The 72089-nt window shown below is 31.3% G+C and overlaps 3 protein-coding genes across 7 annotated transcripts; 2 read left to right on the forward strand and 1 right to left on the reverse strand.

Moving 5' to 3' along the window:
* The first annotated feature begins 19399 nt into the window (after nucleotides 1-19399).
* On the forward strand, nucleotides 19400-24773 carry LOC114177685 (uncharacterized). Of its 3 annotated transcripts, none has more exons than XR_003603163.2 (9): nucleotides 19400-19681; nucleotides 19964-20048; nucleotides 22149-22190; nucleotides 22506-22683; nucleotides 23295-23347; nucleotides 23435-23656; nucleotides 24098-24144; nucleotides 24234-24411; nucleotides 24508-24773. XR_003603163.2 is itself a non-coding variant. In XM_028063144.2 (8 exons), exons 1-8 carry the CDS (start codon nucleotides 19452-19454, stop codon nucleotides 24286-24288), a joined length of 912 nt encoding a protein of 303 aa, XP_027918945.1. In that variant the 5' UTR covers nucleotides 19400-19451; the 3' UTR covers nucleotides 24289-24773. The 3 variants fall into 3 exon arrangements, 1 of the variants encoding a protein (XP_027918945.1); XR_003603164.2 differs by having other exon boundaries at nucleotides 24512-24773; XM_028063144.2 differs by having other exon boundaries at nucleotides 24234-24773.
* A 1136-nt stretch (nucleotides 24774-25909) lies between these two features.
* LOC114177684 (dentin sialophosphoprotein-like protein) lies at nucleotides 25910-35960 on the reverse strand. Of its 3 annotated transcripts, none has more exons than XM_028063143.2 (9): nucleotides 35805-35960; nucleotides 33436-33758; nucleotides 30649-33260; nucleotides 30399-30523; nucleotides 28359-30035; nucleotides 27896-27944; nucleotides 27569-27810; nucleotides 27173-27274; nucleotides 25910-26483 (listed from the first exon to the last, which is right to left on the reverse strand). In XM_028063143.2, exons 2-9 carry the CDS (start codon nucleotides 33626-33628, stop codon nucleotides 26252-26254), a joined length of 5232 nt encoding a protein of 1743 aa, XP_027918944.2. In that variant the 5' UTR covers nucleotides 33629-33758; nucleotides 35805-35960; the 3' UTR covers nucleotides 25910-26251. The 3 variants fall into 3 exon arrangements, with proteins under 3 accessions (XP_027918944.2, XP_027918942.2, XP_027918943.2); XM_028063141.2 differs by having other exon boundaries at nucleotides 28359-30131; XM_028063142.2 differs by lacking the exon at nucleotides 35805-35960 and adding an exon at nucleotides 34606-34816 and having other exon boundaries at nucleotides 28359-30131.
* A 10904-nt stretch (nucleotides 35961-46864) lies between these two features.
* Nucleotides 46865-50120, forward strand: LOC114176880 (chaperone protein ClpB1-like). Its single transcript, XM_028062066.2, has 6 exons — nucleotides 46865-48199; nucleotides 48311-48492; nucleotides 48580-49202; nucleotides 49283-49562; nucleotides 49680-49881; nucleotides 49968-50120. The coding sequence occupies exons 1-6, from the start codon at nucleotides 47047-47049 to the stop codon at nucleotides 49979-49981; spliced, it is 2454 nt and encodes an 817-aa protein (XP_027917867.2). The 5' UTR covers nucleotides 46865-47046; the 3' UTR covers nucleotides 49982-50120.
* Nucleotides 50121-72089: the final 21969 nt, after the last annotated feature.

Here is a 72089-nt window from a genome sequence, read left to right on the forward strand (position 1 = left end):
CGTGCGGGGAGGTACGGGGGCTGGTGGATCACATGTGTTGGACTACGGGCGGGTAGGTCCGTAGAGCAGGACTACGAGCGGGGAGGTTCGTAGAGCAGGACTACGAGCGGGGAGGTTCGTAGAGGCAGGACCACGAGCGGGCAGGTTCGTGTGAGCATCAGATTCCCGAGTCCAAGGCTAACCAATTGTATGATTGAAGACTGTTAAGTCTTGGGGTTAGGGTCTTGGCCAAGATTCATAGATAATGATTAAGATGGGTGAATGAACTGTTTTGTATTATCTGTTTATTATTTTGTTTTTCTCAGCTCACCCTTTCTGTTTGTATGTGGCGATGATCGTGTAATTCGTTACACGGGAGCAGATGTTGATACAGGTGGTGCTGAGGAGACTCAGATGGCGGAGTGAGGGCTAGCATGGGCTTAGCTCTAGGGTTTTGATTCATTGTAATTATGTTTAAATGCAAATTTTGGAAACTTGTAATGAATTATGAATTGATTATGAGTTTTTGGCGCGCTAATTTAATGAAAAAGAATTTTCCCGCGTTGGGATGTTTATTGAGGCGATTAATTAATGCAATTATTTTTATTTTAAATATTTCTTTTTAAGTAATATTCCTTAGGGATGTTACAGCTTCTCCTTTATCAGCTTAAGGAAATCATTAGACACTGTGAGATGGTTACATTTAATGACTCCCTCATCCAAAATCACCTGCAACCGCATATCTCTAAACTGCTCCACCAGATCTAACTCTCTGACCATCATAAGAGATGCGTGAACTGCCTTTCTGCTTAAGGCGTCTGCCACCACGTTCGCCTTCCCCGGGTGGTACAACAACTCAAAATCAAAGTCCTTTAGAAACTCCATCCACCGTCTCTGCCTCATGTTTAGCTCTTTCTGGTCAAACAGATACTTCAAACTCTTATGATCACTGAAGACCTGAAATTGTGCACCGTACAAATAGTGTCTCCAGATTTTCAGCGCAAACACCACTGCTGCCAACTCCAAGTCATGCGTGGGGTAGTTCTTCTCATGATTCTTCAACTGCCGTGAGGCGTAGGCCACCACTCTCCGTTCTTGCATCAGAACACATCCCAATCCCTGATGAGAGGCATCACAATAAACCTCAAAGGGTTTACCAGCATCAGGAATCACCAACACTGGAGCACTAGTCAACTTTTGCTTTAGCTTTAGGAAGCTCTCTTCACACCGGTCGGTCCAAGCAAACGGTTGATCCTTGCGGGTCAACTGGGTTAAGGGCGCTGCTATCCGGGAGAATCCTTCAATGAATCTCCTATAGTAACCTGCCAACCCCACAAAGCTCCTTACTTCAGTCACTGATTTAGGGCGTTCCCAACTTAGCACAGCTTCTACCTTAGATGGATCTACTGCTATGCCCTGAGCCGATATCATGTGCCCCAAGAACTGAACTGAAGTCATCCAAAACTCACATTTTGACCGCTTTGCATACAACTGCTTCTCCCTCAATATGCTCAGAACTATCTTCAGATGCTCCGCATGTTCCTCTGGAGTCCGTGAGTAAATCAAGATATCATCTATGAAAACCACCACAAACTTGTCTAGGAATGGCCTGAAGATTCGGTTCATGTAGTCCATGAACAGAGCGGGGGCATTAGTCACACCAAACGGCATCACCACATACTCGTAGTGTCCGTACCTGGACCTAAAAGCGGTCTTCTGCACGTCATCAGACTTAACTCGAATCTGATGGTATCCTGATCTCAAATCAATCTTGGAGAACACTGCAGCACTGTGCAACTGATCCATCAAGTCGTCAATCCTGGGCAGAGGGTACTTGTTCTTGATGGTTAACTTATTCAGTTGCCTGTAATCCACACAGAGCCTGGAATTACCATCCTTCTTTTTAACCAGTAACACTGGCGCTCCCCAAGGTGATACGCTCGGCCTGATAAACTGTTTTTCTAGCTGCTCTTCAATCTGTTTCTTTAACTCCACCAACTCAGCAGGAGCCATTCTGTAGGGTGCGATAGACACTGGTCCTGCTCCTGGCACCAGGTTAATGGAGAACTCTATCTCCCTAGTAGGGGGTAGGCCAGGCACTTCCTCAGGAAACACATATGAGAAATCCCCCACTACAGGCGCCTCCAAGGGCCCAACCTCAGTCTCCACGAATAACTGGGTCAGAATCAAGAAGCATTGAGATCCTTCCTTCATGGCCTTGTCCACCTGCTGTGAGGACACCAACAGGTCTTCATCTTCTAAGCTAGGAAACAACACTTTCCTTTCGTTGCAGTCGATGAGAATGTGATTGGCAGATAGCCAATCCATCCCTAAGATGACATCTAGCCCCACAAAGGGTAAGCAGATGAGGTTTACCCTGTACTTGCGCCCCTCAACCTCGATCTTGCACCTGGCACACATGGTCGAGGTTCTAACCAACCCAGAAGCAGGTGTGGACACCACCAGGTCATACTGGAGCTCCTTCACTGGAAGACCCAACTCCACTACTCTGGACTCCGACACAAAAGAATGTGTCGCCCCCGAATCAAACAGAACATGCAAGCTCCTACCAGCTATCACACAAGACCCGATGATAAGGTTACCTGATCCAGCTGCCTCCGCACCCGTCACAGCATACACTCTGCCCACTGCCTGTGGTCTCGCACCTCCCCTCGACGGCTGTGACTGAGGCTGTGATGAAGGCCTCGACACCGTGCTCCGATCAACTGGGTAATCCTTGATGAAGTGGCCCACTTGGCCGCATCTATGGCATGTCCTCCTATCAGGAAGCTGGGGGCAGGCACTCCTCAGATGGGGCCCCCTGCAGTGGAAGCACTGTGGCCTGAAAGGCTGTGACTGCTGGGGCTGATGTGAGAACCTCCTGGGCCCCTGAAGCTGAGGCCTAGAGTATGGCTTCCTTCGGTCATCATGTCTGCTCGTGGACCCAGATGGTCCTCCCACCTTCGGTTGATACTTCTGCTGATCTTCAACTTCAGCCTTAAGCTTCTCCATCATTCTTGCCTTTTCTACCAAGGCAGGGAATTCCTTGATAGAAAGCGGGGCCACCATGAGCTTGAGGTCGCCCCTCAATCCATTTTCAAACTTTCTACACTGCCAGTCTTCTGCCATCTTCAGGGTGTGAAATCTACCCAAGTGTTTGAACTTTTCAGCGTACTCCGACACTGACATATCTCCTTGCATCAGCTGCAAGAACTCAATCTCCTTCGCATACCTCACACTATCTGGGAAGAATTCAGCATAGAACTTCTTCTTAAACAGTTCCCAAGTGATGGTCTCGTGGCTGTCCTCCAATATCGTCTTCATGTTGGACAACCAATGCACGGCCTCACCAGCAAGAAGGTACTCAGTGTAAGCAAGCCTGTTCTCTGCAGGACATCTCTTAGCATCATAGATTCGTTCCATGTCCCGTATCCAATGGTCAGCTCCATCCGGGCTAACTTTGCCATCAAAGCGGGATGGATGGTGTTGTAGGAAATCCTCCAAACTCCACTCTTGCACTCGGGGCAGTGAAGCTTGGGAAGTACCAGCGGCTGAACGGTTTTCCCCTATCTGATGCAGAGCTTCCATGTGCCTTTGCTGGGCCGCTTCTGCTGCTAGTCTTGCAGACTCCATCTGTTGCAAGGCTAGGTTTTGCTGATTCATCATGTTAGCATTCTGCTGCTGCATGGCTGCTATCATCGCCTCTATTGCTCCCACCCAGTGAGGATTATCTGGGTTTGGAACAGGGGGTGGAGGAGGTCTAGGTGCCATAGCTCTGAGCACACAAAGGAGGAACCATCAGATTAGTCGACAGGTACAACAACTCAAGCCCAAACACGCTATACGGAACACACAACAGAAGCTAAGCAAGCTCACACCTACAGATCCTAGAGAAATCACGGCTCTGATACCAAAATTGTAACATCCCATTTTCATAGTTTTTAAAACTATTAAACAAAACATTCAAATGTTAATGGTTCAGAAGCAGATGATAACATAGGCCAACATAACCTAATACAGTCATCCAAAATAAATGCATACACTGATCAACATGTACAGCCCACATCACTAGAGGTTACAAAACATCCTAAACATTTACTAGAGAAACAGGTGGCTACTATAGCTGAGGAACGTCTAGGAACTCACTCACCGTCGGTCCGGGAAAAGTGTGCCTTCACCTGCACTTTTATCTGCTCACGCCATTCAATAAGGACGATCATGGCAAAAGTAGAAAACACACAGAACACCATAAAACTAGAAGGGTAAGCTAACTTGAACAAGGAACAAATCATACAATTTATACTAAGACGGAAAAACAAACTTCCATTCCACAATCCACTAACTCATCCAATTATTTCTGACCATACACCACACGTCGTTCTAGACTCAATATCCGGATTATGTAAGTGGCATTGGAGCTCTTGGTGATCTGCACTTGAAGTGGCCCTTAAACTCTGCAGAGTCTTAGGCACAAGGGGTATTCACCCGACCACTCTCAAGGTAAATCCCATCACCTCTATGATGGATCGGAATCATAGACCAGGACCTCCTGCTACTTCCCCCGACGTAATCCATCACACTCTATTTGAGTCTTTAATGGTTACTGGAAGCGTCAGGATATCACCAATCCGAGTCCTCATGCCCTTACATTCACTAAACCACATACCTTAGGATTTCCCTTGAAATCCTAACTATAACGTACTCCATTCACATCACATTCACACCCAATGTCTGCATACAGTTTAACATGCATAAATATCTCATACAATTATCAATCCTCATCATCTTAAAGCAACCAATCAAGCATTAAGGAAACAAAACAGTGGGAAAAACCAGCCTTCTGCAGGGGATCTCGCTTAGGCTAGAGGGTCTCGCCTAAGCTAGAGAGGTTATCTCGCTTAGGCGGGCTACCCTCGCCTGGGCGAGAGCCCTTACAGTGGCAAAGAGAAGTTCTGGACGAATTCTCGCTCAGGCGAAGCTGGCTCGCCTAAGCGAGAGGTTGTCTCGCTCAGGCGACTCCAACTCGCCTAGGCGAGATTTCGTGCAGTGACAGGGGTGCTCTTCTGATATTCTCGCTCAGGCGAGAGCAACTCGCCTAAGCGAAACTATCAGGAAATCCTCCCTGTTCTTCACATGCAAACTCGCCCAAAGTTATTCCCCGCCCAGAACCACACACCAGCAACATCCAACACCATTTCAACGGACAATCATGTAATTAAAACGTTCTCAAACACAATCCACATCAAAATGAGCTAAAGAGTTAGCTTCCCTTACCTATTTGTCAAGAATTCACTTGGTGGAGTCAAGAAATTGGCAAGACAACGGAGTTTTCAGTTTAACCTATGAGAATTCATCACCACAACAAGGAGAAGGAAGAATTACACGGTCAGATTCGAAATCCAGAGATTAACTAACGAATTCTAGCTGGAATTGGACTTAATTCTTGATAGGAGACCTACCTAGAAGACTGGAAGCTGAGGGAGGAAGCTGCTGAGGTTCCTGTTGGTTGGTTCTCCCAGAATCTGAGTGGGAAAAATGAAATGATGAGATGGCAGCACAGGGAGGGGGAGTGGAAGAGAGTTTGGAGTATCAGAGGAGAGTGGAAGGAATGAGGAAGAAGAGTGTGCTTCTGTTTTGGAAGAGGGCAAAAAGAGAGGTATTACACCATCTACAAAATAAATATTTAAATTTTATTATTTTATAAGTAATATAAATAATCTAAATTTTAATTTTTGCCCACGTAATATTTACTTTTATAAAAATGGATTTAAAGTTTTAATGTTATTCTAATTAGTTTTAAAAAATTATAATTTATGAATAATGTTTAATTGTTAGTCTTAATGAATCCTTCAAATTTACTATTTTTATAAACAATTATTTTAAGAAAAATAAAAATGGAGGTTTTCCTTATCCCAGTTTATTGATATCCTTAAAGTATACGTATAAATATATTATTTTTATGTTAATTGATTTCTTTGCATTATTTAAAAAGTGTGCTAAATTATTTTAAGAAAAATAAAAATGGAGGTTTTCCTTATCCTAGTTTATTGATATCCTTAAAGTATACATATAAATATTATATTTTTATGTTAATTGATTTCTTCGCATTATTTTAAAAGTGTGTTTTTATAAATTAAAATATAGAATTTTGTAGAGCAACGAGACCATTTGACATTGTACTTGATCATTAATTGTAAAGATTGAGTAATTTAATCTAATAAGAATACGTAGTTTAAATAAGATAAAATATGAAATATTTTATTATTTGAGATTAACGGTTTATAAATAGAAAACTTAATATTTTGATTTTATAAAAATTATTATTTTCTTGAAACTTCGTTTACCTTTTAAAAAAAATTGAGTTATAATCAATTGTATCTTTCCAATATTTTAGTTTATTTGAGTCTTTCTCAGGGATGTTAGTAAAAAATAAAATATAATTTATCGATCAAAATTTTGTTTAAAGTAAGTTGTTGTTTTTTGTCTCCTTTTTCTCTGGATGGTTTTTCTCTACATTATTAGCATGTTGAGGTGTAAGTACTTGCATGTGAAGTTTTGATGAAAAAAAGATGGATATATGCTCACTTTGGATCGTAATGATATTTTTAGTTTGATAATAAGGGTGTTTTTTCAATAAATTTAAGCTTACTGTGATAAAAACAAAACTTATGGGTTATGACTTGGAGTAGTTGGAATTTGTAGGTAGGAAAAGTTACCTTAGTTCATCTTAATAGACAATTTTAAAATATAGTTTATTTTACTGCAACAATTTTAGTTAAATAATGTTGTGTTATATGTTGAGTATAAAGTTCTTTGATTACATACATGAATGAAGCTTTAGTAAAGTGACAATCATTTTGTGTTTGATAATTGGTGTTAATGTGTTGCATGTAAGTTTGTTGATCATCCATTACATGATGAGTCTGAGATTCATTTCTAGAGTCATATGTTCTTCATATGTGCGTTGAGTTTAAAGTTATTAGTGTTCTCAATGTTGAACTAATATTTTTTTTATTTGTCCAATGTTTATTTCTGGAATTTTCATTCTTATTTTAGTCTTAAAAGATAAAGTAAACTTGTTTATTGTATTTTGAAAGGAATAATCTTCTAAGATAGGAGGGGAACGTTATTCGTGTTAGTAAATGATTACTCAAATAATACTAATAATAATAAAAATATAAAATAATATAATAATAATAATTAGAGCAATAATAATACTAAGACAATATATAAAACAATGAATATTAATTAGAGATCAACAATTATAATAATAATAATAAATAAAAGATAAAAGGTAAGGAGTAGAAATATCCTGGGTTGAGGCACGCATAGCGCTATCCTTAGAGAGAAAACACTCATACTGCACAGGGCTAAACAAATACACAATCATATGTGTTTCAAATCAAATGCGTTTCTCTCCCAAGATACAACAACCCGTCAGATCGATCGAGTGCAACGAAGGATCTCCAAACCTTATGAACACCACTGTCTTAAAGATAATATAGAGAATAAAGAATAACACTTTTAAGAAAAACTCTAGTGTTTGCTGTCTTTGTTGTTGTTGTTGTCTTGTTATCCCATGCACCTAGGTGGTATTTATAGGTAGCAAAAAGAGACAAAGAAGTAAATAGTAATATGAATATAGCCATTAGCCATAAAACACATTAACCCATAGATTAAAGGTTTATAAACACATGAGTAACAGTATAATTTTTATTTTAATTATTTTATTTTTTAAATTATATTAAAATATTTCTAACTATCCCCCACATAATTTAAAAAAATAAAATAAAACAAAAAAATATTATCTTTTAAAACAAAATATTGTAGTTTAGTGTAAGGAACCTTCCGGATCTGACCCTTACACCTAGTGCTTATAAACTTCCACCCGAGAAAATGCAGAGACTTGATTGTCTTGAACTACATCCCCTGTGACCAGGTTTTAGTAAATAACACATACAATATCGGTGTTTATTATAGCTTCTAATCATTAGGTGCACGTTACGGTCTTGTGCATGTATCTTGTTTCATGAGTGTCACTTAGAGACTTGCCCATGTCTCACAATGGCGGCCCCACCATCACACTCACTAAGTAAACCCTCAAAGGGTGGTTTGTGACTCACACCCCTACAATAATTGTCATTGGGTTTATTAAGAGGTATTTTATAAAATAATTCACATACCTCAACCATTAGGTTTATTAAGAGGTATCTTATAAAATAAGCATAATAATGCACATACCTCAACCTTATTATTGTCACAATTTATAGTACACCTCGCCATAGGAATGAGACATAAAATTTAATCAAATTATTTGGTGTACTTTAGTCAACGACAACTTCATTGTTACCCATTGAACTCCATTCCATGGGATCGCCATTCATGTGGAGATGGATGTCCATTGTTGCAACTAATTTATGGGCTATAGTCTCATTCCCCTCGACGACTTAAATACTTGTTGTTGATGCATCAACCCTTTGATAAGCAGATCTGCAACATTTCTTTCTAACCTGACAAAGTCAATAGAGATAATATCATGAGTAATTAAGTTTCTAATATATTTGTCTCTCATTCTTATATGTCAATTTTTCAATTTCATTGACATTTTTACTAAAAACTTTAAATATAATAATTTGATTGTCAGGATGCATTGGAAAAAAGAATAATTTATGCTTGCACAACAGATCATGACATAACAACAACTTTTTAACATATTTTCATGATACGACACCTTCACCCAAGGTTAAAACATAACCATAACCAATAGGTGATATTGTGCCACCAGAATCAATATCCAATTCACATTAATATATATCATTCAATAATCTCAAGAAATTTATTAGAATAAATAACCAAAGATTTTTTTTTCCTCATTAAGAGGTATATTAACCTTTACAAGACACCCCCACACTTTGAAATATTTTTGATGTGGTTCTTTTTTCTTTCATAACTCATAAAAAGTTTTATCTTAATCTTCAATCTTTTGTGTTCAAAATATGGTAAGCAAGATATAAAATTTCACTAATATAATTTTATAGGCAAAGACAAGCTAGAACTTGAAGCAAAACATTTACCATACACTTTTTTTTTTCTTTCGCTGCACCTTTAGATTAACACTATATGAAGATATTACTTAATGAATAAGACCATGAGTTTTACACAAAACACTCATTTATAAAGATATATATCATCACTTCTTTATTTAATTAATTTTGTACCTCACAATTTTATAATATGAATGGTCTCTAACCAAACTTCTCAACATATAACATGATATATAACATTTTTATCAATGGTAAGAATAGACAATATTAAAGCATAAATTAATATAACAACATAAACATTAGCTATAGACATCACAAAAAATTATTCAATGAGCAGGAATATCATTTATCCATAATTTCATTTATTGTTACCAATATAAATAGAAACAATTATACACATCAATTTTTAGGCTTAGTTGAAACTGATTTAAATATAACCATAAGAAACACATTAGTTCATAAAATGTGTTTTCGGTCTTCATCTCTATATTGTTTTTAATTTTAGAAATGAATATAGATGAGTAATAAAAAAAAAGAAATAACAAGATAATCACTTTTCTCTCTAAGAATGTTAGAAAATGATTACTCAAATAATACTAATAATAATAATAATAATAATATGAAATAATATAATAATAATAATTAGAGCAATAATAATACTAAGACAATATATAAAACAATGAATATTAATCAGAGATCAACAATTATAATAATAATAATAAATAAAAGATAAAAGGTAAGGAGTAGAAATATCTTAGGTTGAGACACGCATAGCGCTATCCTTAAAGAGAAAACGCTCATACTGCACATGGCTAAACAAATACACAATCATATGTGTTTCAAATCAAATGTGTTTCTCTTTGTCTCTGTTGTTGTTGTTGTCTTGTTATCCCATGCACCTAGGTAGTATTTATAGGTAGCAAAAAGAGACAAAGGAGTAAATAGTAATAAGAATATAGCCGTTAGCCATAAAACACATTAACCCATAGATTAAAGGTTTATAAACATATGCGTAACAGTAGAATTTTTATTTTAATTATTTTATTTTTTAAATTATATTAAAATATTTCTAACAATTTGGATTCAAGTGAGTTAATTTCATTTTTAGAGTTGTCAAAGTAGAAGTGGTAAAACAAAGGTCTAAGTCAATTAATGAAATTAGAAACACTTGAGTGAAAGTGTCGTATGAGTCACTTTAATAAATGTTTTATCTAATGTCTTCGCTTGGAAAATTCTACAACACTCAAGCAAAAGCAACGTCTAAATAATTTAAATGCGTGCTTCATCTGATGTTCTTGTTCAGTGAAATCAAAACAATGAACTGAAAGTATTGTCTCCGTTAGTCTAATCAGTGTTTTGTTTAATGTTTTCCTTAGTGAATATATTGGGTCAATCACTCAAACTATTATATAGAATTACAAGTTTAAAATATTGGTTGGTTTAATTAAAGTAAATTGTGACACACAACATGCAAGTAATGAAGATGTGAGTGACATGCTTGACATATGATCTGAAGTCATGAATCTAGAATGATTTGTGGACTATTAATTAAATATAATTCTTATATTCAATTATTAAATAAAATATAATTATTGATAAAAAATAAATTTGATATTTTAAAATTAAAATAAAATATAGATTTAATATTTCTAAAATATTAGAAATATAGCTTAAATAATGAAATATTAAAAATATTTTAGAAATATTTAAATTATGTATTAATTGACATTTAAAAATATAAGAAATAATTTAGAAATAATAAATTTATGTTTTACTAATAATTATATTCTATTTAATAATGAAATCTAAGAATTATATTTAATTTGTAATTAAATCTAATAATTTATAATTGAATTTTTAAAATAATTAATAAAAATGTGAATTTTAATAAAAATATTAGTATAACATTTATGTAGAATATAAATTTGATCTTACTTGGGAAGGGATAAAATTATTCAAATTTAGGAACTAAATTGAATAAAAAATGATGATAAAATCATGAAGTGTTGACACATGGCACAATACTAACTTAATACATGAATAATTATTCTTAAATTATTATTTTTTAAAATATTAAAAGTTAATTTAAAAAAAAACACAAACTGACAAAAGAAATGCACTGTTTAGAAACAATAACTATTTAAACTTTCTTAACAAAAGGATCATATTAACAAAAATTATAACCTAATTGAATAATGAAACTAAATGAGAACCGAACAAACCCACACAAGTAAGACCAAATAAAAATTTAGCTCTAAAAAGAATACATATAATTATAAAGATAACATTATTAGTTTTTCGTTAATTAGATTTTATGCACATTCAAACAAAAGATACTCATAATAGCTTCTATTGGTTACTACATATTTACTATATTCTACAACTATAGGACCGAAAGGAGAAAATCTGTGTATAAAGCTTTGGAGAAAAGTAGTAGGTAGGATGGTGGAAGAGGGAATGAAGAAGGATGGAAGTTTTGTTTGAAAAAGGAATAAATGAAGATTTCTAATGGCACCCGTGCAATTCTAAGTTCGGCCTAACTCTCAAATACTCAGGACCTTATTAAGTTGTCACATTTTTATGATTAGAATGCTTGTTATGTTTTAGTGATGATAATGTACAGAGGTGGACTTGAAATAAATCATGTACTTATATGGTACTATTATGAGAGTTTATTAATGTGAATTTTATGGTTGAATGATTTTAAATTGTTTGATATTTATTGTCTGGCTTAATTTTTATCTATATGTCATGTTGTAATTCCCCCGTACATTGATATGTATGTCGTCTATTGAAATCATAGTGAAATTTTAGTTAAATAAGAGATACGTCATAAATTACTTAGGGTCTGTTCGTTTCAATAGACGCATTTGAAATGATTTACTGTTATCATAGAAAGCACAGTTAACCAAAAGAAAAAAATTAAAAAAACACAAAAATTAATGCAAACTTTTTACTGTATACTTTCTTCGTATAAGAGAAGAGATTTGAGGTTAAGTCAAAAATGTGTTATAAGACCTCATCATAATTTATTATATTATATATATAATAATTTATTTTAATTTAATAAACTATTTTGTTTATAATAATAATAATATAAATAAGAAATAATATAATATAATAATATAAATAATAAATTATATAATATAATATAAACAATAAATTATATAATATAATAATATAAATTTGGTGGTCGAGTTTATGGATTATACAATGGTGGAGTTTTGTACTAATTTTTTATTTAAAATAAAATGTCATTCACAAATTTTTCGTAATATTTTTTTTAATACTATGAAAATAATTAATTAATTTTATTAATTTTTGTAATTTATTTTTTTAAAGTGTAGTATTAAATAAAAATTAAAAAAAAATTATAACTCATATAAATATTAATTTATACTACTTATTACTTAAAGGGCAAAATGAAAATCTCTCTTTTATATATATTAAAACATTTTTTTATCTATCACATCAATTAAATCACTCACAAACTCTCACAAACTTTACTTTCAAATTCACTCACAATCACCTTTAAATCCCTTAAAAAAATAATACATATTTCACTCTCAAATTCACTCAAACATATCTTCTCCCTTTTTCACAAATTCATCTATCCAAGTGAACAAAGTCTTAACGATAGAGTGGGAGAAGACACTCTTACCTCATTCATTTAGGTTGTGTTTGGATTAGAGAATGAATTTGAGGGAGTGAAAATGGTTAAATTTGAAGAAAAAAAGATAGAAAAGTGATGTTGTTTGGATTAAAAGAAAGATGGTGAAAAATAAATGAAAAGTTTACTAAAATTGGTGAATAATTTGATGAATTTATAAATTTTTATTTTAATTTAATTATTTTAAAATTAATAATATTTTTTATTAATATAATTTAAGTATTTATTCAATTTTAAATAATTTTATTTATTTTTTAATTAATTATGAGAGATTTTAAATATAAGTTATTATAAAAGTTTAAGAAAAAAAGCAACTTCACCTACATTTCTTTGCATATCAGTGTGGAAAGTTGGAGGTGTGATTTTTTCTTGATTTTCGAAATTTGATGCATTGTTTTACGAAAAATCTTTGCACTTTTTCGCTTTCCAGTTTTCCGTAACATGCGCTAAGGGTATTTACTATTTAGAATAACGAGGAAGTAATGATATGAGAGTTATTAAGGTGTTGATTTGTAGACAGAGCTCTGACAATGAGCCGGTTCCGGCATCGTGTTTGATTCGCAAAAAAAGAAAAAAAAAATTGCTATCCGTGCAAGTATATGTTTAAACAATATTTAAGGATATTTTAAAATCTATGTAAGTATTTATGGATATTCATAAATATTTAAAAAATATATTTTATAACTTTTAATATTAAATTTAAATAAATTATAAAAATATGTAAAATAAAATATAAATTCAACTTTAATTATAATTAAATTTAACTCAATAAAACATAATTTTAATTTTAATTTTTTCAGGTAACGATATCCATGAGTACTAATAATATAATATCCGCAACCGACTTGTTTATAAATGGTTATTAAAATATCATCTATCTACGAGTACCAACTATCGATCACATGTTTTATCTTGATACCTGCATACACGAGTATTTTTGTCATCCCTACTTATAGAGATTTGAGACAGAGGAAGAAGAAATAATTGAGCAATTTCATTATTTTCTCATTCTCTCTCATATGCAATGATTTGAAGGTGATTTGTGTAAGATTACAATAATACCCTTCATTATTATTTTTTATTTTCTTAATTGAAGTTTATTTACATGTATGTTTTCTTAATTTAAATTAATGATGCAAATCATCAGTAACTTTATGTTGCATGATTATGATAATAATGTAAAAATATGACTTTTAAAATTATACTTATAACAATAATTAATACTCCAAATTTCTAAAATGATTACAAAAAAAATCAATATGTAAATATATTGTATTTTATTATATTTTTATTAAAATAATTGTTTTTTTCCAATTTATTCATTAAATATTTTTTGTAAAATAAATCTAACTTATCTAAATATAATTTTATATTACTTTCAACCTCAAGGACAATTTGATAATCTTGTTTTTTTTAATTAAACTTAATTTTTAATCTATCATATTAATCAAATCACTCACAAACTTCTCTTTTAAATCCGTTCACATTCACCTCCAAATCAAGGGCGGAAGAACGTTGTGACAGGGGGAGCCACGACTCCCCCAACCATTCTTTTTAATTTTATTTTCTATATATTTAAAAAATAATATTTATAAATTATTATTTTATTTATATTAATTCATTTTTATTTAATTTTCTTTTTTATATATTTAAAAAAAATATTTATATATTACTACTTTATTTATATATTATTACTTTATTTATATATTATTACCTTATTTATATTAATTTAGTTGGAAAAATATTTTTTAAAATTTAAAAATTACATGTTTTTCTCTATTATAATTTTTTGTACTTTTTTATTTTGTTTCTCTCTTCCGTGCCTCCATATTTTCTCTCATTTTATTTTCATCTCAATTTTCACCATCAATTCCTTATTATTTTCAAAATTAAATTGCACTACGCAAAATTGAAGAGTTAAGGAACATTTTAGATCGAACAATTTCTTCTTTTGAGTAAGTTCATCTTTTCCTCTTTGTTTTTGAAGTAATATGTTTTTCTCTTGTATGTGACTTTTCTACGCTCTAGGCATATCTCTATCTGTTAAAGATCATAAAATCATGTTTTAATTGTTGATCAAACTCTTATTTGTGTAGATAGAGCTATTTTAGGCTTTGAAGTTGTATAAGGGAAGAACAAAATTAGGAATCTACTATAAGATAAGGGAAGCTAATCATTTAGAAGTTATTAGTTTTCTTAAAATATTGAGGAAGGCTTGTGATGAAGATGAAAAAAAATGCATCTACGTCATCTAAAATTGAGAAACTTCATGAGAATCCAAATATTGAAGAAAACGAAAAATAACTCTCTAATGTTCCTAAAGTTACATATGATGAATTTGAAAATACTTTAAAACGTGATTCGGGGAAGCGTCTTAAAATTTGGCAATACCCACCAAATCAAATTAATGAGGTACGAAGAACTTATCTAAAACAAGGTCCATATCAAATGCATCTTACTAAAGGTAACTTTTATTCTTTTTTTTTATATATATTATTGTTGATGATAAACTTTATGTTACTCTTTCATATTTTTTATTATTATATTGTTTGGATTCTATTGTCATGAGTGCTTGTTTTGAATAAAAAATGATATAAAAAAATTTTTTTTTAATTAAATAATTTATATATAACAAATATAATTTGGTCTCCCTAAAATTTTTGATCAAGTTCCGCCACTGTTCCAAATCTCTTAAAGTGAACAACATAAACTTCACCATTTAATTCACTCAAATTTATCATCTTTCTTAACCCCAAATTTATCTTCACAAGTAAACACACCTTAATGTAAGAATTTATATGTTTATGTTATAATATAAGTGAATGAATTAAAAAGTGATAATTAAATTTAATATATCAAATCCTTAGTTTATTTAATTAGATGTTTGAAGTGTATATGAGAATTGTGTAGTGTAGGTAATTATAGGTTTTATTAATAGTATTAATAGTTATAGATTTTAATAGAGATGGACTTTGATTATGAGCCTGGTGTGTTGTAACCAAAAAAATGAAAAAAGAGAAAAAAAAATGTCAGGACAGTTTTTTCCTCCATCTCCATTTCCATAACTTCACAATCCAAAAATTAAATCATTTCAATTATGTTATCCAACAGAATTTTTTTTATTTAAAAAATATTTTTTGATTTACACGAAAGTTATTTTGAATTTTTATTTACAAAATACCCAATTTAAAAAGGCAAAATAGAAAGTTTTTTACATGGGATGCAGGAAAAAAAGTTATGATTCCTGATGTGAGTGCAAATAGTGATTGAATCTCTTATAATTTCACACAAGTCAACAATTACTTCAGTTATTTTCTTATTCATTATCCTCTCTTCTCCAATTTTTCTTTCTCTCTCAAATTCAAAGAACCATGATTATGTTTTTCCATTTCCTTTAAGTTTCCCTTTAATCCCCCAGCTAGCTTTGATTTATCATGGACTTTGGGAAACTCTGCATGCAAATGAAGATTAAATTTCAAGTTATTTTAGTCAATGTTTGTGATAGAGTATTTTAGCAATCATAGTACATATGTAGATTTTGATTTAGTTATGATGATTTGAAGATTTGACGAAGTATAGTAGAATGAAATTCTGTAAGAACTTATGTATATAAAGTTGTTGGATATATTATGAAAATTACTCATGAAAGTCGATCAATTCCATTTTAATGGTTGAGTTTAGTTTGTTTGATTGATGTGTTTATATGGATTGTTTTTTAGGAACATAAATTGAATTCTTAATCAATTGTTTAATCGTTGATTCTTTCCTCATTTACATTAGGAACTAATAATGCATGCATCATGTGAACAAAAATAAGAGGTATGTTGACTCTTTCGAAATAAACTCATTATGAATCATTGTGAGTTTGATATCTCACCTATGTTTGTTGTAGAAACGGTGGTTTTAATATATTGCAAAATAAATAATTATTGTATTGTTCATTACTTTTTCAGTTTTGATCATTATTGTTACAATTAGTTTGATTTGGTATTTATATCAACATCAATATTTTGACTATTGTTATTTTCTCAACTCCTCTCTCCACCCACTTATGAATAAATGTCTTGTGCTTCCTCCTAAGACATACCTTGATGCTCTTATTTCTTCTATTCACTTATTTCAATTCTCTATTATTTTCTATGTACTTTTTGTTTGAGCCTAGGTTTATTGATACTTTGTACGAGGTATAGAACTTATCTTGCTAGATTCTGAGATCTTTAGGATATCTGAGATGTTCTTGTTGTACTCTAAGGATTTGTGCATATAAATCCTTAAAGGCAGTGTAATCTTTCACACCTTAGGAAATTCTTCTAATTTATGTTTTATGCAGATTATCCAACAATGCTGACATTCCAAAGTTCACGAATCATTTGTCATCACATAAATTAAAAAAAAAAGAATAGAAAACATGAGGAATCATGCTAAATTCATGATGAAATTACACTTCACGAAACATAGAAAAATTATACCTATTATGAAAAAAAAATTAAAATAAATAAATAAAAATAAAACATTAATCCACTTATAATGTTCTATATAAATAAAAGTCAAATTAGCTAACTTACCAGCACAATAATTTTTCTTTCAAAAAAACATGAAAAACCTTTAACTGCATATGTATACAAAAATGCGAACATTGACGTCATCGTTATATAAGACTCCAAGAAACCACTCGTTGATCCAATAAATCATGACAAACTGAAGTATAATTATTCTGTAACCAAAGCCTCTGAAAACCCTTTGACAATGCATGTCCAAAGCATAAATGACTCACATAAACTCAACATATATAGATGTTTGCACTCCTAAAAGAGTTGAAAAATTATCCACATATTCATCTCGACTTCCTTTAAAAATACCAGTACGTGTAACTAAACCAGGGCAACTCCTATATGCAATGTTAATATTTATCTTAAGTCAATTAGTAGATGGAACTTATTATATTACGTCCTTAAATGAAACCACCATACTCTCCCTAGTTTGAATATTGAAAATTTTCAGTACCAAAAAATAAAAGACAACATTACTCATGTTTCTTAGTTTTATTTCCAACCATAAGCACCAATTCCTGAATTTGAAAGATAGCAGGAGCAAAAGCAATTAGAACCTGAAATATACTATAGTTTCTCATCCTCCAAATCATCCAAATAATCAAATTAGTGACATTCACTTTAATCACTTTAAATAGAGGACTACAAGGATATTTCATAAACTGCACAATCAAATTCAAAGAAAAAAATCAACAAATCCTAAAAAATGATCTTTAATCATTCCCATAACCACATGACAATAGAAGAGTAAAATAACAAATTAGATAAAGATTCAACATTGTTCTCACACAAAAAACACAAAGAGCACAAAGAGCACAAAACCACACCCTTTTATGAACCTCCAAAACAATATGCAAATGATCATACAACAACTTTCAAATAACCAAAGTTTTAATTGGTGGACCAACATTCATCTAAATCAAATTTTCCCAATGCACATATTCTATATTGTAAAAGTTTAGCAACTTGTGAAAAAAGGACATATGTATCATCCAAAATTCAATTAGATACACCTCCTCCCCATTAATCATCAAAGAAGAAAAAATCACATAAATTAAAAACAAAAGGAGAAAAGTTCCGGTAAGTGTATGTTTAAGCTAAGCGAACAACAAACAATAACCTTATTCTATCAAAATAAGGATTCGAGCATATTTGGATATACAAGTGTCAAAACACCAATGATCATTCCAAAGATTAATACAATCACTGTTACTTAGTGTTCACAAATTATTTTTAAGAATAATATCATATGCATCCTTAATATCATTCCAAATTAATGATGATTTAAGAAAATATATATATCTATAATACTTAGATCTAAGAAATTGGATATGCATGAATTTAACCCAAGTTATTTTTTTCTGCGAACAAAATTTCAAGCTAAATGTAATATACAGGCTTCATTTTTATAATTCAATTAGATTTTCAAGTTATAGTCGATGGATAAAATTATTTGACTTTAAATTAATTAGTAATGAGATTGAGAGTTCAAATATTTAATATTATTTGTTGGACTAGATTTCACTTGTTTATTTTTAGTCGCATATGTGAATATAGTGAGAATTTAGATTTTGCTAAAATGTGAATGATAATTATGAGGATAATTGTTTGAATTTGAAATATGCTACAAAGAACCTAGATAAACTATGAAAGAATCATGGTTTTAAACATATACAAAGGTATTGAATTCTAAAATGTTACAAACTTCCAAGTTATCAAAATTATTAACTAATTCATGGGGCAAAATCTTCTTTTAAATATTTCATTAAAACTCACGTGACTTCACCTAATTTTACATGCAAAATAAAGTGAAGAGATTTTGGACCATGGTAACTTGAGAGCGTCCATAATTTATACAACTAACCAATAATCATTTTCATTATTATTTAATTTTAAAATTTTATTTATATTTATTTTTATCAACTAAATATGACAATTTATTGTTAAAGAAATTGTCAGAGAAATGAATGTCAAATTACTATTTTCCTTATATCAACGATAATAAGATAAAAGATTGTTAAAACAAAATATTAAACATCTAATTCATGATCATGTTGATTGATTATTTTGTTTTTACAGCGAGTGTAGGGGTTTAACCGTCTTTTAGTTTATATGCATCCCTTGAAGAATTATAAAGGATGTTGGGTCTGTGCATGCACTTATATAACTGCAGTGCAGGGGAACTTGTAGCCGCTCTTCTACTCAGCAATGGAAACCCTAGACTCAGCACCATCAACTCCTGCAAGAACCACTGATTCGAAACATCAAACACCATCACCATTACCGCCATCAGTGCTCAGACTCTGGAGGCCTCAAGCGCAAAGAAATTTGAGGAACCAATGGTCACAATTGGCGTCGTTCAAAAATCGATGGTTCTCTGCTTCGTCTGCTGGAAGATCCCATGCAACTGCTCTCGTTAATTCTCATCTCTCCCAAAGGTCTTATCAATACGTTGAGTTTCATTCTATTGCCGGTTTCGCATTCAAAACCAAAAACATAGGAACAGTATGAACTTCATTGAATTTGGAACATAGTAACAGTGTGAACTTAATTGAATTCGAAAATTTAGATGTTTTCTTCCAATGGAGTTTTCCGCGGAGTTGTATCCGTTCGAGTATTCCTGCTCTGGCGAGTTAATTTTTTTAATTAATGAGATTTTTTTTGGCCAGTAAGGTGCTTGAGGTTATGCTGTTTTGATTGTTGTTTTGTAATTGATGTAGGTACATGCCTGATATGAAATTAGGTGTTCTGAGCGATATGCCTGGTATAAGAAAGAGAGCTTGTTTGAAGCTATTTAAGCGGCAGGTATTATTGATTTTTGTTTTATTGTCCTTGTTCTTCAACTTCTGTGTAAAGCATTTTTTTTCTTTTTTCTTTTTCTTTTTTTTTTTGCATTAAGATTTGTATGATTTTAAGCTGGCTATTCCGGATATCATACAATGACATCAAACTGTATTTCACAATTAACTTTATCAGGGGAAAAGAAAAATCACTGCATGGCCTTGGTTTGACAAGAGAGGTCATGGATTTAGTTTCTGATGAACTAAAAGATAAAATAAACATTTTGTATTGTAATTTAAAGTAAATTGAATTTGTGTATATTGGGTTCACCCTATGATGCCTTTGTGTCTACCGTATAATGAATGCCGGGAGTTTGGTTGTATTCTCTCTGTTGCATCTGATGAAACTGCCAATTGTAGACTTGATAGATTATTGCTGGTAGCAGATGAACTCTTTCCAGTAAATTATCATTAGTTTTCAAAAATGCTATTTTTCATGGTTTTAGTAATTTTTTTGTCCATATTTTATAAGAAATAATTTCACTTTGCTTTTTGCAAATTTGTCAAAGGCCAGTTATGTATTTATTCATGTCATATAGAACCTCTGTTTGTTGAGACTAATTAAATATATAAGTGTTTGTTGCTGAAAGTTTATCTCCTTTACTTCTTTGTAACTTCCATTTGGATATTCAGTACACAACGTAACTGGCAAGATTTAGTTCACATTGGAGCTTTATATAAGCCATATTTTGTCTGATTTAATATGAACTTTGGCATCACATGTAAGTAGCTTGGCCGTGGGTTCTTGTTGTGATCAATTTCTTTCACTTATCCGCTTGAATTAACGTAGGCTCTACGATTATAAATATTTCAATATATAGTTATACTTTGAGAAAACATGAGATAGTGAACTGGGCTGTTTTAGATAAGTTTCTCAAACGAAGTAGCCTTTTATTCTAGATTGAGAAGGTGAATCTGTATTTGCTTTTATATTGCTATTTTTTTGTGTGATTCTCAATGGTGAACATAACTGTGGGTCTGAGGTTAGAGAAGTCTGGTTAGCGATATTTATATTTGTGCTCTTGTTCACAATAGTGGTTGATGTGCTTAAACAGATGTCCTCAGATATTCAAATATTTGATGTTTTCTGAATTAAAATTATGCAGAAATTTGCAATGGCCTCACTTACTTTAGGATCCCTTGGTTATAAATGTCTCATAGTGTTGATAGTTGTGAGGGTGTGTTTTTTTTCTCACTGTGATTATATTACCTGCATTCCAGCATGTATGTTCATTATTTTCATTTTCTACCTCTTTTTGATATCCCAATTTAGGGTTGGGGTTGTTTGAGATGATTAAGATTCCACGGGAGTTGTTTGTAGTCTGGAGTGGAAGAAGAGATCATCTTGGTAGTGGGAGGTTTACTGTAGGTTCAAGAACCACGGAAGTGGGATATTGGAAATCTGGTGTCCTAAAAACATTACGTTGGCTAATATGCTTAATCATCAGGAATTAAACCTTTGACATCTCTAGCCAAACTCAAGGGCAGGCTGTGCTTTATTTCACTTGATAAAGTGAATAATGAAATGCTATTTGTTGTCTGAGTGATATCCGCAATAGGCTGTTTTTAAAAGTAATACCCGGAGTAAGGTTTAAACTAGAATGGTTGAGATGTTATTAACCTAGTGATTATCTGTATGCAAGTTCTTGAAAGTTTATTCCTTAAGTATACAGTCCTTTTAGACAACAGTTTATTTGAGTCTACTTGAAGGTTCCTATAGTAGGTTTTTGAGCATAGTTGGGTGGGAAAAAAATGCGTTCCCGTTGGCTCTCCTACTTCTCTAGGATGTTTATCTAAACATAATTTCTATCGATGAGGGGTTTAATTTTTCTCAAACTAAAAAAAACAGAGTGATGACAAGAGTCCTTTCTGCTTTCACAGAAAAATAGTTAAGAATAACAAAAGTCAGTTATTTTTGTATATCTATCTGCTCTGACGGATACCTTATTCTCTCGTTAATCTTATTATTCTCCTCCCATATAAATATCTTTTATTTAAAAAATAATCTTTAAAGTATATGACATTGTTTTAATATCTATTGATGTGGTTATTGTACTTGATTCAGGAACTGCAAAGGAGCAAATTATTGTTGTGTTATAAGGACATGGTATGTCACATCTATATTGTTTAATTTCTATCGGGAGCCATTGATATATTTGTACTAGCAAAGAAATGTCACGGCATATTATGACATGTATTAATTACCTAAGCTGTTTGGTGGACTGAAAGTTCATTGTTGAGGACATATAATTTTAGTTAATGAATTCCAAATTTTTGTTCAATATTCTAGTGCTTCGTTAACATCTTTGTGCTTAATAAATATAGCTGTCACATACGCATGGTTAAAGTAGGCGATTGTTTTACTTAAAGATGCTGATTGTATGTATGTGTTATGTTTTATTTTTATGTTTTGTAACTTCAGGTAGGCATTGTAAGTGACATGATCAATGTTAGCAGATCGATGAAGTGCTTCTTCAAAGGATCAAGCAGTAGTCCTCTGTTACAGTTTTCTTATAACTCTGCAGACCAAAGTGATTTTGGAGATGCTGGAGATGGTGGTGGAATTCCAGTATTTACATTTTATTCAATGACTTCACATGGTATGGCAATATAATATTTGCTGAATAAGCAATTGATAGTTTATACAGTTACGCAGTTGTTGAGACGATTTGCCAGTTATTTTCCCATTTCCTTCATTTTTTTCTGAATATATTTTCACATAATGAGGTAGCTAATTCATCGTAGAATCTTTTAATCCTCGGAGGTAATATTGATTTCATGTTAAGCATTATATACTTACTGACCACAGAGTAAGTGTACGGGGAAGTTGCAACAATGAGACTGTATTTCGCAAATTTTCCCATTAAATTGGATAAAGATTGTGATATAATCGAATAAAGGCAAAGAGAAATTTACAGAATGCATACTGCTTCTTTCTGATAGAGTTGTCAGCTGTTAGTACTATGCATTGTTAGTCAATTATTTAGGGTTTAAGTTTAGCCTGAATTATAGAAATTTTTAAATTGTCTCGAGGAGTTATTCTAAATCTGAAAATAATTCAACGATAACAATGTTTCTTCCACCTAGAAATCAATTCATATCTTTAACTTTCTCTCTATATAACTAAAGCGTGAGGAAGATAATAGTGTGATGCGTTACCTGAAGATTATTCATGTCAATTATGCTAAAATTGCAAGGTTTGAAATCACAGAGAAATATGCTGAGGAATTGGTTCAGATGTTTAGGCTGGAACTTTGTTTGAAGGTGAATTGCAATTTCTGCAAAAATATTTTCATTATATATATGATTCCTGACTTTGGTCTTACTGGGAAACTTGCTTCAAATGGGCAGCGATTACTTGTTCTTGAATTTATGTCCATTGGTTATGACACTTCAGAGGTAAAACAATTGCATTGGTCAACTCAGCTTTATGAAGATGAATTCAAAGATTTGACAGACTGCAATCTGTACTGTGAAGTGACTCATGGACCAGTGCCACCAAGTTTCAGGGATGGGAAATCTGACATTGCCTCTTTAAGATTTGACAACCAACCCAATCCTGAGGTTTTACAGGTATTGTATTTAATACCGCGTTTGCTTTTGAATTCGTTGTAAAATTTCTTGATTTATTACCATCATTTAGAAACTGCACTACGATCTGGAAATCTAAATTAGAATATGATACATTGGCCGAACTGTAGCTAACATGATAAGAGTCCGGTGCGATTTTAGTCAATGCGGATACAAAGTCTTTGCAAGGGTTCATTCGCAGTTTCCCCTCTCTGATTGAAGAAACAATGTAATGTCGGAATTAAATTTGCGCAGTTACTAAAATTTTAAAAAACTGAAAAAAAAAATGAAAAGCAAGTTTGTAAGTCGATGACGTAAGAATACTGTGTATGTCTTCGAGCAACATAATTTTGCCAGTTGGGGCAGAATATGTTTTTTCTATTATATACGTAATATACGTTTCCTTATAATGATATTTTCTAAATATATTATTGTACATAACAGGTTTATTTAACAACATGGCTTGCAGAGGCAAACATAGACACTCTCAAGTAAGATTGCGACGAAGTTCATGTAAATGTTTATCAGTGTCTAAAATGCTTCTAATCTCCTCCATCCTCTCCTTTCCCTCTTTAATCAGAGTGAATGAGATATTTACAGTGGTTGGCGAAGAAATGCATGTTAGCATTGTTTAAAGCTGCCGTCAACAGGAATGAGTCTTTAACTTTGAATGACATCATGTTTGAAGAGAAGATGAATGAATACACCTTCTAACATTCATTTTAGACGTTGTCATAGTTGGGCATGCGAAAAGAGTGGTAAGAGTCGCTTATTGCTTGCTGTTGCTGCTAAAAATGATAATTGTCATATAGATGACTGGTTTTAGTCTCACAACACTAACAAATTGTGGACAGACAGGATCTTCGTATGCTAGTGAAATTTGTTCAAAGGCAAAATTAACAGAGGTACGGAACTATTTTTCTATGGCGAATTTTTTATTTTCCCTTTAAACCTTTAGGGAAGTTTTGTATATTTTTAATGTTATAACTGTATAGTTGGAAAGAACCTACAGAGAAACAATGATTGGTTGGGTTTGGCTATTTGGATTCTGAACTGGATTAACTGATATGGTCCAAAAGCTGTTATAAAGAAGAAATTAATTTCAATTAAGTTATGTCAATCAGTTTAACTTTCTATTTTAAAAATTGAAATTTGTAAACTGTTGTGTTTGTTTATTATATTATAGATGTAAAGTGATTACAAGCAGGCAGGTATTTTGGTTGCTTTCTAAAGAAACAATGGATAACTGTCAGTGTTTCGTACAAAAAGGTATAAATATGTTTGCTTTCCTGCTTTGTCTTTTGGCATCTATAAAAGGACAAGTTTTGCGTGATAGGTTGAAAACATAGTACTTCATTTGCGTGATAAAAGGACGAATTTTGTCGTTGTCAAGGTCCGAGTTCATTTATTATCAGGATGACGACTTTCATGCATTCGCAGATATGAATGGTCAATTCATAATAGCATCTGAAGACGTCGACCAATCCAATTTTTCAATATTTTTTTCAACAATTAATGGAAACTAAGCTTTCACTGTCGGAAGATAATATATAACTTTACGCATGATATGATTGATGCTTTGGAAGACGTTAGTAATATGTGCATCATGACCAACAAATAAAATACGTCAAACACAGGAAACATGCGCGGAATTTTTGGGACTACTGAGTGAGAAACTAAAATAGTTTATAATCCTAAATGGAACGAAACATGCGTACGAGCCAATAAGACTGAAACTAAAGCCCACGCATATATATTCTTTACACATATTATAAGCACATATTCATACATGTCTCGGGTGTTTCTTCCCGCACCCTATGAAATTCTACACAGCTTATATGCACATATGAATGTTCAGAAAATAATTGAGTGATGATCTAATGCAATTATTCTTCTACTCAACACAAATTCAAGGAAATACTTCGAAATTGATAACATATATACTGAACATCTTATGCTACACGAATCAGACAATCGACCCATATGATTTAGAACATGAATATTCAGCAAATATAAAACAGCTTATGATATTTTTTGGACGTAGTAGGTGGTATCCTACACTGGAGCAATCTTGTTTGGCTCAGATATTTCACTAAGTACTGACTGTGAGGTTAGAAGATTGCACATATTATATTTCACTAAGTACATACAAATAAAGGAAGATGATTTAGAATTGGAATTATAGAAATAATTAAAGAAACAGTTTAAGATCTTATGTTCTTTAAAGAAAACAAATAAACATTGAACAGCTCATGCTTAATCAGCTAAAACCGAGCCAAATGGTATGATTAAAACTAAGTAAACTGCATATCTTATCTTAATATATATACAAAAGGCTTGGAACCTGAAAACCAAAGGTAAAAGATAACTAGATTGCGAAGATCTAGACATACATACATACATTCATATATAGATTGAAAAGATCTAACAGCCTCCATGGTTGGGGAGGCAATCTAGTACCATTCTTCTCCTACACTGCCAGTTGTATGGTTCTATGGCGATGAAGTGCAATAATATAAGTTGAAAGAAAAAGGACCATAAACAGGATGTTGTGGAGACAACTGACCAAGAAAGATGGAAAAATGAATTAATTAATTGTCAAAGTGAAAGACATTGTACCCTGTCTGGGAGATTTCTAGGCATTGGAACTGCGGTAACATATTTCTGGGGGTATGATTTTTGAGCATTTGCAGTTGAATCAGATGATGAGGTTTCTGCCCCATCATTTTGCCCCCGGCCATGGAACTTGGCAAATCGATTGATCACAGAAAATCTTTCTAAATCCTGACATTCCAATCTCAAGTCCAAAATTGAGGCTCTGCTATCCAATCTGCATCATCAATATGAAAATTGTAAAAAAATAAGTAAAAGGATAGAAAAACGAAAGCAAAAGACAGAATGTAAATAATAACCGAAACTTAAAGACAAAGCAGATATCATCATTACTAAGAAAAATCAAACTGTAACGAAAAACCAAAAAATAGGGGGTGCAGACTGCTATTTAAAAAAGTTTAGTAAATTTACAGTCCATCAGGAGAAGCATGTAAATATCATTGATGTAATTTTTCTTCTAGATACATGTTCAAAAAGTTCAGAAGCTGAAAATTTCTACCATCATAACCACACTTAATGGTTTTTTTTACACTAACGCAAGTGAAATATGAACCTTTTAACACTAATACAAGTGAAACACGATATCCAACCTAAATTTTCCAGAAATTACCTATCTGTATATTTCACAAGCAACTGAACCCATTCTTCAAATAAAAAAGAAAGTAAAATAGTCTGAAAATATTCCATATTTCAACGTGTTAAATCAATTGTTCCATGGAATTTATTAACTACTGAAGAACATTAAAAGGCCATGTCTTATAAAGCTCCTTATTATTTATTCAAGACACAATAGCAAAGCACCTATTCATATGTATTCATACACTAATGACCCTGCATATGAAATCTGTTACTCAGACAGACCACAGTATTGGCCAAAGCCATGAGACAAATAAACACTGATAGTACCTCAATATATCATTTTCCAGTTTTCTCGCTCTACCATCGAAGTCTTCCACTTTCAAATTGTACTGGTCAAATTTCCCAGATGCTTTAAGCTTATCGTGCAGGCTACAGAATACACCAGTAAGAAAATTAATCTTTGTGATATAACATATCCAAAACATGGAATCATATATGTATGCATTAAGGGCTTTTAGGGAGCTTATTTCAGACTATCATAAGGTTTGTACATGTGTTTGGTTACGTTTCTGAAGTAGCTAATGACTCTTCTATAAGGTCTTTTTGGCTTATTTCAGTATGCTTTGTAGTGAAGCTAGTAGAAATAAGCTTGTTAATAAATGCTCAACTAAGTTGTTCACTCATTGATCAAATTTCCCATTTAAAAAAATAAAAAAATCTTACAGGCTTTTGCTTCCAGGGGACATGATGGTGTCATTTCCTGTTTGAGAGATGGAACTGCATGCATCTCCTAACACTAATCTAGCAACAGAGTAGACCAAACTTTCATAATGCAACTTGACATCTGCAGAGAGAACTACAGCAGAAGGGGGATTAAGTAGTTGCTGCATAAGCTGTGTCGTCAACACAAGTCTTCTTTTTGACTTCATTGGGACATCTTCAATTAGTTCAGCTTCATCCTCAATCTAATGTCATATACGGAGCAGCATGAACTTCTAGTAGCAAATGAATTAAGATATTTAGTTTAGACTGATGTAATTATGAACATACCTTCTCAACCAATCTATTTGCAGCTTGGGCCCAGTCTAATTCTGCCGCACTGTCAAGTAATAAAGAACCTCAATCTCAGAAAGTAGAAGGTAAAAGAAAAACTGATCTATATAAAACAAGATTGAATATATATATATATATATATATATACATACATATATATATATGTGTGTGTGTGTGTGTGTGTGTGTGTGTGTGCATAGCAAAAGCATGAGGCATAAAATACTTCTAAGAAACTAAAAACAGATCTAGCAGCTGGTGAAAGATTAAGGACATTTTGTAACTTCTAGTCATCAGAAATAGCAATAGAAAATTACAAGTGCATTAAATCTACATTTAGTTAGCTCATTTTATGTTAAGAAACTAAAATAAAAATCATCGGCGAACTTGGGACTGAAAGTTGTTTTCTGTGAAATAATCTAAGGCGAGAAAGTGGGATAAATCACATCATTTTGTCAAGCACCTGATATCTTGAAGCCTTTCAGAATCCTGACTCAGCTCTTTGTGCCATGGTATAAGTTCGGATGTGGAACTTTTACGCTTCTTTGGTCGCATACTAGATGACAGATCAGGTTCAACTGCAGGAGGAAGTAATGACTGAGAAGGCAGATGCTCATTCGAAACTGAAGTAAGCATTGGATTTTGCCCAGCATCATTGAGACTATTAACTTGCTCCATTGAATTTGCAAGATGCAAACTACCAGATTGGTTCCTCATGATTAAAGGCTGCTCCAAAATCTTTGGCGGAGTCATTGTTCGCATATCATACATTTGCAACATCTTACCATTTTTAAAATTTCCATACTGCTCAAACCACGATGGAGCCATCTGAGGATTTATCACAGAATGCTCACTTCCAACAGCAGTTACTTTGTTATTATTACCAACATTAAGAGCATTTCTCTGACCATATCCAATCACCTCCTGAGAAGATGCATTAGTATCTCGAGCATCACCCACCTTTGTTGAAAAGTTTACCAAGTTCGGATCTGATGGTTGCACTGAAGAACTATTATCTGACACATCTTTGACTATGTTGTTGTATCCATATGATTGTTGTCCACGGTTGGAAATGGAATCTATCTGTTGCTTTTCCATCATATTATCTGAAACCTTGAATCTCTTGACATCCCGATTACTAGGATCAATATCCACATTTTTCATGGACTGAACTTGATTTAGCATAGAGACGTTCTGATGCAAGAAATTATTTGGTCTTAAAGATCGGCCAAAATCTTCAATATCTTTAGAGGTAGCAGCTGGGCTTGATTGAGGTGCATCAGATGTATATTTCACATGTTCCTTCGTGTGTGAAGCATTTGCAGTCTCTTCAACAGCATCAACACTCTCAGACAAGACCTGCTGCATAGAAATGTTACCATCGTTCTCTGAATCTTCAATACCTGGCTTCTGTGGTCCTATTGTCGTCTCATAAATATTATTTGGTTGGGGATGGGATGGAATCTTCAAAGCATTAGGATGTTGCTTGCTAGAAACACTTGTCCATACATTGTGTAATACTTTTGAATGGGCACCCTGTGGAGATGATGTAACAGAAGAATGAGGAGCAATACCAGCCTCCAATGCTGAAGATTTCATGAAAGGATCTCCAGCACGGATTTGATTCATACTATCCATCTGGGACATCTCCTGAGCAGATTGCAATTCAGATTGACTAGTTTGAGCTCTTTCACAATACTCATCTACCTGATTACTGGAAGCAGTCCGATCAAAAAACATTGCATTATCAGATTGGGTATTTGCTACTTGTCCACCAAGATTAGCCACATTCTGATTTTGAGTATGGATCCTTGGAAAAGGAAAGCCTGCAGCAAAACCCTGTGGAATATTTCCCAGTGCACTGTACTGTGAGGCTTTGTCAAATAGTTGTCCTGAGGAGCCAACGTTATTTCTAAGCTCGTGAGATGACTCTCGAGGAGGAAAAGTATGAGTAGCAGACAACCAAGTAGGACCCTTATCCCCTGTCTCAGATGCAACATGTTGTGGTGTGGCATGAGATGATGTCATAGGAAGCCTTTGAGTGGGAGGAGCCAGTTGCAAACCAAAGCCCTGAGATAAAGAACCTTGATTTCGTTGAGGATGTACAGAAGACCCATCCGAAGATTCTGTATCCATCACCCTGGAAGATAAAGGGCGGTTAGAAGTGCTTGTGTTTGTTGCAATGCCATGCTCCCTTGATTGGTCCACTTTATGAAGAAGCTCAAGAATATTTTGACTACAATAATTTAACAAATAAAGCAAATTGTTGAGCTAAGGTCACCATGTACGGAAGGGTAGAGTTGTAGGCAAACAAAAGAAACAGACACAAGTAAACAAGGGTTTTAGTGCCCAATTAGACCAGAAGCATGCATATGAAAAAGTAAAATAAACACAATTCATGGTTACCTCATATAAGAGAACACTAAACAATAATTTAGAAGCAAATACTATATTACACTAAACTTGTTAGCTCAACAAAAAAAAATTAATCATATTCAATTACCTGGGTGAAGCAGTCTTGTTCGAGGCATAATTACCAACACTTCTATCATATGTAGTCAACGTTTTGGGTATATGACCAGATATCATGCTTTTTGAAGCATTGTCATCTATAGGTTTTGAGTCAACCTGAAAAGTATATGTTTTCCTATGTCAAATTCCAAAGGATTTAACTTTTTGATTCTGCAATGAATGGAGAAAACTGTGCAATTAATGTAGTCACACTTATAATAAGGGCAAAGTCCTAACATTACCTTCTCTGTTTCATTATAAATCCCATCAGAATGACTGTATTTTGACTGGCCAGGATGGCCTTGGTCCTGACCTTTAAATCCTCCAATTGGTTGATGTGGTGTAGGCTGTGAATTTAAGGTATGTTTATTTCCATAAGGTTCTATGTCAACACCAACAACCCCCGTTGGGTGATACTGAAATTTTCGAGTTACAGGAGGTCTTCTATTTCCCTGCCCAGATAACTTTGGACTATGCAAATCACCATCAAAACTAGGACTTTCTCTCAAACTACCAGTTCTATGATGTGAAGAATTAGAGACAAGACCATCCACTGATTTATCCTTTTTGTTAAAGTTTTCCATATCATGTGCCTCTCCTTCTGACTTTTCATTCTTCAATGATTCCAAAACTAAAGGATTCTTCTCCAAATGATGCCTATATTTTCCTGCAACTTCATTTCTTCTATAGCTACCCACAGAATCTGTCTGTCTCCATACATCAACATTAGGGAGCTGATGGTTGCTTTGCCTGCTGACCCAAGTAGCACCTGAATTGGCTATGCCAGCAATGCCATTCATACCAGAATCCTCCCCACAAACCTGCATATTACCTGAAGACTTTGCATGTTCCAACACACCAGACGAATTTGTATCAGAATCAGGCTCCCACATCGCAGGAACCTGATTCATATCCTCTTGCACAGCTTTGTCATGATGAGGCTGCAAAACACTTTCATTTTCACGGATCTTTATATGAGAATTGTTATTAGGAGTGGGTGATTTAATAGCATTCCACCCATTAGATCTATTGAATTGCTCACCCCTACTACTAGGGGATGACAGTGTCTGTTGATGGGTCCAAGAACCTGAAATAACCTTATCATTTACTTCTAAGCCTGAGGTATTAGCAGCATTTCCATAACTATGACTCCCCTCTGCAATTGGTTTTTGCTGAGGGCTGCAATCTAACCATTTGCCTCGTTCTAAAAACTGTGGAATTGATCTTTGAGAAGAATCAGTCTGTAACCTGTCTTGCTGTTCCTGTGCAGTATCAGCACCTGACTGATGAAATCCAGGAAGACCAGAATAGTTTACAGTGGTACTGGGCCTGCTGCTGAGATCATCCGGCCGTAGAAAAGGCCTTGAATTTATATTGGATGTTGACTGCAAGTTATTGTCAGCCCACACTGATTGCTGTTTGCTGGTATCCATGGTCGAAGGCCGCTCAGTTCCAGAACGTTCATTATTCCGGAAACTTAGACCACTCCATTCTTCCTGTATACCCATTTCATTACCAGAAGTTTCAGCTACAGCAGACTGCATAAGTGCACTCCAACTCCCACTCTGAATTGATGGAACTCCACCTAAACTATCCGCGCCGTCCAGCATATTGAAACCAATTCCATCCCAGAGGCTGTCATCTGAACCAAATAAAATCTTCTCTTCTGTTGGATCTAGGGTAGCCACATTCTGTGAAGGAGGAACCTGCACTACCACCTTGTCCTGAGAAGTGTCAGAAGACCCACCAAGCTCTTGCCTCCCATTAAAATCTTCAATTGGTACATCTCTTTGCTCAGAATTTACTTGCTGCAAGTTATCCATATTTAATCCACTGTTTATACCTTGAGCAAGAGAACCAAACATACCTTTTCCTTGAATATCCTGTCTTGAAACTGAATTCCCATCATTTGTGTTAGTTTGATCCGAAATTGAAGCATATTGATGAGCTGGAAATGAATGGCCACTGGCTGATATGTGTGGCAATGCTGGTTTGTCACCTTGAATGCGAGAATACTGATGTTGGATAGGAACCTGAGACGCAGCAGGCTTATCTGCTTGAACATGAGAATACAGGTTGGATCTTGAGCCAGAAATTGGAAGTCCGTACAGAGACTGCTCTCCCTGATTAGGAACCAAACCCATTAGGCGCAGCTGTTCAGGAGATAACACAAGTCCATTAGAGGACCCTTGCATAACTGCAGATGCACCATGCTGGAGCCAATTTGCGTTAGGCATAACTTCAGGCTGCTGCCACACAAGGTTAGGCGCCTCATTGATGGGAATGCCATTAATAAGAGATGCAGAGTGGCCTGCAACTGTCTGTTTTGAAATGGAGGCCGCTGGATTCATAGAACTCTGTTGCCTAGCTTCTAGTTGATGAAGTTGTTGCTGCCTTTGAAGTTCTTGCATCTGGTTGAGCATTGCCTGCTGTTGCAAAAGCTGCATGTCATTCATCCCCGGCTGCTGTCTAGGAAAAGACTGAAGCATGCCTGAATGCCGACCACTCATTTGCTGTTGACTTCCAAAAAAATCATAATTAACAGGAGACTCTGATGCATCAGTCCTAGTCATGTGTTTCTTATAGTGTTCAAGACCAGGCCCTTGTTGTGACTCTAGTACAGACATTCCTCTTGACAGATTTGAAATGCCATGCAAATCAGCCTCTGTATCCATTCCCAAAATGTTTGCTTCATTTTGCCTCGACTGAAAAACCTGATGTCCCTGCATATAGCCATTTACAGTTGTCTGTTGGTTCGGGAGTTGATTTCTGCCAGTGTCAGACCTCAAATTTGATTGTGCCAGGTTCAAACCATGTCGTAAATGTGGTGTGCTTGTGTGTCCCTGCTCAAAATCTTCGTACAAGTAATACAATTAGTAATGGAGGGAAAGATAATAAAGTTATAACTTACAAATTATGTTGAACCAGTAGAGATTTATAAAAAAAAAAAGGTAAATGCAAGTGAATATACTATCATTAATAAATAAGTGAGCTATTATAAAATAGGGGAATTTGACACCTAGTTATACCTGATTGCTGTATATTGAAATTCTTCAAATTGGAAATAAAAGGAGCACCAGTTGGTCTCTGGCTACCAGCCCACAAATTGTTGCTTAGTCCTGGCCAGTTCCCGTCAACTGCCTGTGAATGATACTGGCCCTGGGACAAATTCTCTTGACCAAAAAAATTATGGACCCTGTCTCCTACTTCGTTTCCCGGCATAGATAACTCAGCCCACAAATTTTCAGAAAATAACTATTTATAAGTGTAGTAAAACAAGGAAGATAAAGAAAAAGTTCCTCCAAATATTATGCTCTCCAAAAATACACCTTTGAGCTACAATCATTTAATCCTGAAAATTATTAAGGGAAACGAATTAGAGTGCAAGAAAAACTCCAAACGAATATATTTATTAATAGAATATTGTGAAAACATAATGTAAAATAACAACTGACATCCCATGCAAGATGTCATAGTTGATCACTATTAATAAAGTGCATCAAGTGCACCGTGTACACAGAATACCGGGGATTAGTGAAAAATAGTGAGATGCAAAAAAATTAGCACACAAAAAAAAAAACATTATAATGCAATAATAGACTTCCAGGAATGTAAACTTATGTGATAATCATGGTAACGCGCAACAAAATTGCCGATCAAAAAAGAAGCCCTATAAGTTCTATTTGTTGGTGGGTCAAGCTTTTGGACTACAACTTTCTAACTGAACAAAAACACACAAGTTAACAGTATCAAATCCTTTGGTGAAATGTAAGACAAAGCATAGAAGTCCAGCAGGCCAGGTTATTCATCCAACATCAACATTCTCAGTGTTCCTTCTTAAATGAAGAAATATATGAGAAAAAAGGAAGAGAAATTTAGAGAAAAGAAGGAATGCAGTTTCAACTTCCAAGTTATAATACTGGAAGCATCTACAGCGTCACAGGGTTAAATCACTGAGTATGTTACATGCTCCAAGCCTAAGCCATGTTTTTCTTGAGCATTTTTTATACTACAGGATTCTCTTCCTTACTGGCACTGGAACTATTACACTAACTTATTATAGAAAAATTAATAAGGTTCAAACATAAATTATCCTCCTCAAAAATCATCCACTTATAAAAAGGATTTCTTCTTTCTGAACAAATGTGTCACCAGCACTCACAAATACATAAATATATAAAATATGCTTAGGCTGAAACCTCTTCGGCCAATTGAAGGATTGGTGCACAAAAGGAATCAAAGTGGCGAATATTTATAGAGGCCGCAACGACTTCCCAATCAACCATAGTGATGAAGCTCGAGAAAGGAAGAAAAAACACACTTTTAAAAGTTCAATGCATACTCAAGCATACTTCCTCCAAATTAATGTGTTGGCAAAACCCGAGCCATGCAGTAAATGCGAATAAAATCCCAAACCAGAGCCATGCAGTAAATGGAATTCGATATCACTATTGGCGTTTTCACATACCCACACCCATAATTTGTAACTTGTCGTCCTCAAGACATCTGAAAAAATGCATTGCATTTACGGAAACTGGCAGTTATTTCCCAAAATTTAAAGCAAAATCCAACTATTTAGAGAATGATAACCTAAAATATCCAGACGAGTGAACTTATCCAAGATCTTCAAAACAGCTAGTCTCTCAAAACTCTCCCCTTCAGTTCTGCACATACACGTACTCATCAACAATAGCTATTAAAAAGTAGTTTAGCACAAAATTCCATCATCTCTGCTTCCAATTCCAGGCTCATATTGCACCCCCAAGGATAGAATCCGCAACCAATCTTTAACACCTATCCTAAAGTTAACCAAGTATAATCTCCTTGCACAAATCACTTACGTGAATCAATTTGTCAGTGGAAGAAAGTCTTCCAATTCACTTTCCACAGACTATAATAAGGTTATATTAGTATGCCAAGAATTCACACTCTCTTGCCTAATACCGTATAGACCTATAACTAGAAACAGGGTGATTGAAGCAACCAAGAACGAAAATCCAAAATCAAATTCACACAATTCACCTGAGCTGAAACATTCTTACTTCTAAAAGAAATGAGAGGAACCTAAGCACTCAACACGCAATTACTATTCCCCTTCCGCAACACTTCCATCAGCTGAGTTCGCCTCAAAACCGAAAATCGCTGGAAAATCTCAAAACTACGACCGAAACGCAAAAGATCGGAAGCGCGGCACAATTCGAGCTCACAATCAGCATTCAAATTGATGAAACAACACAAAACGAGTGCACATGCTGGCGAATTGGCGCCCAACGCGAAAAGCCAGAGACGCAAGCACAGATTTGGTTTTTCTTTTCATTTGTTTAATTTCTCAAAGAGAGGGTTCCTAGAGAAAGAAGGCTAGGGTTTTGAGAGATAGAAAGATAGCCCGAGAACTCACAGTGAGATTGAGAAGACTCCATTGAAGCTCCAAATTGATCCCACGAGAGTGTTGAAGAAGCAAGCGTTAGGGTTTGAAGCGGTGGGAAGCAGAAGAAAACAGGACTCTCTTAGCTCACACAGATAAAGTGATCGAAATAGTGCGAAATTTTCAACGAACACAGCAACAATACTCAGGCTCGGCCCCAACGTGAGGCTCGGTGATCCTAAGCTCGTTGCTTCGGATCCGAGGCTGGGCTCTTTCAGGCTTTTTTTAGAAGATAGGTTGTATTAGCTATAGTGAGCCCAAGAGGGGAAGATATCACGTGAAGAGTTGTTGAAGGTAAATGACAAATCCAATAGAAATTCGACACGTGGCAAAGTGACGGCACAATCCCTTTTTTGGAGAGGGAATAAACTGCTGGGCGGAAAAGCCCAATCGCTTTGTTTCAGAAAAACGTGATAAAATAATTGCTTCTTTGAAAACAGTTCATTATAAATATTAATCAAAACAAAAACAACTTATACTCATAATCTATTTATCTATTTTATATATTACTATATCATAATCTGGTCGCTATTTGATATTTTATGGCTTTTTTTTTCAAAGATGATGAGTGTTATGTAATTAGTTAAAATTTAACTCTCCATCATCAAGTTGACTTTATTTAATTTTTAATTTAAAATTAAATTTGAATGAGTTAAAAAATAGTCAAAGTAAAGAATATTAATTTACAATTATTATTTATTATAAATCACAACGTAATGCATAAACTGAAATGCTAGTTCTTTTTAAAATCTAATCCTGCAAATTATGAAAAATCCATAGATCTTTACTTTAAGAATCGAGAAAAAAAAATGGAAAAAAATAAAGAAACTATTAAGAATGAAAAAGTGATTGAAAAAAAAATTACAAACAAAGCTAAGCTGACGGCACAACTAACCTTTATTACAAAGTAAATTAAAGCCTACTTTTCAAAACTTGGAGAGCGGTACCTTTTTTCTTTATTATATTCTCTTGCATCTTTTCCTTGCCTTGTAACAACTTCATCTAACTTTAGGTAGGTTTTTGTTTCATTTTTTTATGTAAAGTTGAACCAATGTTCTCACTACAGTACTTGAATTGTTAGTGTCAAATTATTAAAAAAAATAATGAAAGCATGAATAAAATGTTTGAATGTATGAGAGAAACAAATGACAAAATTTCATGTGATTAAGATGTTGATGGAATTTTACTGTGGAATAGTGAGATGGAAGAAGATGTTAGGGATCATATATTGATTGTTTGTGGCACAGGCATTATTAATAATAAAGGGAGTGCCCAAAAAGCCACGTGGTAAAGTTTTTTCACGAGCCTTCTGCTGTGATCCCTATATTCTGAGTTTGAGAAGTTATATGAAGAAATTTTGTCATTTACTAGGTTATGCATCATCATATACTGTAGTAACTAATGATTGAAAGAAAAGATATCAAGATAAATAAAATCGTGTAATAGTAACTTTTGTCACGAAGTAAATATTTTATAGTGAGGGCGTCTTAAAAATGTTAGTGTGTATTTTATTGACAATAGTAAATGTTTATCATGTTCACTGAGAATAAAATAATAAAAAAGTTATTTAAAAAATATATAAATACTTTGTTAATATTAATGGTTGAGTGTGTGAATATTTTTGTAAATATTTATAAAAATATTTATACACTCTATCATGTATTTAAAATGAGAAGTTGTCGGTTATCCAAATACATATATATAAATCAAATTTATTAAAGAGCGTCTGGGGAAGTTCTTGTTCAGTGAAAATGTCATTCATTTGAGACCGAAACAGATTATAAAATATACAAACTCATTTATGAGGAATTTTTTTTACGTATAAAATATATATTACTTTTTAATGTGATATATATTCACCTTATCACTTTTAATCGGCATAAAAGTAACATTAGATGTACTTAATATTATGTAAAATATTGATGTTAAATTATCTGTTAAAATATTTCTCCTTGTTTTCTTATCAAAATCTTAATTTGATTCTTATATTTTATTAGTCTCAACTAGGTCCACATTTTTGTAAATGAATAACAATTAGGTCCTTTCCGTTAGTATGAAACTAACATTGTTAAGTAAGTGTCACGTGTTACTCGTTTTTTTGATTTTTTTTTTTTTAAATTTTTAAATTATATATATATATATATATATATATATATATATATATGTCACGTGTCAATCTAATATGGTGGTATGTGTCAAATTATTATATGAATTTCAATTTGGTTCTCATATATGTTAATTGATTTGATTTCAGTCCCAATTTTTTTTTTAAATTTTCAATTTTATGTACTACATATTTAGACCAAATATAATTTTTATATAAATGTTATGATGATACTTTTATTAAAAATGATATTTCTATTACATATTTTTAATAATATTAAGTTTATTTAAATTTATATTTTACATTAAACTTAATTTAAATTTTATTTTAAAATTATAAATAAATAGATTGATAAATTTATATTCGAAATATTTGTGCAACATTATATACCAACAGTTTTTATACAAATCTTAGAGTTGACTTAAAAATAAAAATTTTATAAATTCAAATGTAAAATTTTAAAACATTTTTATAACAAATTAAAATAAATATATTTAAAATTTTAATATTAAATAAACTTAATATTATTAAAATATTTAATATAAATATCAATTTTAATAAAAATAATCATAACATTAGATAAAAGTTAAATTTGGTCTAAATTTATAGTACATGAAATTGAAAATGTTTTAAAAAATTTTGAACTGAAATCAAATCAAATTAACAAATTTGAGGACCAAATTGAGATTCATATAATAACTTGACATGTGTCACCATATTAAATTGACATGTGGCACACTATAGACGTGACACGTGTCATAAATATTTTTTAACAAATAAAATTTAAAAAAATTTAAAAAAATTTTAAAAATTTGAAAAACGAAGAGTTGACACGTGAAACATACTTAACGGTTTTAGTTTCCTACTAAGAGAAATGACCTAATTCTTACTCACTTACAAAAATGTGAACCTAATTGAGACTAATAAAAATATGAATACCAAATTGAGATTTTGGTACAAAACAAGAAGCAACGAAGTAATTTAACCTAAATTATTTAACAATTTCCCACTTGAAATAAATAAATATATATATATATATATATATATATATATATATATAATTTTACAATTATATATTTTATTATATGTGTTTTCTTTTATTATTGACATTGGATTAAAGCGGTCTTTGTTTCCTTTATTGTAGTTAAACCCATCAATGGCCATATGTTGATACTAATAGATAATATGAATTATGATATGGATGTGTAGTATGAAATTTTTGTATAATTTAATCTTAACATGCTTAATTCTATTAAGTACTTAGTTAATGACAAAATCAATTTAAATATGCCAAAACTTTATTTTGTTGAAAGTATAATTGAATCATGTATGTTTATGTTTGGAAAACATCCAAAATAACACTCATACAAGTAGTGTTCTCATGAAACATTTTAGAGATTAATTCTTCGGTGAACAAATTTGTGAACATGGAGTTTGTGTTAATATGTTTTAGAAATAATTTACTCTAAACTCTTTATTTAGCAAGGAAAAACTTGATATCTATATGTTTTTGTTGTAAATTAAAATTGTTAATTTGTTTAAACTTAAGTCGTATCTCTATATAAAAAAAAAAATTGCAACTAAATTCTGTAATTAGATGTTCAATACATGTTATGAATTCAATTCTCATGGTAGAAGAGACTACAAGAGATTGTCTGACACTTTTCTATGAGATAACATTTATAGAAATACATAGTTTGACGTGGATTTCATACTATCTTGGTTTCAAGAAAAATCATACTCAATATACCTAATACCTAATGATCTCAAGTTAATCTATGTGATTATATACTTTTATTTTTATTTTTTATAAGTATCATATTTCACATTAATCATTTTTTGGTCCAATTGTGGATTACACAATATTTACTTAACATTTGTATAACGTACATAATATAATATTTGAACCCATACAAACATCAACATACATTAGACTCCTTTCTGCTAATGTGTAAGGAATTTTCTACATTTCCTTTTTATTCAAAATAATTATTAGGGCCTTGGTCAAACATTGAACTTGTCTCCTTTAGGCACAATAGTATTACCTTTTTTACAATCTTGCATGTCGTATTTATAGAAAAGATTTAACGAATAATTCTGATGTATTATTTTAAAGAATAGGGTACCATATATATACATACAAGAGTGATATAATTTCCCGTCTATTAAAGGAATGAATGCACAAATTTGTTCACAAAGATAATAATGCCTAAATTATAGCTAACACAATATATGACATATCTTAACACCCCAACTCAAGTTGGTGCATGAATATCACATATTCCCAACTTGAATAGAGACTCATTAAACACTCTGCTTGACACTCCTTTAGTGAGAACATCAGCCAACTGCAATTCTGATCTTACAAAAGGAAAGAAAATTATTTCAGTTTCAAGTTTCTCTTTGATGAAATGTCTATCAATCTCCACATGCTTTGTTTTATCACGTTACACCGGATAGTGAACAATTGTTATAGTCGACGTATTATCACAGTACAAACTCATAGTTTCATTTTGGTTAAAGCCCAAATCTGATAGCACATTTTTAATCCACAAAAGTTCACATACACCTCGTGCCATGCCTTTGAATTCTGCTTCAGCACTAGACCTTGCTACTACAGGCTGCTTTTTACTCCTCCAAGTTACAAGATTCCCTCCTACAAAAGTAAAGTATCCAGAGGTAGATCTTCTATCATCTTTTGAACCTGCCCAATTTGCATCAGTATACCCTTCTACTTTTAAGTTTCCATGATTTGAGAACAAAATTTATTTTCCAGGTGTGGACTTTAAATATCTCAAAATCCTCTCAACAACATCCATATGAAGCTTTCGTGGGTCATGCATAATTTGGCTAACAACATTCACTACATAGGTAATATCTGGACGTGTATGAGACAAATAAATTAATTTTCCTACCCGTGGTATCTCCTTTTGTCTATGTTTGTTGAATTTGAGCATTGAAAGAGTTTATGATTATGTTCAATTGATGTATCAATTGGTTTAATCCCAAGCAGTCCTATTTCTGATAGTAAATCAATAGTATATTTTCTTTGACATAGAAAAATACTATGTTTTGATCTAGCTACTTCAATACCCAAAAAATATTTAAGGTTTCCAAGTTGTTTCATCTCAAATTCAGATACAAGGTATTGTTGTAAACTGGAAATCTCATCTTGGTCATTTCCTGTAACAATCATGTCATCTACATATATAATCAAAGTTGTAATTCTTTCTTTTCCTCTCTTCATCAAAAATAAGGTGTGATATAGAGCCAAAAGCCTTCATAGACTTGGTAAACCTTCCAAACCAAGCTCTTGGGGATTGTTTTAATCCATATAGAGCCTTTTTTAATTTACAAACCTTCATTCCAATTAAATTTGTCATACCTGGTGGAGAATCCATATAAATTTTTTATGAAATTTCTCCATGTAGGAAAACATTTTTCACATCAAATTGTAGAAGAGGTCAATCTTGGTTTGCTGCTAGTGACAGAAGTATTCTCACAGTATTGAGCTTGGCTACTGGTGCGAACGTTTCTTGGTAATCTACACTATAAGATTGAGTGTAACATTTAGCCACAAGTCGTGCTTTATACCTCTCAATAAGTCCATCAGCTCTATGTTTAATTGTAAATACTCATTTACAGCCCACAGTCTTCTTCCCTCTTGGTAAGGACACAAGATCCCAAGTGTTATTCTTTTCTAAAGCTGCCATCTCATCAACCATTGCTTTGGTCCATCTAGGATCTGCCAAAGCTTCCTGTATATTACTAGGAATAGAAATTGAAGATAATTGAGATACAAATGATGCATATGACCGGGATAACCTGTGAGATGACAATGGGATATTTAACTTTGACTTGGAGGTTTGGTTGATATTTAGCTGGAGGTTGACCACGGTTAGAAAGGGGTTGAAGATTATACTGGACAGTAGTAGACTCAATGTTTGGTGTGTTGGTGGTCTCATGCAGACAAGGATCAATTTCATGATCGGTTTCGTCTAAATTAGTATTATCAAGGGTAGGATAAAGAGAAACAATTTCATGATTAGTTTCAACTACATTAGTATTATTAGAGATATGATGAGAAAGTACCTCTGAAGAGTCAAGTCGAACCTGTGGAGAAGATTGAGCCAATTGGTTAGGATCAGAAGACACTGTATCATCCAAAGGAGAAGTTTCCATATTTAGGATTGGCTCACTTCCTACAGAATGATCCTCACACGATAATTTATCTTTACAGTATAATTTTATATCTGGGATATCAAACATACTAACATCATGATTATGCACTTCACTTTCATTATCGCCCTGAAGTATAGAATCAACATAAAAAAAACTATGCTCATTAAATGTCACATCCATAGAGATATAAAATTTCTTTGATGGTGGATGGTAAGCACAATAGACTTTTTAAGTTGATCCATACCCAACAAAAACACATTTTAAAGCTCGTTCTTCATGTTTTGTACGTTGATGTGGGTGTAAGTGAACATATATAACACATCCAAAAATATGAGGCCATAAAGAGACTATGGAAGGAAGGATACAATGATCAGACAACACATCTAAAAGCCTTCGAAAGTTAAGCACACTAGAAGATTAATCAAATAAACTACAGATCTCACAGCCTCACCCCATAAATGAGATGGGACATTACCATCTATCAAAAGTGATCTTGTCACCTCTAATATATGTCTATTTTTTCTCTCAGCCACCCCATTTTGTTGTGGTGAATAAGGACATGTAGTTTGATGTAAGATGTCTTTGAAGTTCATGAACTCGATTAACTCAGTCTTAAAATATTCCCCTCCATTGTCTGATCGAATGACTTTAATGTGTGTATTAAACTGAGTAACTATCATATGATGAAAGGAACGAAACACATTACACACATCACTTTTATGTTTAAGCAAATAGACCCAAGTTACCCGAGTACAATTATCAACAAAATTGATAAACCATTTTTTCCCATTATGTGTAGATTGTGGCGCAGGGCCCCAAACATCTGTGTGGATTAATGAAAAAGGAAAATCTGTTTTTTTATTGCTTAAAGGAAACACAACACGATGACTTTTTGCCATTACACAAGTTTCACAAATAAAATCAGAAATATTGCATTTATGAAATGAAAATATTTTTTTTAGATAACCAAAAGAGGGATGTCCCAATCTTCTTTGCCATAATCATATTTCCTTTTTGTTTTATTGTGTATGTGTTCATTCGCAAGACAAGCCAACTTTCCTTTATAGGTTTGTTGTGAGACATTTTCAAGATAATACAGTCCTTCTCTCTCTACCATTGCCAATCTTCTCCTTGTAATGAATGTTCTAGAAAACACAATGGGTTGGATAAAATAAGGCAACACAATAATGTGATTTGGTTAACTTACTAACAGAGAGAAGATTACAATTCAATGTAGGAACAAATAAAACATTAGAGATCGATAAGGGAGAGAGGGATATACTACCTACACCTCCAATAGGAGATGAGATCTCATTGGCATTAATAATAACAGTTTTAGAACAATTAGGGGAAAAATTAATAAATTTATGTGGATCACAAGTCATATGATCGGTAGCATCTGAATCAATTATCCGATCACCATCCCTAGTAACAACAGAAAGATTAAAAGCAGAGTTAGATATACCTAACTTGGTCACAAATCCGGCAACAGTAGAACTATGACTCTTGGGAATAGCTTCTTGCATATGGGTAGCAGCGAAAGTCCCAAAATCAAGTTTCTCCGGTTGATTTCTATCGGAATGAGCCATCAAAAATATTCAAATAAAGAAGCATTGCTTCCTATATTGTAGAGGATATCGTTGTTTGGCTCTGATACCATATAGAAAAGATTTAAAGAATAATTCTGATATATTATTTCAAAGAATAGGGTACCATATATATATATATATATATATAAGAGTGCTATAATTTCTCATCTATTAAAAGGAATGAATGTGCACATATTTGCTCACAAAAATAATAATGCCTAAATTATAGCTAACACAATATTTGACATATCTTAACCATATTTGTATGCACAACACAAAAATTCACTACCAACATCTTAGCTAGAAATATCTTTGCTTCATGCAATAAATTGATATCATTGTTGACTAGAAAAATACCATCAACGTGAAAAATTAAAAATATATTTGCTACCACAAAATTAATGATACATACACTCATATGCCTCAAAATTACATGATGAAAGCTGAAATACCATTATTGAGAGTTTGTTTAAGTTCATAAATAGATTTCTTAAGTTTGCAAACCAAAATTTTTGAATCTTTGGAAAGCTTTTTTAATTGTATCATCAATGTTGTCTTCCAGCAACACGCTTTTACATCCACATGTGATCTAACTCATGATTCAAATGTGCCGAATGCCATTATTATCCATGTTAGAAAATGATTAAACAAATAATACTAATAATAATAATATGAAATAATATAATAATTATTATTAAACTAATAATAATAGCAAAACATATATATGAATCAAAGAATATTAATCAGATTCAACAATTCTTATAACAATAATAGATAAAAAATAAATAAGAAAACTAATAGAAATATACTGGGTTGAGACACATAGAGCACTATCTTTACATAGAAAACGACCCTACTATACAAGACAAAACAAAATCATATGTACTTCTCTCCCAAGATACAACAAGCCGTCAGATCAATCGAATGAAGCGAATAATCTTTGAACCTTAAGGACACATAAACACCAATGTCTTAAAAGATAATATAGAGAAAAATACTAAACACTTTTATATGAGGTTTAGTGTTTGTTGTTTTGTTTATTCTCATAGGGAGTATTTATAGTTATTAGAGAGATACTTAAGAGTCAATTGATAATTATAATAAGTCTGATAAAATAAAATATTAATTTGTAATAAAATTTAAACATAAATAATATTTACCCATAAAATTAAAAGTCGATAAAAATATTAATAACCATAAGGATAATACTTTAATTATATATATTAAAATATTTTTAACAATCCCCCATATAATTTAAAAAATGCTTCATTAACAATAAATTTTAGTGATGTTAGTAACTGTAGTGACCAATTTATATACTAATTTACAAATAAAAATTTATAGGCAACTAAAATAGTCACTATTATGAATAAAAAATTATAATTAGTCACTAAATTGGTTACTAATTAATTAAAGACTAGTTTAGAAACCAATTCTTTTGGTAGCAAAAATGATGGCGACAAATGTTTAGTGACAAATTTTCTTTGGTAGTTAAAACCTTTGTAGCTAAATTTTAGAAACCAACTACAATTTTTTATTCATAATAGTGATTATTTTAGTAATCAATAATTTTTTATTTTGTAAATTGATATCTGAATTTGTCATTGAGTGACTACTAACTTTTGATTACTAAGATTGATTATTAATAAGACATTTTCTTACGGTGAACCTAGTCTTCTAAATTGTTCCATCACTACTTATAACAAAATTAGTCATGATTGCACATTTAAAAAAAAAGTACCTAATTGACAAAATTTTGTATTTTGGAATTTAGAATAATTTCTTTAAGTTATGTATTAGAATTTAATCGATAAATATAACTATGAATAAATATAATTATAATAAATATTTTCATAATATCTTACAAAATACATCTACTATTACAAATTATTATATTATAATATATAATATTATAATAAATACAATTACGAATATAAATTTTTTATAAATATAATAACTGATCCATATATATAGAAATAACAAATTAAGAATAACAAAATAGAGACAATCTTACATAACATAAGTCATATTTGTATTTTGTTACGTGTCAGTGTTAATATCACGTGCAAGTTTATATCACATGTTAGTGTCAACATTATGTGTTATATTCAATTCGGTCTCTACATTTATTTTTTTACTCAATTGAGTATTGTTTCTTTGAAATTGAGTAATATTGAATCCTACTTAAAAAAAATAGAAAATTTGAGTTTTATTTAAAATTAAATAAAAAACAAGTAGGTTTATAGGAATATTTTAACAATATAATTATAATAAATATTTTTATAATATCTTACAAAATCACCTATTATTATTTTAATAAATAAAAATATATTATATCACAAAAATATTATAACACAACAATAAATATAATTATGAATATATTTTTGCTAAAAAATCTATTAAATCTAACAATTGAGACACATATAGAAATAATAAATCAAATAATATATATTCTGCCAATTAACTTTATTAGTTAATCAATTATTACTTTATCCATGTTATACATTTTCACATGGAGTACTAATCAATCTCATATTCTTTCTTCTACGTCCTTATATACCTTATATTCTTAATGACCGGTGAATATTTTGGAGGTAAACTTTTCTATGATTTAGTTCACTCAACCTCTCCATGTCAGAGACCATAGTATAATTTAATTTAATTCTAGATACCAAATATTTCATATACTAGCTAAATAAATATTAAATATTTGCAAGATTAAAATTATTTATAAAAGGATCATCAACTTCTTCGATAATAAATTTAAAATTTATAATAGCATGAAAATATTGCTCATAATAAATTAAATAAAAAAATATTTTTCTTAAATTAATGATATTTATGTCGTACTCTAAAGTTAATTTAGAATTGTAAACCATGTAAAAATATAAAAATTATATTTAAAAGTGAAATTAATTTATCGATTTAGTTATAAAAAAAAGTAACACTGATTATTCTTATAATTTTGTTAAAAAAATTAATTATTAAATTAGAGAGAATTCAATCTGATTAAACAATCAGTTAGTTTTCAATTGAAATATTATTTTATTTCTAGTATACATAATATAAAAATGAAAAAAAGTAAATTAAGCGCGAAATATGAAAAGGCTTTGAGGATGCAGCTTCTCCTCTTTCAAATACTACCTCTTTTCCTCTTCTCCAGTATCACATCACAACACCACCATAATTTATTCTCAGTTCTCACTCGCTATTCAAATTCTTCGCCATTCTTTTTTCTTTGATCAAGCTTTTCGTTTCACTACATTCACAAAAGTACTGCGCCGTGTTTGGCGCTGTTACTTATTCTCGTTCTTATTGTTGGGTTTTTCGCAGGTAACAAATGATGAACACTGAAAAGTTTACTCAGAAGACCAAAGCGGCGGTTTCGTCGGCGCACGAGCTCGCAATGAGTTCCGGCCACGTGCAGCTGACAACCCTCCACCTGGCGCACGTGCTGATTTCCGACCCAAACGACATCTTCTACAAAGCGATATCCAACGCGGGAGACGAACCATCCGCACGCTCCGTGGAGCGCGTGTTGGGCCAGGCGATAAAGAAGCTTCCCTCACAGTCTCCTCCTCCGGACGAAGTGCCCGCGAACGCTAACCTCATGAAGACCGTCGAAAGAGCACATGCATTACAGAAGTCAGTGGGAGACACGCATTTGGCCGTCGATCAGTTAATCATCGGACTCCTCGAAGACTCACAGATGGGAGAGTTGTTGAGGGAGGCGGGCGTGGCGGCGGCGAGGGTGAAGTCCGAGGTGAAGAAGCTTCGCAGGAAGGAAGTGAGGAAGGTGGAGAGCGCCTCCGGGGGTCCAACTTTTCTGGCTTTGGAGACTTATGGGTGTAACCTTGTTGAACAAGCGGGGAAGCTTGACCCTGTTATTGGGCGTGACGAAGAGATTAGAAGGGTGGTGAGGATTTTGTCGCGGAGAACTAAGAATAACCCTGTTCTCATTGGTGAACCGGGGGTGGGTAAAACTGCGGTTGTGGAAGGGTTGGCGCAGAGGATTGTTAGACAAAACGTTCCGAGTAATCTTTCTGATGTGAGGCTTGTTGCGTTGGATATGGGGGCGTTGGTGGCGGGTACGAAGTATAGGGGAGATTTTGAGGAGCGGTTGAAGGAGGTTTTGAAGGAAGTGGAAAAGGCTGAGGGGAAGGTAATATTGTTTATAGATGAAATTCATTTGGTTCTTGGTGCTGGTAGTACTGATGGTTCCATGGATGCTGCTAATTTGTTGAAACCTATGCTTGCTCGTGGCCAGCTTCGGTGTATTGGAGCCACCACGCTTGGGGAGTATAGGAAGTATGTGGAGAAAGATGCGGCTTTTGAGAGAAGGTTTGAGCAGGTTTTTGTGGCGGAACCTAGTGTGGCTGACGCCATTAGTATCCTTCGGGGGTTGAAAGAGAGATATGAAGGCCATCATGGTGTTAGAATCCAGGACCGTGCTCTGCTTATGGCAGTTCAATTGTCTAGTCGGTATATTACTGGTATGGCATCTGTACCCTTTTGGTGTTGCGTTTGTTTATTGTTTCTCTAATGGTTTTGAAAGTTCATGGCTTTGTTAGGAATATATGCTTATATTTTGTGTGGTTGTTCAGGGCGTCATCTTCCTGATAAGGCTATTGATCTAGTGGACGAGGCTTGTGCAAATGTGAGGGTTCAACTTGATAGTCAGCCTGAGGAAATTGATAGTCTGGAAAGCAAGAGAATGCAGCTCGAAGTGGAACTTCACGCATTGGAGAAAGAGAATGACAAAGCTAGCAAAGCCCGATTTATTGAAGTATTTATTAATTTTAGTGGATGGGTTTTTAATTGAAAATTTTTGTTTGTGTTCTAATGTTTCTAATTTTCTGTTGTTTGTGTGTAGGTGCGGAAAGAACTTGATGACTTAAGGGAGAAGCTTCAGCCTTTGATGATGAGGTACCGAAAAGAGAAAGAGAGGGTTGATGAGATTCGAAGGCTTAAGCAGAAACGAGAAGCGCTTCTGTTTGCCTTACAAGAGGCTGAGAGACGATATGATTTAGCAAGAGCTGCAGACCTGCGATATGGAGCAATTCAAGAGGTGGAAGCTGCAATACAACGTCTTGAAGAGAACACTGGGGAAAACTTGATGTTGACAGAAGCGGTTGGACCAGAGCAAATAGCTGAGGTTGTGAGTCGCTGGACTGGTATACCGGTAACGAGTCTTGGCCAAAACGAAAAACAAAGGTTGATTGGACTTGGTGAGAGATTGCACAACAGAGTTGTTGGACAACACCTAGCAGTTAATTCTGTAACTGAGGCTGTATTGAGATCAAGAACTGGGCTGGGGAGACCTCAACAACCAACGGGTTCATTCCTATTTCTAGGTCCAACTGGTGTTGGCAAGACCGAACTAGCAAAGGCTCTTGCTGAGCAGCTCTTTGATGATGAAAAACAGTTGGTGAGGATTGACATGTCCGAATACATGGTGCAGCAATCAGTGTCAAGATTGATTGGTGCACCGCCAGGGTAAGTGGATTGATTCAAGTCTTGTTAATTGTTATCTTAGGTGCAAGAATTACGTCTCACTTTTGACATTGAATTTTCAGGTATGTTGGACACGAGGAAGGTGGACAACTAACTGAAGCTGTAAGGCGAAGACCTTACAGTGTGGTGCTTTTTGATGAAGTGGAAAAGGCTCATCCATCTGTGTTCAATACTCTTCTTCAAGTTTTGGATGATGGGAGGTTAACTGACGGACAAGGCCTTACTGTAGATTTCAGGAACACTGTCATTATGATGACTTCAAACCTTGGAGCAGAGCACCTCCTGAGTGGACTTTCAGGAAAATGTCCCATGCATATTGCTCGGGATCTTGTAATGGAGGAGGTATGTTCTGGAAGCTATATATGTACTAGCTACCACATACATAACACAAGTATTTCTTTGTATGTTACTTGATGGCATTGTTATACTGCCGTATACTTTTACCTTTTTTACCACCAGGTGAGAAAGCATTTTAGGCCAGAATTGTTGAACCGACTTGATGAAATTGTGGTATTTGACACTCTTTCACGCGAGCAATTGGTAAAGGTTGCAAGGTTACAAATGAAGGATGTTGCCAATCGTCTTGCTGCGAGAGGAATTGCATTGGCAGTGACAGATGCAGCACTAGACTATATTGTTGGCGAGAGCTATGATCCGGCAGGTTCGTTATTTACTTATTTGCTTAGCTATGATGCATTAAAAAATTGTAGTGAGTTGTATTTGATGCCCTTTTGTGGTTACTTGCAGGTGTATGGAGCTAGACCAATTAGGAGGTGGCTTGAGAAGAAGTTGGTGACAGAGCTATCTAGAATGCTTCTAAGGGAAGACATTGATGAGAATTCCAGAGTTTGCATAGGTGTCGGATTCAAAGGGAGGGAGTTGGTGTACCGTGTGGAGAAGAATGGAGAGGTCGTTGATCTTGCAACAGGACAGAAATCAGATATCTTGAATCAGATACCTGATGGACCTGTACTACAAATTAATGAGGAAATAAAAGAGTGAATTTTTAGTTTTTTTTTTTTTTTTTTTAGTTTTGTACAAAGATGATTAATGAGATCTTCTTTCATCTATTATCTTTTCGTATTTCATCTCTTATTTTTTTTTCTTTTATCTTAATTTTTAAAATACTATTTAAATTTATTGTAATTCTAAGTGAATTATTATTTAAAATGATTTATTATTTTATTTATTAACAATATCAATATCAATTATTTATCCATTATTTTATTTTATTATTTACTACTATTATTACTACTATTAACTTACTATTTTTATTTTGTTATTACATAGTCTAACGTCTTATAATAAAATATTCAAAGTATTCATCTTTTATCATATAAGAGTATCTATGAGAGATGAATGATAATCAATGAGATATGTTTTTATCTATCATCAACTTACTCATTTTTCTTATCTCATATTTATTATCACTTATTATCTTATATTTTATCTCTTATATGTCATATTTTATTTTTTATTTTTTATCTTTTATCACCTTATCACTTGTCTCTTACATCACATGTTTGAAACATAAAATAAACTTAACAAAATTTTGTTAAAAGTACTAAATCCAAACATGTGTATAGTTGAAGGACTAAATTAGGTCAAGGTTTTAGAGAGGAACTAATTCCAATTTTCACTAAAAGTTAAGGGACCAAAAAAAATATTTAACCTTTTTTAAAATTTTATTTAAATTTATTGTAATTTTAAGTGAAGTATTATTTAAAATGGTTTATTATTTTATTTATTAATAATGTAAAACTTCAATTATGTATTCATTATTTTATTATATTATTTATTTATTATTATTATTATTATTATTATATTAGTATTTTTATTTTGTTATTACATATTATAACGTCTTATATTAAATATTAATTTTTAAGAGATAAGATATAAGTGATAATAGATAGAGATAAAATATAAGAGATAATAGATGATCTATGAGAGATGATAGATGACCTATGAGATCATCTCTCATATCTGATATCTCATATATGATCTCACATATCTGATATCTCATCTTTCATCTCTTATCTTATATATCTTTTTTCTTTTATGTTAATCTTTAAAATATTATTTAAATTTACTGTAATTTTAATTTAAGTATTATTTAAAAATGATTTGTTATTTTATTTATTAACAATGTCAATATTCAAGTATCAACAAATTATTTTAATATATTATTTATTTATTCATTACTATTATTATTATCTTAGTAATTTTTATTTTGTTATTACATATTACAAGTCTTACAATGAAATATTAATTTTTAAGAGATAAGATATAATAAATAATAGATAGAGATAAGACATAAAACAAAAGAGATGAGTGATAATAGATGATCTATGAGAGATGATTTATGAGATCATCATTGATATGTGATATCTTATCTCTTTTCTTCTGTCTTCATTTTTAAAATATAATTTAAATTTATTATAATTTTAAGTGAAGTATTAGTTAAAATCATTTATTATTTTTTTCATTAACAATGTCAATATTCAATTATCTATTCATTATTTTATTTTATTACTTATTTATTTATTTATTATTATTTTGGTATTTTTATTTTGTTATTAAATAGGTTAAAATACTCCGTTGGTCTTCGTTTTTGTACCAAAATCTCAATTTGGTCCTCGTATTTTTATTAGTCTCAACTAGGTCCTCAATTTTGTAAATTAGTATCAATTAGGTCATTTCGGTTAGTGTAGAACTAACACCGTTAAGTAGGTGTCACGTGTCAGCTCCTCGTTTTTTTGAATTTTTTAATATTTTTTTAATATTTTTTTTTTAATTTTTAATTTTACATTTTTTTTAATTTTTTTAAAAATATTTATGCCACGTGTCATGTTTGTAGTGTGCCACGTGTCAATCTAATATGGTGACACATGTCAAATTATTGTAGGAATCTCAATTTGGTCCTCATATTTGTTAATTTGATTTGATTTCAGTTCCAAATTTTTTTAAAATTTTTTAATTTCATGTGCTCCAAATTTAGACAAAATTTAATTTTTATATAAATGTAATTATGATACTTTTATGACAAGTGATATTTCTATTACATATTTTTAATAATATTTAATTTATTTAAATTTATATTTTACATTAAACCTTATTTCAATTTTATTTTAAAATTATAAATATATAGATTAATAAATTTATATTCAAAATATTTGTATAACATTCTATATCAACAATATTTGATTTGGCTTAAAAATAACAATTTTATAAATTCAAATGTAAAAATTAAAAAAAAAAAATATAACAAATTAAAATGTGTTATGAATTAATGATTGTCCATTGATTTGATACATTTACTCATATGATTCATTACTCTTTATGGTAGATATTTGTATTAACTAAGTTGATTTGTTTCCTTTATGAATTACATATTGTATCTATAAATAGGACTCTTCCTATCAATAATAAGACACAGATGAGTTGCTCCCTATTCTCTCATTCTCTATTTTCTCTTGTTTCTTCTCTTCTCTATTATCTGTCGTCATTCTCTATGTTATTCGCTTTATTTCATAACACGTTATCAGCACGATGCTCCAACCAATTGAGGACTAGTGGAAGTTTTTTCTCTATAACGACAATGTTATGCGTGTCTCAATCCAGGCTCTTTCTAATCCTTTCTCAAATTATAATTTTACCTTATATTCTTCCTCTTGTGATAAGAATTATTTAACTTTATCAATTTTCATCTTCATCTTATTATTTTCATTTTTATTATGACGGTGATTATTATTATTATTAATATTATTATGTTATATGCTAGTTCTAAACACGCGAAAAGTTGCAAAATTTGGATTTGTGACTCTTGATATTACAAGGAAGAATTCCTTATATTGGAATTTTAAATGTTGAAATACATTTATATGCAATTGATATTGGGATACCATTGAATAAAGAAATAAAGCATCTAAGCAATTAATTTGCTCATGCGACAAAAATATTGTGAAAAGAGATTTCACAAATATTATGGATTTATTTCATGCCTATGTATGGCTGGCTGGACAAAGCAATAAAGATTTTGATGAAAAATCATGAGATCCGCCTAATATGCTTCATTCCCAGAAGTGAATGCAGCAATAAATATTATGAATTTATTTCATTACTTCATGCCTTTGTATGGCTGAACAAAGCAATGAGCTTTTGATAGAAAATCAAGAAACCTGTCCAAATTGGTTCTGCTCCATTCCCAGAAGTGAATGCCGCAACATTTGATTTATATTTTCATGATCGTGATCATGATATTGATTATGGACATGGTTATAAAGAAAATTTCAAAGACACATTTTGTCACCAGAAGTGACACAATAATGTGAAAAAGGGTAAAGAAAAATGTGAAAATGCTGACAAAAAGATGAAAGTATATATTATCATTATGGTGGTAAAGGCCATTTGAGTTGTACTTATTGTACAAAGCATCTTACAAATAATGAGAAAAACATAGAAACATATTTTACTTATGAAGATGGTGATTCTGATTATGGCCATATGGATGCTACTCATCTTAATATTGTTATTTTCTTTGCTAAAGCAAATGAAAGCATTGATCACCTAATTGATTATGAGAGTGTTGAAAAAAAATCTCATATTGATATTTACGTTTATATGAAAAACGAATGTTTTGCACTAGTACCAAAAGATATGCGTCTTATTGATAGTGCAACAACTTATACAATTCTCAAGAGTAATAAATTTTTCTCTTGTTTGATAATGTGAGACATCGATGTTAGTATTATTTATAGTACTACAAATATATTTGAAGACTCTAAAAGAGCTACTATACTTCTACCAAGAAGTTGAATAGAAACTTATTAAGTTTCAATGATATTTGTCTGAATGGATATTATATTGAGACAAACAATGAAAAAGATATGAAATATCTTTATATCTCTATGATTGAGTTGAAAAAGAAAGTGTATTGGAGAAATTATCAACATTCTCTTATAGTTTGTACTACAAGTTTATTAGTACAATTAAAATGCATGTCATGGTAAACCAGAAGTTTACAAATCAAAATGATTACCTTGTTTGACATGATCAGTTATTATGATGCGAAAAAAAAGGGTTGAAAAACTCATGTGGACACGTTTGAAGCGTGGTAGACCTATTGGTTCCAAAGATAAAAACTCTTAGAATGAGAAAGGGAGCTAATATGCAAAATGACCTAATCGAAAAGGTTGAAATCCCAAAAAGATTCATTTGACATAATTAATGGTTCGGTTCCAGAAGAACCTCAGGTACCTAAAATGGTTGAAAATGATGAGATCTCAATAAATTATGTCATCAATCATATAATATGGAACCAAAATAAAGTTAACATTGACGAAACTTTTACTTATAACATAGCGATGAATGCTATGAATGACAATGAGGATCAATAAGCAATGATCATTGAAGATTGTCGGCAAAGAAAAGATTGACCAAAATGAAAATATGCAAAGAAGCATAATTATATTTGTTTGCTAAACGAAAGGTTTTTGAACATATAGTTCGCACACCTGAAGTTATGAAACCCGTTGGGTACATATGAATTTTTGCGCAAAAATCAAATTAAGAATGATGAAATTGTTAGATACAAAGCACAATTGGTTGCTCAAGGTTGTTCACAAAACCTTGTATTGATTTGTGAAAAAACATATTCACTAGTATTGGATGCAACAACATTGCAATATTCGATTATCCTAGTTGCACAACAAGGTTTGCATTTACATCTAATGGATGATGTTACAACCTATTCGTACGATTCTTTTGAGAATCATATTTATATGAAAATCCCTGAAGGATTTTATTTGCCCAACAAGACAAATTCTTAAGAGGGTTATTCAATAAAATTGAACATGCTCTTTTATTGATTAAAGAAATCAAGACGTGTGTGGCATAACCGTCTTATTGAGTACTTATTAAAAGAAGGATATAAAAAATGATCCTATTTGGTCTTGTATTTATATGAAAAGATCCAAATAATGAATTTGCCATAATTATTGTTTATGTAGATGACATAAACGTCGTTGAAACTACTAATAAGCTCACAAGGCAATTGAAAGAATTTGAGATTAATGATCTTTGAAGGGCAAAATCTTGTTTGAAATTAGAAATTGAGTATTTAAATAAAAGTATTTTTATACGTCAAGAGGCTTATATGATTAAGGTGCTTAAAATGTTCTAAATTGACAAGTCATGTTCATTATGCACTCCAATAGTTGTGAGGTCGTTAGATGTTGATAAAGACTCTTCTTAGACCTCAAGAAAATGATGAAAATCTTTTTGGTCTAGAAGCACCATATCTTAGTGTCATAGAAACACTAATGTATCTTGCGAATTATACTCGATCTAATATTGCATTTGCTATAAATTTGTTAAGCAAGATATAGTTCTTCAACTACAAGAAGAAAATGGTTTGGAGTAAAACATATACTTCGTTACTTTAAGGGTACTACGAATATATTCCATCCAAATGATTCAAATTCAGACCAATGGGTTATGGATATGCATGTTATTTTACATATTCTTACAATGTCACAATGGTTGATCACAAACAAGATGTTTGTTCAAATGTGGTAGCACAATGGTTTCATTAAGGTATATGAAACAAACCATAGTAGCAACATTGTCTAATCATACAAAATTACGAGGAAAGTTGTGAATATGTTTGGTTAAGGTTTATAATTTAACATGTGCAAGAAACTTGTGACTATCCCCGAGAAAGATGGAATCAACAACCATATATGAAGACAATAGTATATTGTTCAATTGAAAGGATGATATAGATATCCAAAAATTCGTTCATCTGAAAATATGACAAGTCTATTTGTAAAGTTTTTGCCAAGAAAAACTTTTGAGCAAATGACTCACAAATTCGGACTCTGTCACCTTAATGATGTAAGTTTACATGAGGGAGAGAAATAGAATATGTGATAAACAATATTGTATTAAAGAATACAGAATGTTGTACTCTTTTTCCTTCACTAGGTTTTTTTATCCCAAAGGGTTTTTCCTAGTAAGGTTTTAACGAGGCACATTCTTTATCAAAATGGACACTCAAGGGGGAGTGTTATGAATTAATGATTGTCCATTGATTTGATACATTTACTCATATGATTCATTACTCTTTATGGTAGATATTTGTATTAACTAAGTTGATTTGTTTCCTTTATGGATTACATATTGTATCTATAAATAGGACTCTTCCTATCAATAATAAGACACAGATGAGTTGCTCCCTATTCTCTCATTCTCTATTTTCTCTTGTTTCTTCTCTTCTCTATTATCTGTCGTCATTCTCTATGTTATTCGCTTTATTTCATAACAAAATGAATATATTTCAAATTTTAATATTAAATACAATTAATATTATTAAAATATTTAATAAAAATATCAATTTTAATAAAAATAATCATAACATTATATAAAAGTAAAATTTGGTCTAAATTTGGAGTGCCTAAAATTGAAAATCTTTTAAAAAATTTGGGACTGAAATCAAATCAAATTAACAAATATGAGGACCAAATTGAGATTCATACAATAATTTGACACGTGTCACCATATTAGATTGAAACGTGGCAGACTACAAACGTGACACGTGGCATAAATATATATATATATATATATATATTTAAAAAAAATTAAAAAAAATATATTAAAAAAAATTAAAAAAATTCAAAAAAATGCGGAGCTGACACGTGGCACCTACTTAACGGTGTTAGTTCTACACTAACGAAAAGGACCTAATTGATACTAATTTACAAAATTGAGGACCTATTTGAGACTAATTAAAATACGAGGACCAAATTGATATTTTGGTACAAAAATGAGGACCAACGGAGTATTTTAACCTATTAAATATTATAACATCTTATAATAAAGTATTAATTTTGAAGAAATAAGAGATAAAATATAATATATAAAGATAAGACATAAGATGGGAGAGATAATATATTACTTATGAGAGATGAATGATGATGAATGAGATATGCTCTTATTTATCATCACTTATTTTTTATCTCTTATCTCTTACCTCTTACCTCTTATCTCTTAGCTCTTAGCTCTTACATCTTATCTCTTATCTCTTATCTCTTATCTCTTATCTCTCATCTCTTATCTCTAATCTTTATCACTTATCTCTCTTATCTCTTATCACATATCTTTTATATTTTATATTTTATCTTTTATCTCTTATCTCTAATCTTCTATCACTTATTTCTTATCTTTTATCTTTTATTTCATATTAATTATATCTTTACTTTTTAAACTATTAATTAAATTTATTATAATTTTTAGTGAAGTATTATTTACATTGATTTTTTAATTTATTTATTAACAATGTCAACATTCAATTATCTATTCATTATTTTGTTATATTATTTATTATTATTATTATTTCTTAGTATTTTTATTTTATTATTACATATTATAATGTCTTATAATAAAGTATTAGTTTTTAAGAGATAAAAGATAACATATAATAGATATAGATATGAGATAGAGATAAGACATAAGACAAGAGAGAGAATAGATTATTTATGAAAGATGAAAGATGATCAATGTGACATGCTCTTATATGTCATCACTTATCTCTTATCTCACATATATCATACATAATCTCTTATATCTTATATCTTATATCTTATATCTTATATCTCATGTCTCATGTCTCATGTCTCATCTCCTCTTATCTTTTATATGTTATATCTTATATCTTATCTCTTATCTCTCTCATCGATTATCTCTTATTTCTTATCTCCTATATTTTATTTCACACCCATTATACCTTTAATTTTTAAATTCCATCAAGTTTTGTCAAATCAGTCCTAATTTTGTTTTTTCCCGCTCAAATAGGTCATAATTTTTGTCAATTTTGTTCAATTCAGTCCTTTTTTGCTAACATCGTTTAATTACTTAACGACCATGAACAGTGACTACCACGTGTCACTTCATGATTTTTGGTTTTTTTAAAATATTTTTAAATGTCCACGTGTTAATCTAGCTGTAACGTCCCACTTTAATATAATAATTCTAACAAATAGAATGCCGCATGTATATGGTATATAAAAAAAGAGCATCAACATAAAGTATATAAGAATCAACCATTATAGTCATTCATTAATGAAAGGAATACCCAAAATGCCCATCACAATGCCTTAACCATAGACTAATCACATATTAGATTAAACTGGAAATTTGCTCATATAGCAAGAAACTACACAGTAATAGTACAAAAGGAGAAATGCTCAAGAATGAGCAATAAAGGATCCAGGAAGCCTAACTACACAGCAGCTCCCCCCACCAACATCACGATCACCAAGAATCTCCACATATGCTCACACCAAGGATTTGGTGATCATCACAAAAAGGAAAAAGCCAAACAAGAGAACATACATAAAGAGAAAGGGTACACTAGAGATAAAAATAATTTTCACCATATAAGTATACAAGCAGATTTTTAAACAGGCTTTTCAGTAAGCACACAAGGCATGTGAAGCCAAACAATGCAAGACCCTCAAACTCAATTATCCGAATTATGCACTTGATATAGGATTCTAAAGGAAGTATGCATATGTGTTGGTTTCTAAACTCTGCAGAGTCTAGACACAAGGGGTTATTATCACCCAACCACACACAAGGTTAATCCATGATTATCTAAGGCCATTATCCTGCCAGAGACTAGGACCTCCTGCCACTTTTACCACATAAATCATTCTACTCTATATGAGCGTGAACGATTATCAGAGTTCAGAATACATTCCTTTATCTAGACATCTCCTATATCAAGACATACACTAACCACACCATCATGAAATCTCGCCAAGAGTTTCATGGAATTATGTTTACTCATGCCATGTCCATGTTTCTCACACCAAATCCACATTTTAACTCAAGCATTATAATCTCATGTCAATGCCCAACCAACCAATCAAGTTATGTTTCGTTTCACACCAAACCCATCAATTACAAGTCAACAAAAATGTCACATCATTCATGCATAACTTCATACATTATATTTTTAACATTCACCCAATCAATCACAAGTTAAAATAAGGAATTAAAATTCTGCAACAATTATCGCTTAAGCTAGACTGATCTCGTTTAAGTTAGAAATTCTCGCTTAAGCTAGAAATTCTCGATTAAGCTAGTCTGGTCTCACTTAAGCTAGACTGGTCTCACTTAAGCAAGACTGATCTTGCTTAAGCTAAAATTCGAACAGAGAGCAAAGTGAAATTCTGCTGTTTTCGCTTAAGCTAGACTGATTTCGCTTAAGCTAGAAATTCTTGCTTAAGCTAGACTTAATTAAGCTTAAAATCTTGATTATGGTTCATATTAATTTGGGAAAAAATTAAGTTGGGTAAAACATCGAAATAGGAATAAAAGAATCATAAATTTAAGATAAATAAATCATAATAGAATATTAATCTTGATTTATGAGATATATTATAATAATACATTCCTCAATCTATTCTTCAATCTCTTCCCCAATTATCTCTTTATCTTTCTTTTTTACTTTCATACTTTCTTGATCATTTACTGAAAAAGAACCTTATGTACAAAGACAAAATCTTATTCCTTTTTATTAACGAACATCCATCAAATTGATTTTTATTTTATTTTTTAAACAATAAAAATACATAAATAAATAATATATAAATAAAATGATAAAAAATTTTCAAAACTTAATATTTATATATATATATATATATATAATATAATATATATATAATATAATTTTAAAATATATAAATTATATATAAAAAATAAAATTAAAGACTTTTGGGGAGCCGTGGCTCCCTTTAGTGAGAAGCATGTTCCGCTAATGCTCTTATCTCTTAAAATTATATATGAAAATAATGAATAAATTATTTCATATTGACATTTTTAATATATAAAATAAATTATCATTTTAAAAATTTTAAAAAAAATTGTTAGGTCTCTCCGATAAATTTAAAAACATTGCAGGTAGATCTTTGATAAAATTAAAAACTTTGCAATTAGGTCCCAGATAAATTAATTAGGTCCTTATGATAAATTTAAAAACTTTGAAGGTAGATCCTTTAGAAATTTAAAAACTTTGCCGGTAGGTTTATGAAAATTTTAAAAAATTTGTAGGTAGGTCATTTATAAATTCAAAACCTTTTCAGATAGGTCCATGATAAATTAAAAAACTTTGCAGGTGGGTTCATGATAAAGTTAAAAATTTGTAGTTAGGTCTCTAATAAATTTAAAATTTTTTCAAGTAGATTCCTTATAAATTTAAAAACTCTGCGGGTAGGTCCGGGTAAATTTAAAAATTTGTAGTTAGGTCCCTTTGATAAATTTAAAAACTTTGGAAGTAGATTCTTTATAAATTTAAAAACTTTGCAAGTAGATCCGGGTAGATTTAAAAATTTTAAGTTAGGATAAATTTAAAAACTTTGGAAGTAGGTTATTTATAAATTTAAAAACTTTGCAGGTAGGTCCCTTATAAATTTAAAATATTTGAAGGTAGGTCCTTGATAAATTTAAAAACTTTGCAGGTAGGTCCCTAATAATTTTAAACTTTGTAGTTAGGTCCCTTGACAAACTTAAAAACTTTGCAGTTAAGTCCTTGATAAATTTAAAAATATGTAGTTAGGCCCCTCTGATGAATTTAAAAACTTTGCAGGTAGGTCCCTTAGAAATTTAAAAATTTTGCATGTAGGTTCTTATAAATTTAAAATTTTTACATGTTGATCCTGATAAATTTAAAAATTTGCATGTAGGTCACTTTTAAATTTAAAAAAATTGCATGTAGGTCCCATATAAATTTAAAAATTTTGCAGGTAGGTCCCTGATAAGTTTAAAAATTTTGCATGTAGGTCCCCGATAAGTTTAAAATTTTGAAGTTAGGTCCCTTTGATAAATTTAAAAGCTTTGAAAGTAGGTCCCTGATAAATTTAAAAATTTGTATAAATTTAAAAACATTAGAGATAGGTTTCTGATAAATTTAAAAACTTTGTTGGTATATCCTTGATAAATTTAAACTTTGTAGGTAAGACCTAATAAATTAAAAAACTTTGTAGGTAGGTCCCTAATAAATTTAAAAATTTTGCGGGTAGGACCATCATAAATTTAAAAACTTTGCATATAGGTCCATGATAAATTTAAAAACTTTGCCTTTAGGTCCTCAGATAAATTTAAAAACTTTGCAGGTAGGTCCCTGAAAAATTTAAACTTTGTAGGTAGGTCCTGATAAATTTAAAAACTATACATGTAGGTCCTTGATTAATTTAAAAATTTGTAGGTAGGTCCCTATGATAAATTTAATAATTTGTAGTTAGTTCCCTCTTATTAATTTAAAAACTTTACATGTCGCTGAGAAATTTAAAATGTTGCAATTAGGTCCGTATGATAGATTTAAAAACTTTACAAGTAGGTCCTTGATAAATTTGAAAACTTTGCAGTTAGGTTGCTTTGATAAATTTAAAAAAATTAGATGTAGGTTCGTTATAAATTTAGAAACTTTACAGGTAAGTCCTTCATAAATTTAAAACTTTGTAGGTAGGTCATTGTTAAATTGATAAAATTTGCATATAGATCCCTTATAAATTCAAAAACTTTGTAGGTAGATCTTTGATAAATTTGAAAACTTTGCATGTAGGTTCGTGATCAATTTCAAAACTTTGTCTATAGGTCCCTGAGAATTTAAAAAATTTGCTGGTAGGTCCCTAATAAATTTTAAAAAATTTATAGGTCCTCGATAAATTTGAGAACTTTGTAGGTTGGTCTATGATAAATTTTAAAATTTTGCAGGTAGGTCCCTAATAAATTTTAAAATTTTGTAGGTAGGTCCCTGATAAGTTTAAAATTTTGCAGGTACGTCCTTGATCAATTTAAAAACTTTGCAGGTAAGTCCTTGATATATTTAAAAACTTTGCAGGTAGGTCCATGATAAATTTAAAAACTTTGTAGGTGGGTCCATGTTAAAGTTAAAAATTTGTAGTTAGGTCTCTGATAAATTTAAAAATATTGTAGGTAGGTCCCTTATAAATTTAAAAACTTTACAGATAAATTTAAAAACTTTAAAAATATTGTAAGTCCCTGATAAATTTAATTTTTTTTTGTTACGTCGCTCTGGTAAATTTAAAAAGTTTGCAGATATGTCATTAATAAATTTATAAGCTTTGCATGTAGGTCCCCAATAAATTTAAAATTTGAAGTTAAGTCCCTATGATAAATTTTAAAGCTTTTCAGGTAAGTTCTTGATAAATTTTAAAACTTTTCAGATAGGTTCCTGATAAATTTCAAAACTTGGTAGTTAGGTCCCTATGATAAATATAAAACTTTACAGATAGGTCTCAGATAAATTTAAAAACTTTTCATGTAGGTGTTTGATAAATTTAAAAACTTTTCAGGTATGTTCAGATAAATGTAAAAACTTTGCAGGCATGTCTCTAATAAATTTGTAAAAAAATGGTTACATCCCTATGGTAAATTTAAAATATTTGCAGGTACGTCCATGATAAATTTAGAAACTATGCAGATACGTCCATGATAAATTTAGAAACTATGTAGGTAGGTCTCCAATAAATTTAAAATTTGAAGTTAGGTCCCGGTGATAAATTTTGAAATTGTATAGGTAGGTCCCTGATAAACTTAAAAACTTTAAATTTAGGTCCCTTTGATAAATTAAAAAACTTTGCAGTTAGGTTTCAGATAATTGTAAAAACTTTGGAGGTGGTACTTGGCTCTGATACATTGAAAAAATTTTCTGGTATGTCTCTAATAATTTTAAAATATTTACAGGTAGGTCCCTGTTATATTTAAAAACTTTGCAGGTAGGTCCCTTACAAATTTAACATATTTGCAAGTAGGTTTCTTATAAATCTAAAAACTTTCCAGGTAGATCTTGATAAATTTAAAAAATTTGCAAGTAGGTTCCTGATAAATTTTAATTTTGCAAGTAGGTCCCTGATAAATTTAAAAAATTGACAGGTAAGTCCATGATAAATTTACAAACTTTGCTGGTAAGTCCACCATAAATTTAAAAACTTTGTAGGTAGTTCCCTTGATAGATTTAAAAAACTTTCCAAGTAGGTCCCTCGTAAATTTAAACACTTTGTCGTTAGGTCCTCTAATCAATTTAAAAACTTATCACATAGATACCTGATAATAAATTTAAACTTTGGAGGTAGGTCCCTTATAAATTTAAAAACTCTTCAAGTAGATCCTGATAAATTTAAAAATTTGTAGTTAGCCCTCTTATAAATTTAAAAACTTTGGAGGTAGGTTTCTGATAAATTTAAAAACTTTGTAGGTAGGTCTCTTATAAATTTAAAAACTTTGCAGATGGGTCCCTTATAAATTTAAAAACTTTGCTGGTAGATTCGTGATAAATTTAAAAATTTGTAGGTAGGTCACTGTTAAATTAAAAAAAATTGCATGTTCGTCCCTTATAAATTTAAAAACTTTGCATGTTGGTCTTTAATAAATTTAAGAACTTTACACGTAGGTCACTGATAAATTTAAAAATTTAAAGTTAAGTCCATTTGATATATTTAACACTTTGAAGGTAAGTCCTGATAATTTTAAAAAAATTGCAAGTAGGTCCCTTATAAATTTTAAAAATTTGCATGTAGGTCCATGATAAATTACAAAACTTTGCAAGTATACCCCTGATAAATTTAAAAACTTTGCATGTAGGTGCCTGAAGGATTTATAAACATTGCACGTAAATCTTTCATAAATTTAAAATTTTGAAGTAGGTCCTATATAAATTTAAGAACTTTGCAAGTAGGTCCATGATAAATTTAATATTTTTGCATATAACTCTATGATAAATTTAAAATATTTCCAGGTAGGTCCTTGATAAATCTATAAACTTTCCAAGTAGGTCCCTGATAAATTTAAAATATTTACAGGTACTTATAAATCCAAAAACTTTGCAGGTAGGTTCATGATAAATTTAAAAACTTTGCAGGTAGGTTCTTGATAAATTTAAAAATTTATAGTTAGTTCGCTATGATAAATTTAAAACCTTTTACAGGTAGGTCCCTTATAAATTCAAAAACTTTGAAGGTAGGTTCTCTAATATGTTTAAAAATTTTCAAGTAGGTCCCTTTTCCTATAGGTCTGTCTGATAAATTACAAACTTTGCAAGTAGGTCCGTGATAAATTTAAAAATTTGAAGTTAGGTCCCTTTGATAAATTTAAAAACTTTTGAGGTAGGTCCTTCATAAATTTAAGAACTTTGCAGATATGTCCATGATAAATTTAAGAACTTTGCATGTAGGTCTTTGATGAATTTAAAAATTTGTTGTTAGATCCCTTTGATAAATTTAAAACTTTGCAGGTAGGTCCCTTATGAATTTAAATACTTTGAATGTAGGTCCCTTTAAAAAATTGAAAAACTTTGTAGGTAGGTTCGTATGATAAATTTAAAAACTTTGTAGGTAGGTTTTTTATAAATTTTAAAAATTTGCAGATAGGTCCATGATAAATTTAAAAACTTTTCAGGTACGTCCCTGATAAATTTCAAAACTTTGCAAGTAGGTTCCTGATAAATTTCATACTTTGTGGGTAAGTCTCTGCTAAACTTTAAATCTTTGCAGGTAGATCCATGCTAAATTTAAAACTTTTCAAGTAGGCCATATGATAAATTTAGAAACTTTGCAGGTAGGTCTCTCATAAATTTAAAAATTTGTAAAATTTGTACTTAGGTTCGTTTGATAAATTTTAAAACTTTGCAGGTAGGTCCTGCTAAATTTAAAAACTTTGCAAGTATGTCCCTTGTAAATTTAAAAACTTGGCAAATAGGTCCCTTATAAGTTTAAAAACTTTGCATGTAGGTCCCTAATAAATTTTAAAACTTTGTCGTAGGTCTCTGATAAATTTAAAAAATTTCAGTTAAGTCCATATGATAAATTTAAAAACTTTGTAGGTAGGTCCATATTAAATTTAAAGAATTTGCAAGTAGATCCTTGATAAATTTAAAAACTTTGCTGGTAGGTCCATGATAAATTTAAAAACTTTGCATGTAAGTCCTTGATAAATTTAAAATTTTGTAGTTAGGTCCCTCTAATAAATTTAAAAACTTTGCAGATTGGTCCCTAATAAATTTAAAAACTTTGTAGGTAGGTCCCTTATAAATTTAAAATTTGTAGTTAGGTACCTCTTATAAATTTAAAAACTTTGTAGGTAGGTCCCTGATAAATTTAAAAACTTTACAGGTAGGTCCCTAAAAAAATTAATTTAAAAACTTTGCAGTTAAGTCCCTTAGATAAATTTAAAAACTTTGCAGGTAAGTCCCTCTGATACATTTAAAAAAAATTTAGGTAGGTTCCTGATAAATTTTAAAACTTTGCAAGTAGGTCCCTGATAAATTTAAAATATTTGCATATAATTTAAAAGATAAGAGATAAGAGATAAGAGATAAGAGATAAGAGATAAGAGATAAGAGATAAGAGATAAGAGATAAGAGATAAGAGATAAGAGATAAGAGATAAGAGATAGGAGATATGTGATAAGAGATAAGATATAAAAGATATGTGATAAGAGATAACATATATGTAATAAAAAGATAAGATATAAAAGATATGTGATAAGAGATAAGAGAAAATCTCATAGATCATATTTCATCTCTCTTGGATAATTTATTATCTCTCATATGTCTTATCTTTATCTCTTATCTCTAATCTTTATGTATTATCTCTTATATGTTATCTCTCTTAAAAATTAAAACTTAATTATAGGATTTTATAATATTTAATAACAAATAAAAATACTATGATAATAATAATAAATAAAAAGTATAGCATAATAAAATAAGGAATAGATAATTGTAAATAAACAAAATAATTAATCATTTTAAATAATATTTTAGTTAAAATTACAATAAATTTAAATAATATTTTAAAAATTAACATAAGAGAAAAAAGATAAGAGATAAGAGATAAAACATTTGAGATGAGAGATGAAAGATGAGAGATCAGGGATTAGAGATGAGAAGTGATCTCATAGGTCATCTTTGTCCTCTTCTATTATCTCTCATCTCTTATGTTTTATCTTTATCTATTATCTTTTATATCTTATCTCTTAAAAATCAATACTTTATTATAAGACGTTATGAAATGTAATAACAAATTAAAAAACTAAGATAATAATAATAATAATAATAAATAAGTAAATAATATAATAAAACAATGAATAGATAATTTAATATAGACATCGTTAATAAACAAAATAATAAATCATTTTGAATAATATTCACTTAAAATTACAATAAATTTAAATAATATTTTAAAAATTAACATAAGAGAAAAAAAGATAGGAGATCAGAGAGAGTAGAGATGGGAGATGAGAGATCACAAATGATCTCATAGATCATTACTCATTACTCATAGACCATCTCTCATCACTCATCTATCATCACTCATCTATCATCTATTATTTTTCATCTTTTATGTCTTATCTCTAGCTATTATCTCTTATCTCTTAAAAATTAATATTTTATTATAGGACGTTATAATATGTAATAGCAAAATAAAAATACTAAGATAATAATAATAAATAAATTATATATTAAAATAATAAATAGATAATTGAATATTGACATTATTAATAAATAAAATAATAAATCTTTTTAAATAATACTTCATTTAAAATTACACTAAATTTAAATAGTATCTTAAATTTAACATACAAGAAAAGAGAGAAGACATAATAGATGAGAGATGAGAGATGATCTCATAGATTATCTTTCATCTCTCATAGATTATCTCTCATCTCTCGTAGGTCATCTATTATCTCTCATCCTTATGTTTTATCTCTTATCTCTTACAGATTAATACTTTATTATAAGACATTATAATATGTAATAGCAAAATACAAATACTAAGATAATAAAAATAAATAAATAAATATTATATTAAAATAATGAATGGATAATTCAATATTGACATTTTTAATAAATAAAATAATAAATATTTTTAAATAATATTTTAAAAATTAACATGAATGAAAAGAGATAAGTGATAATAGATGAAAGATTAGAGATGAGAGATGATCTCATAGATTCATAGATTATCTTTCACATCTCATCAAAGAAAAGATAAGAGATGGAAGATAAGAGATGATCTCATAGATCATCTTTCATCTCTCATAAATAATCTTTTATCTCTCATCTTTGATGTCTTATCTCTATATCTTCTTTTTACCTATTATCTCTTATCTTTTAAAAATTAATATTTTTTTATAAGATGTTATAATATTTAATAATAAAATAAAAATACTAAGATAATAATAATAAATAATATAATAAAAGAATGAATAGATAATTGAATATTAACATTGTTAATACATAAAGTAATAAATCACCGTAAATAATACTTCACTTAAAATTATAATAAATTTAAGTAATAATTTAAAAATTAAATATATAATAAATATGAAATAAAAGATAAAAAAAAAAGTTAAGAAGGATAACTAAAATGTCTTTTTAAAATTTAAAAACCAAAAAAAAATAGATAACTAAAAAGGATTAAAATAGAATGTGTAGAAAAAATAAAAAAATAAAAAAATAAACTGATTAATTGATTAAATTGATTAGATTTCAAATATAATAATTCTGGTCAATCTTTGACCTAACTTGTGCTAAAAGATAATAAAAAAAGGAAAGCTCCAAAGCTAATGGCCGAAGACCTAATTTGCTTTCATCACTATTCATTCTCTATTTTCTTACCACTCATAATCTTATTCTAGAAAGCCAAATCCTCGTCTGTAACCAAATTCCTGTTTTCTTCTCTACTTCACTCCAAAAGCCCCCTCTAGGATGCCACGTGTCATTTTTATTTTTATTTTCTCTCTCTTTTCACGTTTTCACTCTCCCGCTCATACAACACACACATCTCCTCACCACACTCATTTTTTCCACACACCTCTCTCCTCATGGGACCCACACCTAACTACCCCGCTCCACTCACCAATTAACACACATCATTCGTCTACCTAACATCACACTGCACGCAACACATTCACTCTCTCACGTACATATCACACACCTCACGAATCATTTTTTTTTACACTCGCACTCACGCTCAACATCGCACACCACTCATAGTCACCGCACTCTCACGCTCACAACGCACACCACTCACACTCAACGCACACACTCACAGTTTCAAATTTTCTTCACTCATCGCAGACAACTCACTATTCCACTCCCACCGAACTTCACTCACTTTTTTCACGGTCCCAACTCCAGAGACACCATTTTTCCCCAACCTTCCAATTTCCCATCCATACCGTTTCATCCTCTCCACAACTAACACGGACCAAACGACATTTCTTTTACCAACAGAGAAGGCATAAAAAGAAAACGCTCTCTCCAGCCTCTCCCAACAACGGAGTCGCATCATACGCCATTCGCTCACCTGCTTTGCTCCGGTGTCGACCCCGCTGCGGTGTCTACTGTCCTCGCGTTTGAGTCTCCGAGTCCATTGCTACCGACACCGACGAGGTTCAGCTTCATTATACTCTCGTTCTTCTCGGTTTCGTTTTGCTTTTGGATTCATTGCCTAAATTTGGGGTTTCATTGTGAAACGGATTGGGTTTGAAAGGTTGAATGAAAGGGTTGATGTTATGAGCCTTGATGCCGTCATAGCTTTGTTGATTGAGTGTTGAAATTAAAAATTATTGGTTTAATTGTAGAAGAGATTATGTAATTGTATTTGAATGTTTGAGTGTTATTGATTAATAGCTAACTGTTGATTAGTCATGGTGAATTAGTTTTTAATTGTTCGCCGTTAAAAGTATTGTGTGTTCCCCAAATGATTAACTTGTTATAATTGTTTTTTCTGATCCTCTGTTAATTTGTTTATGTTTGCATTTCTGATAGTTTGTATTAATCGGAGTAATTGAGTTTGGAATACCTTGTTTCTCGTTTTGGGTTCAATTTGTGTTAGTGTTTAAATGGATACGTAGGGCTGCTTAGCATGATTTTCTGGACTCGTTTTTAGACTAGGTTGTTTGTTGATTTGTAACCAATTCGTGGTAGAACAGAAATACATCTTACTGGATAAAAAAATAATTTATTAGTAAATTTTAAAAAATTGTATGGAAAATAATATGCAATTCTTTACATGTTTACTTATCGTGTACAATTAGATTGAAATCTTATTTGATTTTATTTTTTTCAAGTCAGTCACCTTGTGTAAAAAGTAAAGTTATTTTGTGACTGGTAAGCAAATTGATGGTACATATGAAGTACATTCATTGAATGAAAAAAAAAAAAGAATGATCAGTAAATTTTAAAATATTGTAGAAAAAGTAATACGCAATTCACTTATTTGTTTTTCGTGCTCTACTTATTTGCCTATTTAGTTTGACCTATTTTTTTCTTCAAGTCAGCCATACAGTACAAGAAATAAGGGTTGATCTTTGTAACAAATTCATGTTACATAAGAAGTGCATCAATTTGACGAAAAAAAAAGATTGATGGGTAAATTTTAAAAAATTGTACGAAGTAACTACTTCCTACATATTTGTTCATTGTGTTCCCCTTAGATTGAGATCTTATTTGATTTATTTCTTTTTAAGCCACATTGTGCAAAAAATAAGGGTTGTTTTTTTTTACTTGTAAGCAAAATCGTTGTAGTACAATGACAAAGATTAATCAGGAAATTTTAAAAAATTGTACAAAAAGTAATAAGCAACTCCCCACATATTTGTTCACTGTGTCCTACTTAGATCGAAATCTTATTTGACTTTTTTTTTTCAAGCTAGCCACCTTGTGCAAAAAATAAAGGTTATTTTTTGACTTGGAAGCAAAATCGTGATACATAAAAACTATATCTCATCGGATGAAAAAACAATTTATTAGTAAATTTTAAAAAGTTGTACGAAAAGTAACATGCAGCTCCTCACATATTTGTTCATTATGCCTCACTTATTTGCCTATCTGGTTTGACTATTTTTTTTCAAGCCAGCCTCCTTGTTTAAGCAATAAGGGTTGACTTTTGTGACTTGTAGTCAAATTTGTCGAACATAAAAAGTACATCCCTTTGGATGATAAAAAAAATTAACTAGAGAATTTTAAAAAATTATACGAAAAATAACAAACAACTTCAACAAATTTGTTCATTTTACCTCACTTAGATTGAAATATTATTTGACTTATTTTTTTTAAAGCTAGCCACCTTGTGCAAAAAATGAGGATTGTTTTTTGACTTCTAAGCAAATTCGTGATACATAAAAAGTACATCTCATTGGATGAAAATAATTTATTAGTAAATTTTAAAAAATTGTACGAAAAGTAACATGCAGCTCCTCACATATTTACTCATTGTGCCTAATTAGATTAAAATCTTATTTGACTTTTTTTTTTTTTCAAGTCAGCCACCTTTTACAAAAAATAAAGCATATCAGATTTCATGAATAACCATGGCTGACTTTCCCACGTAAAAAGAAGAAAGCATGGGAAAAGCGGAAATGATGAGGGAAAGCCAAAGAGTGCAGAAACGCATAGAAAAGAACTGCGATGGATAGCAGAAGTTTTTACTATTATTATATTTTAGAAAGAGAGAAGTCTCTTCCTTTTATACAAAGAGAAAGAGAAGAAAGTCTAGGTTAACGTACTAACGAAAAAAAAAACAGAAAACAGTTTACACAGTGGTTACGTGGTTACAGAGATAAAGATAGCCATGCCATTGCAAATTCGTGGTACATAAGAACATTCATTGGATGAAAAAAAAAAACATGATTAGTAAATTTTAAAATATTGTACGTAAAGTAATACGCAGATTGCCACTTATTTGTTCTTCGTGCCCTACTTATTTGCCTATCTAGTTTGACCTATTTTTTTCTTCAAGTCAGCCATACAGTACACGAAATAAAGGTTGATCTTTGTAACTTATAATGAAATTCGTGTTACATAAGAAGTGCATCCAATTAGACAGAAAAAAAAAGATTGATTAGTAAATTTTAAAAAATTGTACGAAAAGTAACAAGCGACTCGCTACATATTTGTTCATTGTGCCCCACTTAGATTGAAATTTTATTTGACTTATTTTTTTTTTCAACTCAGCCAGCTTGTGAAAAAATAAGGGTTGTTTTTTGACTTGTAAGCAAAATTGTTGTACATAAGAAGTACATCCATTGTATGACAAAAAAAGATTGATAAGAAAATTTTAAAAAAAAATTATGAAAAGTAATAAGCAACTCCCCACATATTTGTTCATTGTGTCCTACTTAGATTGAAATCTTATTTGACTTTTTTTTTCAAGGCAACCACCGTGTGCAAAAAATAAAGTTTGTTTTTTGACTTATAAGCAAAATCGTGGTACATAAAAAGTATATCTCATTGAATGAAAAAAAAAATTATTAGTAAATTTTAAAAAGTTGTACGAGAAGTAACATGCAACTCCTCAGATATTTGTTCATTATGCCTCACTTATTTTTCAAGCCAACCTCCTTGTTTAAGTAATAGACAAAAAAAGATTGATCAATAAATTTTAAAATATTGTACGAAAAGTAATACGTAGATTCCCATTTATTTGTTCTTTGTGCCTTACTTATTTGCCTATTACTTATTTGCCTATTTAGTTTGACTTATTTTTTTTCTTCAAGTTAGCCATCTAGTGCAAGCAATAAGGTTGATCTTTGTAACTTATAATGAAATTCATGGTACATAAGAAGTACATCCAATTAGACGAAAACAAAGATTAATTAGTAAATTTTAAAAAAATATACGAAAAGTAACAAGCGAATCCCCACATAGTTTTTCATTGTGCCACACTTAGATTGAGATCTTATTTGACTTATTTTTTTTTTCAAGACATCCACCTTGTGCAAAAAATAAGGGTTGTTTTTTGACTTGTAAGCAAAATCGTTGTACATAAGAAGTACATTCAT

The sequence above is a fragment of the Vigna unguiculata genome, chromosome 3 (assembly GCF_037176805.1).
Source record: "Vigna unguiculata cultivar grain cowpea cultivar isolate G323 ecotype 2 chromosome 3, ASM3717680v1, whole genome shotgun sequence".
Classification (NCBI taxonomy): Eukaryota; Viridiplantae; Streptophyta; class Magnoliopsida; order Fabales; family Fabaceae; genus Vigna; species Vigna unguiculata.

Excerpts from the sequence above, each read along its gene's own strand:
- LOC114177685 (XM_028063144.2), top strand. The coding sequence starts at position 19,452 with ATGGAAACCCTAGACTCAGCACCATCAACTCCTGCAAGAACCACTGAT. Across the intron at positions 22,191-22,505 it reads TGTTGTGTTATAAGGACATG|GTAGGCATTGTAAGTGACAT; the intron begins GTATGTCACATC and ends TTGTAACTTCAG. Across the intron at positions 23,657-24,097 it reads CCAATCCTGAGGTTTTACAG|GTTTATTTAACAACATGGCT; the intron begins GTATTGTATTTA and ends TGTACATAACAG.
- LOC114177684 (XM_028063141.2), bottom strand. The coding sequence starts at position 33,628 with ATGCCGGGAAACGAAGTAGGAGACAGGGTCCATAATTTTTTTGGTCAA. Across the intron at positions 27,811-27,895 it reads CAAATAGATTGGTTGAGAAG|ATTGAGGATGAAGCTGAACT; the intron begins GTATGTTCATAA and ends ATATGACATTAG. Across the intron at positions 26,484-27,172 it reads CTGGAAAATGATATATTGAG|ATTGGATAGCAGAGCCTCAA; the intron begins GTACTATCAGTG and ends TTGATGATGCAG.
- LOC114176880 (XM_028062066.2), top strand. The coding sequence starts at position 47,047 with ATGATGAACACTGAAAAGTTTACTCAGAAGACCAAAGCGGCGGTTTCG. Across the intron at positions 48,200-48,310 it reads GTCTAGTCGGTATATTACTG|GGCGTCATCTTCCTGATAAG; the intron begins GTATGGCATCTG and ends GTGGTTGTTCAG. Across the intron at positions 48,493-48,579 it reads GCAAAGCCCGATTTATTGAA|GTGCGGAAAGAACTTGATGA; the intron begins GTATTTATTAAT and ends GTTTGTGTGTAG.